Source organism: Chelonia mydas, chromosome 2, assembly GCF_015237465.2.
Source record: "Chelonia mydas isolate rCheMyd1 chromosome 2, rCheMyd1.pri.v2, whole genome shotgun sequence".
Taxonomy (NCBI): domain Eukaryota; kingdom Metazoa; phylum Chordata; order Testudines; family Cheloniidae; genus Chelonia; species Chelonia mydas.
In genome coordinates, this window is record NC_057850.1 from 26,312,804 (window position 1) to 26,384,892 (window position 72,089).

Below are 72,089 nucleotides of genomic sequence, written 5' to 3' on the forward strand. Positions count from 1 at the left end.
ACCCTGGACAGTGGGGTTTGCCTTCCCCTGCAATGTGCTGCACAGGTCACTTGCTGGTTTGAACTAGAGTAAATGGTGAGCTCTGTGTAAATTGAAGTCTTTACATCGAGATTTGAGGACTTCACTAAATCAGCCAGAGGTCATGGGCCTATTGCAGGAGTGGGTGGGTGGGTGAGGTTCTGTGGCCTGTAGTATAGAGGAGGTCAGCCTACATGATCATGATGGTTCCTTCTGGAATTAAAGTCTATGAGTCTATGAGATTGGTATGGGACAGAGCAGTTGTCCATCTCCCCCTCCCCTTCCCCCCCCCCCAGACCTTAGTTTGCACCCTCCCCACACACACACACTTGTCATGCTCCATTATGTCTTCCACTGCCCCCTCCCCACCCTGACTTTGCAGGATATAATATAATCACATATAATGTTCTATATGCTGACACAACATTGCACACACATACCCTCCAGAATTTTTCTGAAATGATGCTCCTGCTCAGATTCATCACAGAGAATGGCTGCACTGTTTTCTGAGTTCCTTTTTGTTTGCTGATTCAGAGAACAGCACTAACAAAATTCCCAGGGAGATGGGTGATCCCTCAGCAGCAGACAGTCTGCTGTGGGGAAGTCAGGCTTCTGCAGTGCTGAAGCAGTCACTCTCTGCTGCTCTGATGCCACAGAGCCCCCTACTGACAAAAAAAGAAGTTTTAGAAAAACCCTTTCCATAAACTAAGTATGTGCAAGGATTCAGATCATCTCTAACACTAAACTCTAACATTATCATAGTCTCTAACATTTTAAATAGTTGTCATTATATTTCATGCTACAGGGCTTCCTCCATAACTTCTTCCATCACTAGATGGTTAAATCATTCCTCTTCCCAGACACCCAAGTCTGGCAAGTATAAGGGCAAAACAAGCACCATACTGGCCTGTTGTCCAGGAGTATGCTGGAGAGCAGGGAAGAGACAACAGAAAGAAGAGTGGTCCACGATCCCCGTGGAATGTGGTCAATCAGCATGAAGGTTTGGCCATTGCACACATGCTTCCATCAGCAGCAGGCACTGTGGAGGACACTACACAGCACATGGTCCCTCAGCACTCCCTCCCGCATCACCACCTTGTCTGGTGCAGTAAGAATGGCTCTCAGAATCTCTGCTCAGCCTGCGTTTTTTCCCCAAACTTCAGAGTTTTGCCCCTGATTTCTAGAAGAATATATTGAATAGTGAAATCCTGCAGTCTTAGGTATGGGCTTGATGAGCTAACGGTTCTTTTTCCACCTCTAAATTCTATGATAAACAGGTCAATAAATATTAAAAGCACATTTCTGAAAGAGAAAATCTCTTCCCCATTATTCTTGCTCCCGCTGAGAGATAAGCCATTATGTATATTTAAAATATGCTGATACAGGAAGGGTTGTTGTTGCACTCTGATAAGTGAACGGTGAGCACAAGCTGCAGGAAAAGAACAGGGTTTCTGAGGAGAGTATTTTTCACAGCTGTTATGGTTTCCATAATAGGCATGAAATCTACTCTTTGAAAAGCACATCTCCTTTGTGAAATAGTTACTGGCTTTTAAAAAGACATTTCAGTCCTACGTTATACATTATAAAGAAGCACAAGCAGGACACAAGCCCATTTCTATAAATCCTTTGCCAGTCACCTTTAAAAGTCTGTCATTTACTGTAAGATGACTGTGTTGGCTTGTCTTTTATCTGATCCTCCTCTGTCTCACATACTCACAGTGTTCAGCTTCTGTTGCCCCTGGAGGCACCATAATTATATAACAGTACAAGTGGATGACAAAACTTAGCCACAAAGTGACACATCTCCCCAGCACAAACACTCACAGGCAGACTGAAGGAAAGTGCAAAAGAGATCAGTTTGTGTATTGCTTTGCTTTCTCCAACCAGTTCTTGTATTGATCTTTTACCAGAAAAGACATATGAGCACAGGTGAGCTATTTCTTTTTGTGGGTTTTTTCCCATATGGCTCATCTAGAATATTTATAAAGTCTTCTGTTTGAAATAGTGCATTTCCATGGTTTTCTTCCTTGTCTGATATTTCTCATTTATCTTCATTTCCTCTCTTATTGCAAAAGATTTTTAAAACTATCTCATTAAAAAATATAAAAGTCAGGATCCCTGTCAAAACGAAACTAACATTTCAATCCAGTTGTGTCAGAGATATGTCACTTTGGAGAAAAGTTTTGTCATCCACTTGTACTGTTATATAACTGTGGAATCATAAAACCAAAAGGTTAGAAGGGACTGCAAGGGTCATGTAGTCTAACCCCTCCCAAAATGCAGGATTTGTTGTGTCCAACTATCTTTATCTGTTTGGGTGGTTGTTTTTCTAATGTTTCTAGCTGACATGGTTCCAGTGGAGAAAAACTTGAAAACATGCCCCCCTAATGGTTCACTGTTCACTAAATCTATCAATTGTAATTTCTCAGATTGCCTGAATAAACCTTTGTCTGAGCATCTGATGTGTTGTTATTTGTAAGTTCCTTAGAGCAAGGACTCCTCTATGTCTGGTACAGCACTAAGTACAGTGTTAATGCCTAATACATGATAATTAAAACATAACAAAGTAAAAAAAATTGCCTGAGATCTCAATTGTTAAGTTTTATCTTTTTTTTTTCCCTCAGAACAAACCAGATGTTGAACATTATAGCCACAGTCTAAACCCCTTGAAAAATAATACAAGTCAATTTCTGCTTGTAGGTATGAATGCACTAATTTTACTAAAGGGAATGGTAGTTGGCTGCCTGTTTCCCAGGAGAGAATTTGTCTTTAATATTGGAAACAACTGAAGATTTTTTAAAGTGTTAATTTGCTGTAATTCATTTATTTTCTAGTGTCTTGGTGTTGTTAAACTGTTAAAGTGCTTAAGCTTCCTCTGCCTTTGATGGGGAAATTTGGCATATTTGCAAGTGCAACCCTTTTGCAGGCAGCCAATGCAGAAACAAAGGCTGGGTTAAAGCTGTTTAGGGGCCCTTTTTCTAAAATAAACAAAACTATGGCTTGAGCAGCCCTCCCCTTTGGAGCCATACCTCCTGGTCATCTGGGTTGTTTTTTCCTTCACTCAAGCACAAAGAGTCCTCTGGGAATATGGAACCATACACATCTTTTTATTTGGGGAAAAAGGAAACACAACCAAAATAAACATGAAAACTCAATATATGCATTTCCATATAAGAAAGTGAGCAACCAAAATCAATGCATCAGGAATTTGGTCAGGCCCAGAGTTCCAAAATAGTAATTATCTGCCTTATTGAGGTCCAGAACTCTTAATCTCACCACAAACCCTACAACCTAAAACCCCACTCATGGTTCCAATTAGACCCAGTGGTAGTCAAGGGACATCTCTGTTCCACCAGCCTGCTCCAATGCTGAGAGAACTACTCTGCCAGTTCACAACCCAGTATGCAGCTATCTGGTCCAGTTCTGTGACACCAGTTCTACTTCCACTAACCTGGTGGTCATCTCAGCACTGCTGCCATCTGTTGAGTTGCTGAATAGTCTGATTTGTGCCACTGATGGTCTGGTCTGATCTCATTGCAAATTCAGCTCTATTCTGCTGCTGGGCTGGTCCAGTCCAGTCCTGCAAATTCAGTCCACGCAAGGCACAGAATCTCCAGGTGGGGAACCCAAAGCAAAACACAAAGCATACAGAAAGGGTCCTTACACCCTGGCCTAGAGCTCCTAGTCTCTAGAACAGAAGCCTTTCTCCCTCATCCCCTGTTGAGCTTGGATTTCATTACCAAACCAAGTTGACTACCGATAAACTCAGGCCGACCCACTTACTCCAAGGCATGTCCTGCACAAATCCTTTGGCCTTTCATGAATACAGTAATAATTATCTATTGCTATTTATACAACCAAAACAAATTCCAACTAAAGAAACCAGACTCAGTACATTGAAATGTGTAAGCAACATTATAATTCGTATAACTGAAGCTGACTAGAGCTGGCTTTCCCCCTTCTGTCCCACAGAGGGAGTAGAGTTCTATCCCTCTAAGGGAGAGTCTACACTACAGTCAGAGGTGTGACTGAGGTACTGAAGATATTCCTGTGCTAGCTTTACTTAGGGTGACCAGATAGCAAGTGTGAAAAATTGGGACGGGGGTGGGGGATAATAGGTGCCTATGTTAGCAAAAGCCCCAAATATCGGTACTGTCCCTATAAAATCGGGACATCTGGTCACCCTAGCTTTACTGTAGCGAGCACGGCTAAAAATAGCAGTGAAGACATGGTGGCATGGGCTAGGAACTTGCCGCTGCAACTTCATTTCTATTTTCAGCTGCACTAGCTAGATTAAAGCTAATGTATATATGCCTACACAAACTGCAATCACACCTCTGGTTGCAGTGTAGCTATTCCATAAATCTTCTGGTTCTGTGGCTTACATATTGTTTCACACATAAATGACATCTAAGGCCTCCCTGAGTCACTACAGAAGTTACCCCCATCTTCAATTTCCCCATCTGCTGTGATTTTGACACTTTTCTCCTATTTCTCTGTGACTTTTTCAATGTTAGAGAGATAATTGTGTAGGTGCCCTTAACAGGTGGGAGATCTGGCAGTTGTTTCAAGAGCAAATCTAAAGCAGGGTGTGGTGGCCAGCAGCTGGGAGTTGGCGGGCTGGATTGCATGACATAGGGCTCATTGGCAAGTTCGACGCCAGATGGATTTCTCTCTTTTTTCCCCTGACAGCAATGTGAATGTTTAGATTTTTAACCATGATTTAGGTGGGGCTTCAGTGACAGCAGTATTTCCCTGAAAGTCACATTACAATCCGTCTGACAAATACTAAACATGTTTTTTTAAAATAGTCTAAATAGTAACAAACTATGTATTGTACTCTTGTGAATAATGTGCTTATTCAAACCTGTGCAGACAGCCTTCACGAAGCCTATACACCACTTAAGACCCATATAAACTCTCAAAATATGACTGTGGGTACAGATGAATTTCACCCTTAAAGCATAGGTGAGGAGGGTAGCACTGCCTATTAGTTGCCTGACACTTCCCATTAAAAGGCTCTGCTTTCAGTTGCTTGTAACTGTGCCAGACTTTACCATTTGACCTGACATTTTTCCAGGCTGGGTGTCTGCTTCAGGCTGATTCTTATAACTTCAGCCAAACCATTTCAGCTGGTTTTGAGAATGAAGCTAGAGGAAAATCACTGTTTAGTACATATTAAAAAATTCTGCTGACCTTTTCCTTGAAAAGTTCTAGCACCCCCACACTTTGTAGTAGGTATTTCAAATTTGGCCCGGGGTGGCCTTTGTGTCAGGGATGTGATTTTTGCCATCCCCATGAAAATCTCCCCAAATGTGACAGTTATAAGCCTTTTAAAAAATCACAGCTTGCATGTACTTGGTAGAGATTTATTTGCGCTTCATAGCTAAATTCCTCAGGAATTTCATCTGCAGTGGACATGCCCCAGACTGGGGTTAAGCAGAACTTTTCTTGCAGTTGCATCTCTGGACTGCTGCAAGCTGATCCAGGGGTAAGCACCGGAACTGAAAGCAGGGAGCCTGTCTCTCTTGTGCTCTCAATGCCCCCTGTCCCCCCTGCTAGACCCTGGCAGCCTGAAAGAGGAAGCTGCCTGATTTGTACACAGAGGGAACATGAGCTGGCCCTGTATGGAGGGGAATTGATTGAGACAATTAGCCTGGGGTGTGGACACTTGGACTACATATTACTGTCAAGGAAGGAAGGAAACTGAGAATGGGGTTTGGGGTGAGGTGGAGTATGAGACTGGCTGGGCAAGGGGATGGAGGTGGAGACTGGAACTCAGAGGTGAGGGAGACTGGAATTGGCAGGGCAAGGAGCCTGGGAGCCAGAGCAAATGTGGTTGGGAGGGGAATGAGAACCAGTGTTGTGCGGGAGACTGAGATAAGACGAGGAGCCAGGAGGAAGACTGGGCATGGAGATTGGGAATATTCAACCTTTTGTTTTATCCACATTGAACATGTATGTCCCTATGCCTTATTTACTGGGTCTGAATAGTGCGCAATAAGCAAGGCATGGGACCACACACTGAACAACAAGGAGAAAACAAAATGTTGAAGAGCTGAGCTGCTCACTAAGTGAGCACCATCCACTCTTTGCACTGAAAGAGGCAGGGTCTTGTAGGAAAATAAATAGTATGAGATTCCAGAATTGAAGACTGTAGGATAAGGCATACACACAAAGGGGTCTGAGTTAATGTTGCACAGGCAACCTTAATTCTCGCATTTCCTAACTTTTGAGCGCTTGACTTTGCAACCTTAATGATGTTCTTTTAATGTAGTTTTTTTCTGTGCACTATATTGTGTAACAGAATGTAGTACTTCAGTTAGTGTCCCTTTTGGGATATGCCAAAAGAGGAACTTGTCATGAGAGATGATGGAAGAAATAAAATACTTTGCAGTTAAATAGCTCATTCCAATCAAGAAGCTCAAAGAGCTTTATTTTAGTCTTACAATAGCCCTGTGACCTAAGGCTTTATCGTCAATTTTACAGGTGAGGAAACTGAGGCATCAAGAAAGGATGGGCCTGAACTTGAACACTGATGGGAGTGGGAGTTTTGCCATTTACTTCAATGGGAGCAGAATCTGCCCTAAAAGAAGTGACTCTCTCATGATTAAATAAGTCTGTGGCAGATCCAGGAATAACACCCAGGTCCTGTGACTTTCAGCCACCTGTCTTAAATGCAAACCCAACTTTATTAGATATTTAGGGCCAAATTCACCTGTGATATAATGGGATTGAATGAGTATCCTAGCAGAAAATTTGATCTTAGAAGCCTAATTCTGACACCTAGATGCTGACATGGTAAGTTCTTTAAATACAGGGGGGTTGGTTTTTGGTTTTTTTACATCTTGCATCATGTGCTATAACAGATTCTTAAGCTTCACACACAGTTCCATTCCTGATAACTTCTACTGTTTGGTATGCCTTGCCCAGCGTAATCAAAATCTATACCCCTTAGAGGTAAGCAGCATCTATCTTGCCCCATGTACACCAGGCCAAGAATTGTGTTTGCTGAGCCTAAATTAAAGCCTAGTTTGGCTGGCTAGGATGGACAGAGGTGGTAGGGACCTAATTTATGACAGGACACTTTCCAAACTCAGTTTAAATATGATTTGACACTGTTCACAAAAACTAAACAGAACTAAACAATCTGAGTTTGTTTAAAATGCTGTTTTACAGTGATCAGCAAACACTGAGCCCCAGTGTAGATGGGGCATCTGTATCACCAACACACAATCCTGAGTCAGCAGAAAGAAGGAAAGAGGAACTGTCTCATATCCTCAGTCCTAATACCTAAAACATACCTTACAAAATCCCTAATGGAAATTCCACTAGACCCCATTAGAATACTCCAGTCGATTTCTTCTGGTTTCTACTGGAGGACCAATAGCTGCATGAATCAGTAATCTAATGGACTTGTTGTTCTGTCCCAAAAAGAGGCAAAAGGGGAACTGGGGGTATGACGAGGTGTGGATAGCCCCACTGGCAAGATAGGGTTAACTCCACATTATGGGCGGCAGAAGTCCCGCCCCTCAGACCATGCTGGGCATGCTCCAACTGCTACCACAGTATAAAAGGGAGCAGCCCCGCTCATTCTAGGCTGATTGCTGAGGAGAGAGGATGGTTGGTGGATGCTTCAGGCCAGGGGCTGCTACAGCTGCAGGCACCTGAGGACCCAGAGGCCAGACTGGTGACCTGCTACCCTCAGTGAGTAGCCAGGAGCCAGAGTTCCAAGGAGTAAACCCCGCCACAAAGCCCGAAGGTCCTGAGGGCATAGTGGCTGCTATGGAAGTGGCTCAGGGAGGCAGGAGGAGTGGTATCTACCACCTGAGTAGGTCAGCATGTTGTGGTAGGATTCCCCGCTGACTGGGTGATGACCACTGAGAGGGCCCTGAACTGGGACCTGGTGGAGAGGGAGGACCTGGGTCCACCACTGTGGCTGCCACCCGCCCCTAAGGGGCAGCCTGCTTCCCTGACTCCAGCCACTAGGCCACCCAGCTCTGACCCCAAGGGCTGTTATATTGACTCTGGCCACTAGGCCACACTGCCCTGACCCCAAAGACAGTTATACTGGCACTGCCCATTAGGCCCCACAACCCTGAGACTAAGCTTAGGCGCCGACTCTGTGGGTGCTCTAGGGCTGGAGCACCTCCAGCCCCACCTCCTCCTCCCCTGAGCTCACCGTGTCCCTGCTCCTCTGCCTACCTCCCAGTGTTTCCTGCCCAGCTGCTGACAAACAGCTGTTTGGCAGCATAAGTATGCTCCAGGAGGGAGGGGGAGAAGTGGGAATGTGGCACACTCAGGGGAGGAGGCGGGGAAGAAATGGGGCCAGGGCAGGGATTTGGTGAAGGAGTTGGAATACTGGCAGGGAAGGGATGGAGTGGGGCTGGGGACTTTGGGGAAGGGGTTGGAATGGGGGCAGGAAAGAGGTGGGAGAAGGCAGGGCAGGTGCGGGGCCTCATGGAAGGAGTGGAGTGGTGCGGGGCCGGGGGCAGAGGCGGGGTCGAGCACCTGTAGGAAAGAGGGGAAGTCGGCGCCTATGACGCTAAGGACAGTCATATTGACTCTGGCCACTAGGCCATGATGTTTTCAGCTGAAGGACAGTCTTGTAGACTGTAACCCCAGTGAGATCACACCCTTTCCTGCCCCAAAGGAGGGTGGGGTGTGCATACCACATGACAGGGGGTCATAGTGCATCACAAGCTAAATATGAGTTGACCGTGCAAAACTGTTGACCGTGCAAAAAAAGCTAACATCATTCTGTGATATACTAGCAGGAGTGCTGTAAACAAGACATGAGAAGTAATTCTTCCACTCTACTCTGTGCTGATTAGGCTTCAACTGGAGTATTGTGTCCAGTTCTGGGCGCCACTTTTCAGGAAAGATGTGGACAAACTGGAGAAAGTCCAGAGAAGAGAAACAAAAATGATCAAAGGTCTAGAAAACATGGCCTTTGAAGGAAGATTGAAAAAATTAGGTTTGTTTAGTCTGGAGAAGAGAAGACTGAGAGGGAACATAAGTTTTCAAGTACATAAAAAGGTTGTTACAAGAAGGACGAAAAATTCTTGTTAACCTCTGACGATATGACAAAAAACAATGGGCTTAAAATTACAGCCAGTGAGATTTAGGTTGGGCATTAGGAAAAACTTTCTTAACTGTCAGGGTGGTTAAGCACTGGAATAAATTGGCCAGGCATGTTGTGGAATCTCCATCATTGAAGATTTTTAGGAGCAGGTTAGACAAACGCCTGTCAGGAACGGTTTAGATAATACTTAGTCCTGCCATGAGTGCAGGAAACTGAACTAGAAGATCTCTCGAGATCCCTTCCAGTCCTACAATTCTATGAAGTTTCACCTTTTATGTATGTACCTGGAAATTTCAAGCATGTATATAAAGATGACCAGATTGGAACTGTTACAATGGTACTAGCGACAATGAAGTGAGCTGTAGCTCATGAAAGCTTATGCTCAAATTTGTTAGTCTCTAAGGTGCCACAAGTACTCCTTTTCTTTTCACATAAAAAAAAGACATTGTAAAAAAATATTACACAGTCAAATTATTCCCTTAAAGACAATGACTAACTTAGAGCTCAAAAGCAGAGGCTCCAGAAGATTTAAAAAAATATATGAATAAACTTATCTGGTAAGTGCTGTTTCTAGTTTTTTGTTAAACATAATTGCTACCTCCCTTTTTCCCCTCTCCAGCCTTATTCTGAGCTGACATTTAGCAAGAAGCCCTCTGAAGAAGTCATACTCAAAAATCATATATACCTTTACACATCTCTTAAGGTTTTTAAAATCTGTTTAAGATTTATCTGCTACATTTTACCCATGAAAATCTAGAGCTGATTCTAGGGGTAATAAGAACATTTTAGTTAAAGGGAGTGAGTAGCGGTAAAAAGTGAAACTTTTCTCTTCCTAAACATGCTGAAGTTTTGGGTTGTAGTGTGTTTTAGATTTGAAATTGCTCTTTAACTTTTTTACTGATTGCAATAGTCTCAGAGCCAAGAACTCGTTTATCTCTTGCATCATCTCAATAGACTTAAACTCTTTCAGACTTTAAGATCAGAAGGGACCATCATGATCATCTACTCCAGTGATTCTCAAACTTTTGTACTGGGGACCCCTTTCACATAGCAAGCTTCTGAGTGCGACCCCCTTTATAAATTAAAAACACCTTTTAATATATTTAACACCATTCTAAATGCTGGAGGCAAAGCAGGGTTTGAAATGGAGGCTGACAGCTCACAACACCCCATGTAATAACCTCGTGACCCCCTGTTAGAGAACCCCTGATCTAGTCTGACATACACATTTCAGGCCACAGAACTTCACCCACCCACTCCTGTAATAGACCCCTAACCTCTGGCTGCTTTACTGAAGTCCTCAAATCCTGGTTTAAAGACTTCAAGTTACAGAGAATTCATCATTTACACTAGTTTAAACCAATCTATATTGTTCTGAAAAATGAGTTTTGGGGCACTGCTGCACTAACCTGCCTGACAATCAGAGTACTTTCCAAGAGCTCTTCCTTGAGTGGCTCAGAGGTATGCTGCCTTTTTATCAGCGCCTCAAGGCTCACTGTAGTCTCAAGCACATATTTTCAGTTAGTATCTGCTATGTGTGTCGGTGAGAAACATCTTGTTTGTTAATTATCAGAGAGGACCATTTAGAATGGAACTGGCATGTGAGAAATTAAGTAGTTTACATTTCTAAAGGCCTTCAGTAGTGAGATAGATGGGTTTGCAGCACAGTAGTCAAAGATGCAAAACCTATAAAGTGAAAACAATTCATTTAACTGAATACTATATTATTGTGCATTGTACATTAATTTCCTGTGCTATTTTTTATGCTGCTGGTTCTAATCAAAGTGTATTCTGTAAAAAATAAAAAAAACTTGTTCCTGTTCTCTGTTTAATGCATTTTATAAAATTGGCTCTTCATTCATTTCAGAGAACTCACCCAGGACATGCACAGAGCCCTATTGAAATCGAAGGAGAGGGAGATCCTTCCACGTGGAACTAAGTTTATTGGGACTTTTGTTTCAAACATGCACAAAAAATCCAACAATATACAGTCAGTAGAGACATGTGACACGAACAGAATGAAGCAAGAAAGGGTCATTGGATTTGCTAGCCCTGATTCAGGCAAGCAGCACTACTCAGGAAAGCATTCAAGAGTGTGCTTCCATGCTTTTCTGAACAGTGATGGACTTAAACTCATAGACTTTAAGATCAGAAGGGACCATCATGATCATCTACTCCAGTGGTTCTCAAACTTTGGTACTGGTGACCCCTTTCACATAGCAAGCCTCTGAGTGTGACCCCCCCTTTATAAATTAAAAACACCTTTTAGTATATTTAACACCATTATAAATGCTGGAGGCAAAGCGGGGTTTGCAGTGGAGGCTGACTCGTATGCAGTTTAGCTGGTAGCTACGTTGTCCATAGTTTGCAGCCATAGATTCTGTACATGTTTCTGTGCAAATCAAAGCAGCTTAAACTGAAGGAAGATGGCGTGTGGAACAGTGGATCCACAGGACAACCTGTATCTCAAATTTGAATGTCCAATGAGGAAACATGGTTATCTCAAAAACATTTATTCAAAGTGAATACAGCTCTCTAGAAAAAGCTGTCCATCTCTTAAGAAAAAGTTGTTTAGCTGGTGTAAGCTAACTTCCTGTTAAAACTTCTGGATGCACTGCCTGGCTGGTGCATTTGACCAGAGGCTGGAAATGAAAATAGGCCTGAATTTCCTTTTAAATGTCACTGAATAGTCCTATTCCCCATATGTTGGTGAAAGAGCATATAATCAACTACAACCTCTCTACCTGGAGTACAGTATGGAATGCAATTAACTGAGCAGAGCCAGATGAGAAATTCAGCAAAATACTGGGAGCAGCATTCAAATCGTACAGTATGTTTCTTTTGCTGTGCAATGGCAGTTATAAGGCAACTGAGTCAGCAGGTCAATTTACATTTCGAGCATCAGGTCACTTCTACAGATCACTGTCCAAGCTGAGTGAAATAGAAATGCTACACAAGCAACATGAGTGCTGAAAAATTAAATTAGATTTTTAAAATCCTTTGCTTTAATGCTTTAGGGTATTTATGGCAACTGAAGAAAATTTGTATTAAAAATAAATCTTTTGAACATGGAAGTGGCCCTTTGAAACACTCATACAATAATTTATTCTTTGGTTAAAAATGAAGACAGTTCATTTATATTCTTTAAAAATGGTTGTTTAGTGGTTGGAGCTGGAGCTTTATCCATAAGGAAACAATATATTGTGCTGAGCTTCTGTCTAGGCTCTCTAGGGAATCTTTTTGTTTGTGGTATTATAGTTTTAGTAATCTTTAGAAGAGCTTCCCACAATTAAGTGGAAGCTTAAATGATTGGCTTGATCATTGTATACAGTCATCGTGTTTTTAAATCTCCATAGCAGTTTAAACCAAACATTTTTACATCGTGTGATTAAGCTCAGCTTCAGGCCATGCAAAGAGACATCTTAATTAACTGTGATGGGAGAGAAACAGTCTCATGAGATGACAATCAATCAGAAATCTCTTGGACAAACTATGTAACATTAAATTAGACTGAAGTCTTCTACAGTGATGGACAAGACCCAGTTGGAGAACAAGCTTACAGAGTGAATTGATCTTGATAGACATGTGAAAACAGTGGACAACAGAGTAAAGCCAAAGAAATTATCATTCAGATAATTTAGATTTAAATTAGGCTACATTTAGATTGGAAGCTCTTTGGGGCTCAGGCTGCGTGTCTGTACGTACTTCTGTGAAATGCTTAGGCACACTTTGGTAGCTCAATAACAATAATAATAACTATAGGAGGATCAGACACTAAAATGCTGAAAGAATTGCAAAAAATTGGGCTATGCATCAAGAAAGGATCAAAACTATTCCTTAATAGCCTCATGATTCTAATAGGTCAATAGGTTTTATGGACAAGCTAATTTCAAGTATTTTAGATCTGATTTGCAAGAAAGGATTCAAGATCTCATTTGCAAGAAAGGATCCCTTCCGTAATAAGAAGTGCTAGACCACAAATATCAAAATTCAGCCCAAGTACCAGAATACCAAGAATACCAAAATTAGGTGAGACAAGCAGTACAATGATTTTTAAGTCCATGGGTGAGAAAAAGAGCTGAATGATATTCAGGAGATATGAAAGAACATTTTAGGAATGCATCATACTCTTCCCTAAAGTTAAGCTCTGCCACTAATCAAGAATAATGTGGACTGTGACAAGTAGGTAAACAGCTGGCATACCACCCAGTAGTAGGGAGAAAATAATTGTGGCCAAACCCTTCCTTTTATTAAAAGTGGCATGTTATATTTAATATCCTATTGAGAGCGGAAGGACTTCTGATTAAAATGCATGGAACTCAATATATATACCGCTGAAATAACAAGTCAGTCTTGCTGAGACTAAAAATCTGTGGTTCCGGGGAGCTTAAGTGTTTTCAACCTGGTGCTTCGACCACTAAGCCACTATACTGAGAAAAAAAGAAAGGGGTTAGTAGTGTTACAGCAGGCATTTTCTGACAGAAGGCATCCTGGCAGCATTACTTTACCCCAGCAAAGTTCCATGTGGGGCATAAGGAGAATCAGTGTTTGTTTTGGATAAAGATTCTAATGAGACACTATTAAGGAAAATGAATGCTGAAAACTGCAAAACTGAGTCAGAGGAAGAGGGATTAGGAGACTAGACTGCATATTTTTACACTGTTTGATATGCTATCATCTGCTAAGATATATTGTTGTCTGATATGATAGATTTGCTCAATTACAGTAATATTGTTTAAACCCTTGGAGGGAAAGCGGAGTTTCATGGTATTTCGGTGTTCCATTTTGTTTATGTGCTGATAGTCTATTAAAAAAATGTACTATATTGTTTTATAAGAAAGTTTTCATTATGCTTATATATTTAAGGTCTCTTTGGGACAAGGATGATTTATGGCACTTCATTTTCTAGTTGATCCAATATGTTGTTTGACTTTGTAGCCATGGTTACAGAGACTCGCTGATGCCTCATAGAGGTGACTGAAAAACATTCTATTCAGAAAAAAATGTTTCCTGGTTTTCTATATTTTGTTTCTTCCCTCCAATAAAAATAGATTCTTTGTTTACTAATCATCTACTCCTGCTGCTTATTTTCCACATGCAGTCATAACCCTTTCTGTGAGATAATACAGTTGGTTGCTGGGGAAATGCTTGCTATTTTCAAACTCCCAAAACATGTGGTGCCGAAACCAAATTACTTCAAGCAAGGAAAATGATATGGGGTGCGCAGGTGCCATGTCCAGCCACAGGAAGAAGTGGTTACTGAACATTGTTGAGGAAAGGGAGAAGAAGTATCCATAGTGCTCCAGAGGGCAGGAGTGAGCTGTGAAGCTTGGAGGGAAGACCTGACAACTGGGCCGCCAATGGGGAAGCAGGCTTTAAAAGGGGGCTGCCATCTGACTCATGATTTTTGATCCCCTGCCCTGAGGCTGATCCCTGCATGCTGTGTTGGGGTTGACAGTATTTCATAAGCCTGATGCCCAGGGCTGTAACTATACAGCTCCCTAGCCACAGACCTGATGCCAAGTACCCTAGCAACTGCGCTAGCCACTCCTGGCCTAGAGGGGGCGCTACCACTGCCCTCTTCCTTTCCGGGCGGGCTATTTCAACCGCACCGGCTCAGCGACCACGCGCAACTCTTCTTCCCCGACTCGTTCTCCACGGCCCGGGCCCTAGCCCCGCCCCCTTTCCTTGGGCCTTGTCAGTCTCAGCGGTTGCGCATGCGCCTTTTCAGCGCCTTTCGACGCTCCGCCCTTTTCCGTCGTTCTGCTACTGGAAGGCCGGGGCTTGGGCGCACGCGCATTTGGTATCTTCTTGCCTTCCCTCCCGGAGTCCTGATCGTCATAGTGGTTGCAGTTCCGCGCATGCGTGTTTGGCCTCCGTGCCGGGAGGGGGGCATTTTAACAGTAAACATCCTGCCGATTTGAACGGCGGGTTTGGGCGGCAGGAAGGGCTGCGGCCGCCATCTTGTTTGTTTGAGTGGCTCGGATCGGGGAGGAGGCGGAGCGGTGCAGTTACCGAGCCCGGCCCCGCCAGCCGCTGCATTGGCCTCCCCTGCCGCCACGCAAGACTCGGGGTAAGGAGCCGGCCTCGCTGCCCCCGCCGCGGCGGAGCAGGCAGCGCGTCCCGCGGGGGGATCCGCCGCCGTCCGAAGGGCGGGGGCGGCCGGGCTCAGGGCACTACGCTTCCTCCGGGACGCGGCGAGGCCTAGTCCTCGCCGCCCAGTGCTGCGGCTGGGCACCCGGGGCCCGCTGCGCCCGGGGCCCCTCCAGCCGAGTCCGGGAGACGGAGAGACGTGGGGCTTTAATGTGTCTTCTGGGGCCGCTTCCCCAGAGGCGCGCGGGGGTTGCGGCCAGTGCCTGCAGGAGCTGGGAGGACAGCTCCGGAGTCCGCTGACCCCTGGAGCCTGCCCCGCTGCCGAGCGGAGACGGGTGAGGCCCGTGAGGGAGTCCCGGGCACGCAGCTCGGAGCAGTTCGGCGTGAGCCAGGGGTGGGGGAGTTGCTGCAAAACTTCTCCATAAGCGAAGGTGACGTGCCCCCAAATCCCCGCTTCCTAGCCCCTCGGGTGCGGCCCTGAGCTGCTGGATGTGAGGGGCTGCTGCCGGCGTTGGATCCGTGTCCAGCCCGGGGCACCGGGCAGGTGACTGGGTGGGGGTGGGGGGGGGGGGGGGTTCAGTGCGTGTCTGGCGGCGGTGCGCTTTTAAATGTGAAGCGATCAGAGGCACTCGGTAGAAATCTTTGCTTCCCTCTGTACGGGGCAACTAATTTATATTCATATAGACTATTATGTGGGACACTATTTTGCGAACCTTTTCCTGAAACTGTAAACTCTGGGATTGGGTTTATGGGGGATTGCTCTTGGGGTTGCGGGAAGTGAAGGTTTAGAAGGGGGGGACCTGAAAGGGAAAAGTTTGAGAACCCACTTACACTAGAAAATATATTTTTGGAGGGATGGGTCAGTCCTATATTAGCAGAGGTGGATAATCTAGGGCTTTTCTACTAGCAGTAGTTAAACTAATCACTAGTTATTGTATTAAGTGGTACATCAAAGAGCTATCCCTGTTATGTTTGCTTGATTTTTAGAGTTGAGGTTTTTGGGACAATAGGATTGCCTGTATTGCCCTCTACATGTTTATAATATTTGTAGCTCTATACTATAATGACTGTAATCTAATCCTGTCTTCATGGTTTCATCTGGTCTCCTGCAGAAGTCAGGAAGGATCTTTCTCTCACACACACATACACTCCTGATGTACAACTGTATTCTGGAGGTGGTAGGGGGGTTGGGCTCACCTTCCTCTGAAGCATACCACCCACCACACCTAGAGATGGGATACTAGCTGGGGTGGACTGGTGCTCGGAAGTGGCACAGAGAATCTTGCTCACATGCTTATGCTCTAGCTGATCACTAGATTTGGTGTTTGGAAGGAATTTTCCCCAAGATCAGATTGGCAGGGTCCCTGGGATTTTTTTCACCTTCCTCTGCATCAGGAGAGGAAGCATGGATTGTGTGCTGGATATATCTCAACTAAGTGATTCTCTGCCATCACAGGGATCTTGGGATCCCTGCTGTTCTCAAGTGGTGGTGCGCAACACTTTAGCCTCCTGAGGACTAAAATTATCTTTTTTAACTGAAGTCATTGGACTCAACATAGGGGTATATGGGTGAAAAACTTAATGACTTGTGATGTGTAGGAGGTCAGAATAGATGATCTTGTGATTCCTTTTAGCTTTTCTGAAATCTGCCTCAGAATCACCCTGCCTGCCAAAGTTCAGCTGTAACAGTCACGTTTTCCTTTTTTTAAAATGTTTTTTTTGTTGCTGTCTTATTTAAATTAATTTACCTTGTTCGTTGAATTTGAACACTTTGGGCAAGAATATTTCAGAATTTCTACAGTAGTTTCTTTGGCCAAGATTCAGCAAACACGTGCTCTCTTTCACAAATGTGAGTAGTCTTCTTGACCTGTCTTTGTAGGATCGGGGCCTTAATTTACTTTCTAAAGACTTGTAAGCATGTGGCATGCTGTGAATTTCTAAACAGTAATTAAAACAAAATGAACCCAGTATATTGACAATCTGAGAAAGTGGGTAAGGTGGGAAAATTGGCAGATAAGTTATTTAAGTTAGTCAATTATAGAGAAGATTGTGAGGAACTTCAGGGACCTAACCAAGCTAGATAAATTGACAGATACTGTGGTAGACTAAGTTCAGTGTTGGTAAAAGCAAAATGTCCATTGAAGGGAAAAATTTGAACTAGCCTGACCATTAACTTAACTCAGGAAAGGGGCCTGGCCCTCCTTGTGGGAGTGAAGACCTACTCAGTGTGAAGCTGTGGTCAAAAAAGCAAGAAAGACATTAAGATGCATAAGTAACAGGATGGAGAATAATATTAAAGCTGTGCTATTATGTAAATCAATTGAATACACTCATCTGGAATATTATGTGCAGTTTATCTGACTCAAAAAGGATATAGCAAAATTAAAGGGGCTAAGGGAAGGGCAGCAATAATGTGGGGTATGGAAAAACTCTGGTATGAGAAGTGATTGAAAAGATGGGGATTTTTTACCTTAAGAGACAAATGCGATGTAACATGATAAAAAGTATATAAAATAATGATATAGAGAAGGTAGATCAGGAACTTCTGTTCTCCCTTTCTTTTAACCAAGAACAAAGGAACATGATGGCAGATTCAAACTGATAAAAGGAATTTTTCATGCAGTGTGTAATTAAAATGTGGAAAAGCCCAAGATTTTAGCTAGATTCAAAGAGCTGTTGGACACTTACTGGGCTAACGAGTATTTCCAGAATTACAATAGTTTAATGCTAATACATTTCAGAAGGAATATAAAACCTAATGCTTTAGGTTTAACCCAGTCTCTAATGACTGGAAACTAGGATGAGACTTTCTGGGGGGCAGATTATGTCACATCTGCCCATTCTGAGGTTTTTTGCACCTTCCTAAGACACATCTGGTGCTGGCCGCTGTCCAAGACAGGATGCTGGGGTAGATGGACCAGCGGTCTAATTCAGTGTGGCAATTCCAACATTCTTTTTTTCAGTTTTACTTTATATACACGGTGTGGTCAAATGTACAGACACAGTATAGTCAATTTTCCCGTGATTTGGTCTTTCTACAGCAACGTAGAGACATGCTTTAAACAAAATAGGAATATTTGATTATTAAAACACAAATAGGGAGGAAGGTTCAAGGACAACTGTAGGATTTGAAATAATTTTAACTTGATTAGACTTCAGTTTGGTGTCACTTTTTAAAAGGACACGTGTTTGACAGGGCCAAAATTTGATCATAGCAGAAAGTTTCCCAGTCTGAGATGAGTTGGGCTGCACATGAGGTGCCCAATAGGTTTGCTGGGCAGAAGAATAGATCACTGTGTAGAACAGTGGTTCTCAACCAGTGGTTGGGGGCCATGAGCAGGTTTCAGGGGAGCTGCCAAGCATGGCCAGCATTAGGCTTGCTAGGACCCAGGGCAGAAAAGCCAAAGCCCTACCATGCAGGACTGCAGCCTGGTGCCCCAAGCATCCCCACCCGGGGCTAAAGCCGAAGCCTGAGCAACTTAGCTTCACATGGGTCCTGCTTGCTACCCCCCTAACATCAGCCCTGGCTTTTATATGCAGAAAAACAATTGTTGTAGCACAGTTGGGCTGTGGAGTTTCTCTAGCATCAGAGGGACTCAGAAAGAAAAAGGTTGAGAACCCGTGGTGTAGAGGAAAGTTGTAGGATCCCAGATCTGATCCATTGCTTCTTTAGTTAAAATGGCAAGTGGCTACTTGAAAGTAATTACAACGAGGAGTCCTTGTGGCACCATAGAGACTAACAAATTTATTTGGGCATAAGCTTTCGTGGGCTAGAACCCCCTTCATCAGATGCATGGAGTGGAAAATACAGTAGCAGGTATAAATACACAGCACACGAAAAGATGGGAGTAGCTTTACCAAGTGGGAGGTCAGTCTAACAAGGCAATTCAGTTAACAGTAGGATACCAAGGGAGGAAAAATCACTTTTGTAGTGGTAATGAGAGTGGCCCATTTCAAACAATTGACAAGAAGGTGTGAGTGAGTTGGGGGAAATTAGGTTTTGTAGTGACCCAACCACTCCCAGTCTTTATTCAGGCCTAATTTGATGGTGTCCAGTTTGCAAATTAATTCCAGTTCTGCAGTTTCATGTTGGAGTCTGTTTTTGAAGTTTTTTTGTTGAAGAATTGCCACTTTTAGTTCTGTAATCGAGTGACCAGAGAGATTGAAGTGTTCTCTGACTGGTTTTTGAATGTTCTAATTCTTGACATCTGATTTGTGTCCATTTATTCTTTTGTGTAGAGACTGTCTGGTTTGGCCAATGTACATGGCAGACATTGCTGGCACATGATGGCATATATCACATTGGTAGATGTGCAGGTGAACGTGTCCCTGATGTAAGGAGAGTGGTCACTTTAGATAAGCTATTACCAGCAGGAGAGTGGGTTTGCGTGGGGGAGGGGTGAGAAAACCGGGATTTGTGCTGGAAATGGCCCACCTTGATTATCATACACATTGTAAGGAGAGTGATCACTTTAGATAAGCTATTACCAGCAGGAGAGTGGGGTGGGGGGAGGTATTTTTTCATGTTTTGTGTGTATAAAAAGATCTTCTACACTTTCCACAGTATGCATCCGATGAAGTGAGCTGTAGCTCACGAAAGCTTATGTTCAAATAAATTGGTTAGTCTCTAAGGTGCCACAAGTACTCCTTTTCTTTTTGCGAATACAGACTAACACGGCTGTTACTCTGAAACGCGTCCCTGATGGTGTGGCTGATGTGGTTAGGTCCTATGATGGTGTCCTTTGAATAGATATGTGGACAGAGCTGGCACTGAGGTTTGTGGAAGGGTTTGGTTCCTGGGTTGGTGTTTTTGTTGTGTGGTGGTTAGTTACTGGTGAGTATTTGCTTCAGGTTGGGGGGCTGTCTGTAAGCGAGGACTGGCCTGTCTGATACAGACTTACACGGCTACCACTCTGAAAGTAATTAATTACCCTTCCTGCATCTGTTGTGAGCCCTAATATTGTTGGTTGTAGGAGCAGCTCACATGCACAGGTGTATAGTTAAGGAGTACCAGGCCAACCCAAGCTTCTCTTTGCACATCTAGCAGTTAGTTCAGCATTGGGTTGTGTCAGCTGTCCTATTGCTCTCCCCCACCACCGTCTGTCTGCACTTTTCTGGAGAGAAGAGTCAGACCAAAAAAAGTAAAGGAGAGAAAAGAAAGAAACAAGGAAAAGAAAATATAGTGGATTGGTCCTGCTTTGAGCAGGGGGTTGGACTAGATGACCTCCTGAGGTCCCTTCCAACCCAGATTTCTATGATTCTACGACAGAAGCATGAGAAAAAGGCAGCAACAGTTGCTGCCATGCTGCAAAGGATCGTGGGTGGTGGGGATTCCAAGAAGAGAAAGTTGGTGAGCACTTCAGTAATAATTCCACTGGAAATGTATTTTAAAATTTGTACAAACTGCATGAGAATGTATTCTCATTGCAATTTTGGGATAGTGCATTAGAACTTAGAAGTGATGCTGACTTGTGCATTTTTTTTCAAGCAGACCACATTGAATAAAGTAGACATTGCAAATAGAAATTAATGTTTTAATGTAAGGTGTTGTAACTTATAAATGCATTTGTTAAATTATTTTTAGTCTGGTAACGTCACTCCTTAAATTTTCATCTATTTATATGTATAACTTTCTGTGGCAGCATGTCCATAATATATGGAGGAAAATTGCTAATCTCTGCCAGAAGCAATTTACTTCTACTTTGTTTTCTCTTTTCAAGATTTTCAATACTTGAAACAAGTAACTCTCATTCTTCTCTAACATTACACTTAGTTTCAGGCTATCCATAGCCTTTGCATAGATTTAGCTATTCTCAGTGCTAGTCCTGTGAAACATCAGCATGCTGACCACTTACCATTTGGACTTCCTATCCCCATCTTCACCACAACAAAAGTGTAATAGGTTCCCAGCCCTGTTTGTTGTATTAATGACCTGTTTGTGTGAAAGATTAAACCTTTCCCTATTGCATTGGGGAGCACTTCCTCGCTCCCCCTTCTCCCCCCAAATGCCCATGTATATTCCCTGAATAGAAGAAATAAACAATTTGTCCTCACAAGGACCTAATCTTGTTACCCCCTTAGCATTAGTGCTTGTGTGTTCCTGGCACTGTAGGAAAGTTACTTCCTCTTGTAGCTCTAATGTGGGGAGCATGCAGACTGAGTGCAGCAATATTGCTGAAAGATAGTAGTGGTAAAATAGCAGCTGCTAACATGGCTATCTGTGCTGTCGAGGAACTGGAGTGAACACAGTTGCTTTTATATCTTATTGGTCCACATAATGCTTTTCATGTTTAATGGGAAGCCTTCATTATATTTTCAGGCCTGAGTCAAGTATGTTTGATCTTTCCCTGAAGTTTAAGCTGTATATTTTGAGCTGATTGTGAACATGTCAAATCTAATAATTATGCCAATCCACAAAAATCAAAGAACAGTTTTTATAACTGGAGTTGGAAGGTTGTGACAGAGTAATGCTGATGGCTTTAACTCCTCACTCCTTCTCCATTCTCTTATTCCTAATGTTTTTGAGAAATATTGCATTGTACAACAAACCCACCTCATATATTTGTGGAATACTTTTTTAAACCCATTGCACTGAGAAATAGTTTCTGATTTATAGTGTCCCCCTTCATTTGAAAATCTGGGTGATTCCCATAAAATTCCTCCTTCAGCATGTCTTTTGGAGGATCCTCTGCATCTCTCCTCCCCCCCCCCCCCCCAACTTTCAGTGAGGGTGCAACAGATTTCTGTCCTTGGGTCCTTTCTCTTCTCCCTCTTTACGTTAGCTGTAGGTAATCTCATTTGTAGATACAAATTCAACTACCACAACTATTTCTGGTGACTCTTAGATCTTTCTCTACTCCAGGCCTGTCTTTCTAGCCAAACAACAATCTCAACATGTCTCCCTGCCATGTGTGGATGTCTAGCCACAAACCCAAGCTCAACATGGCTGAAAGGGAGCTCTTCACCTTCCCCTCACTTCTCTTTTCTATCATTGTGAGCAGTACTACCATCTTTCCTGTCACTCAGGCCTGTAACCTGGCTGTCCTCTTCAACTCAGTCCTCTGCCTGACTCTTGGCAGTTCTTTCTGCATACAGTCTCTAAGATTTGGCCTTTCCTTTCATCCACACTGCTAAAACTCTCATCCAAGTTCTCATCATCTCATTTCCCAATTAGTGCAACATCCTTTTCTCTAGCCTTAACAAATGCAAATTTGCCCTGCTCATATCCATTCAGATTGCTACTGCAAAAATCATTCTCATAGCACATTGCTTTGATCACATCATCCCTCTCTATGAATCCCTCACGGGCTCTCCCTTCTCTTTCACATCAAACATAAGATACTTGTCTTTACATTCAAGGCCCTTTGAGTCCTGTCCCCACCCTATCTATAATCTCTCATTCATTCTTGAGGGTTGAGTCCTGCCCCTGAACAGCTTGTAATGCCAACCTCCGTCACCCACTTCTTAATCTTCAAAGGAGTGCTTTTTTTTAATTCGGCCCCTTATGTTTTGGAGGAGCTCCCTATAAACATCTGTAAAACTTAACCCATTATACTACTTTAAAACTTTTTCCATGATGCCTACAAAAAAAATTAACAATGGTTAGGCTGCCAGTGTGCTGAGACACTACCTGTAATGCTGACCTATATTGTTGCATTGTTTCCTTGTACTCCCCCATTTATCTGCCTGTATCCATCTTTCTCATGTCTTATACCTATGCTGTAAGGTCTTTGGGGCACAAGCTGTTTTTTGTTGTTGTTGTTCTGTTTGTACAGTGTCTAGCACAGTGGGATCCCAGTTTGTGACTGGAGCTTGTTGGTGCTATGGTAATACTCTAGTACTAATAAAACACAAATGCCGATAAGTATAAACCAAATTACATGAGTGGGCATGCTGAGATCAGGTTGCAGAATATTGCACAACTGTGAAGTAACTGGAACAATGTAAGGGTATGTCTACACTGCAATTAAACACCCATGGATGTTGTTAGGGGGCTGTTTAAATGCAGTGTAGACTTCTGGACTCAGCCTGGAGCCTGGGCTCTAGGACCTTGCATGGTGGGAGGCTCCCAGAGCTTGGGATGCAGCCTTAACCAGGAAGTCTACACTGCAGTGAAACAGTCCTGCAGCCTAATTCAGTGAACCTGATTCAGCTGGCACAGGCCAGCCACAGTTTATTTGCAGTTTAGACATTGCAGTTCTGTAAACCCTTGAGACCACAGGTTTAAACGTGGCTTGGAATCACAGGAAGCCTGCATTCTGTATGCCACCCTGCGTTTTGGAAACTTTCCAGCAGGAGACAGTTGTCAGTTTTGCTAGAAATTGATGCTCCTCTGCTTGATGCATCGAATTAAACCGTTCTGGTCCTAGTGTCATATGCTGTGCCTGCTGGGGAGGTGTTCTATATAGGAGCTTTAAAGGCATAAGTTTGATCCTCCATTATAGGTACAATGAGAGGTGAGAGAAGGATAGAAGAGGCAAGACAGATGGTGATTGGACTTGCCAGGAGCTGGATCCATCCTCTGAGGATGGTAGCATGCTCCCCTCCCCTTACTTGCTCATTTCTGATTAGATGACTGTTAGTGGTTTTGGTTTTCTACTTCCTGAATACACACACTTAATTATTGGTAAGGATACAATTTTTGTCACGGATTCCATGACTTTAGTGGACCTCCATGACTTCTTTGGCATCAGCTCCCACCACAGCAGCAGATCAGGAGCAGCTACCTGCGCCTGCTGCAGGAGCAGCTACCTGCGCCTGCTGCAGGAGCAGCTACCTGCGCCTGCTGCAGGAGCAGCTACCTGCGCCTGCTGCAGGAGCAGCGGCTGACAGTCAGCCCCCAGCAGGACTCGGACTGTTAATCTCAATCTCAAACTTTTTTAGTAAGTCACAGATTGCGGGCTTCTGTGAATATTTGTTTATTTCCCGTGACCTGTTCATGACTTTTACTAAAAATACCTGTGACAAAATTTTAACCTTAATTATTAGGTTCATACGGGTTTCCCCATAATCTGGTGATGGGATTGTAGTTTTATGTGTATCTCATATGGTGACCATCCCTCATAAATACAGTATATTTCCTCTTCTCAAAGCTGTTAGGAGCGGGCTCTTGCACCACCAGCAGCAAGACTAAAGGACAATAGGAAAACCATGCTACACTTAGAGGGAAAGGGCTGTAGATAAGAAGAGTTCTTAAGGAAGGTTGGAATAAACATATGGAAGGCTTTTAAAATGAGTAGAACTCTTAACTTTTTGTTCTGGAATGAAAAGATGCAGGAACTGTTTGAAGATGGAAAGACTATGATTTTTGTGTTTGTGTGAAAAGTTAGGTCAGTAGTATTCCACATGTGCTGGAGTCTGAATAGCTGGCACTTGATAAGACTATGTAGAAGTCTGTGGTGAATGGAGATGGAAGCATGAATAAAGATTTTTACAATGGAGGAGTCCTAGTGACTAGCATCAGGAAATAAGCTCTGGGAAGAATCATAGACAGGTCTAATAAGAGACCAAAGTTCATGGTCAAGGATGATACTAAACTTAGACCATTGCTGGCAGATGTTTGTCTAGGTATACTTAATCCTGCCTCAATGCTGGGAGATGGACTTAAATGGCCTTTTGAGGTCCCTTCCAGCCCCACTTTTCTGTAGGTGACTTTTTTCTAGTTTACCTGCTCAAGTTTCCAACGCAGTACAATTATACACTTATAAACATATAGCCACCAATGGGAAAAAAGAGCAAAACTCTCTCAATCTTGAACGAAATCCTTTCATGTTTCAAGGCATGAGGGGCATTTTCTGATCTACTTGAAAATTTCTGTCCTTTTTCTTGTACAAAACCATTCTAGAATCTTACTGGTTGAAAAGAAAACATGTCGATAGCCTCCAAGTGGCGCATATATACATATGAATTTTTGCAGTAACCCAATTCAGTAGAAAATAATTACATTTTTCTTTACAGGTTTGCACCTTATAGGCGGCTGGGACAATGTTCTACGCCCATTTTGTCCTGAGCAAGCGTGGGCCGCTGGCCAAAATCTGGCTAGCGGCCCATTGGGATAAGAAGCTAACCAAAGCCCATGTATTCGAGTGTAATCTAGAGAGCAGCGTGGAGAGTATCATCTCACCTAAGGTATTTATTTTACAGTGATCTTGATGTTAATGTTGCTGGTTCAGCAGAGATAAATTATGACAGCACATGATCAATATACAAGAAGTAACTAATATACTGATGCCTTAACCTGAAAAATTCTAAAAATGTTAACTTTTAATGAAATAAGTATGCTCACTATTGTTTTACATGAAGTATGAAATAATCCATGAATTCTAAGAAATAATCTGAGCTTTTTCACTCAATTCTTGTTTTATAGTTTTGCAAGAAGTGACCAGGTTTCAGATTTGGTCCTTTGGTTAATAGGTTTTATGCAGAGTATCTTTATCTGAATTATCTTGACGTACCATGTGTATACATGGACATTTTTTATGGTGGGAGTGGGAAAGGGAAAAAACATCTTGTGCCTGTCAGCGGGTAGCTTTCAAAGGACTTACGGTAACATTTGAATCCACTTGTCATTGAGAGCTATTGAAATAAAGAATGATTATTTAAATACTCTTTCTTGCTCTTAATGTTCAAAGGGTTGAAAAATGTGTAGTTGATAGCAAGTAATGTTATTGAGTAGCTGAGTACAGTTTTCCCCAGGCTATGCCCTAAGTTGCCTTTGGTGCTTTGCTTGGTATTAGCTACAGCCAACAGAGCAACTGTGAAAGGTGCTGAAGGACACAACCTCAGAGTTAAGGGGAGAGAATGGAACGCTTTCTTCTTACCAGATACCTACTAATCAGAGGGAAGGTTCTTCAGGTCTTGTGCATTCGTGGATGTCTTCGTTTTTAACTCACCTCTAAAAATGGACTAGTTATGTGGCACATAAGTCAAATATAAACTATTTTACTTGACAAGAGACATTTGGATGCCTTAGAGAAAAGCTTTTTTCCCTAAACCTAAAGCTTGTTTCCTAGTATCCATAAACACGTTCTTCAGCTAAACAGATGTTCTTGCTGTCAATTCAGTGCAGCTAATATGATCTTTACAAGACTTATAAATATACACAAATAAAATAGCTGAATTCTCTATTTATCAGAGCGCTATAGATATGCATGGTGCTTTACAGAACAGGCTGATTCCCTGTCTACAAGAGTTTGTAATGGAAAGGTATGTTTACACTGGCAGAATTACATCACCGTTAAGAGAGCACTGAAGAGAAACTACTGTTGTGTGTTCACACTGTCAGCTGCCTGTGCAATAGCGTGTTCACACTTGCGGTGCTTGCAGCGGTATTTGGAGCAGTGGACTCTGGTCAGCTATCCCGCAGAGCATCTCTTCTGCTGCTAAGAATTGTGGGAAGGCAGAGGGGGTTGCGGGGCATCCTGGGTCCTGTCCCAATGCCCCATGATGCATTGCTTCGCATCCTAGCAAATCCTGCGCTTCCGTCCACATTTGGCACCATCTTTCAATGGTTTGTGTACTGCGTGCTCTTCCTCTTCAGTCTTCAGGAATGGATCCCGCACTGTTGACCAATGTGCTGCTCGCTCTCACTAACACGTCATGAGTAGCAGTGGAGTTATTCCTTAAACTACAAAGGCAAGAGGAGTTTGACAGTAATCTCACCAAGCGTAGTAGCTACGACATGAGATTGTTTGTGGCATTCACGGATGAGCTGACCACACTGGAATGCCACTTTTGGGCTCGGGAAACACGCACTGAATGGTGGGATCACATCGTCATGCACGTCTGGGATAACCAGCAGTGGCTACAGAACTTTCAGATGAGGACAGCCAGATTCATGGTACTGTGATGAGCTTGTCACAGCCCTGCGGTGCAAGGACACGAGAATGAGAGCTGCCCTGTTGTTGGAGAAGTGCGTGGTGATTGCACTGTGGAAGCTGGCTACTCCAGACTGCTGCCAATTGGTCACTAACCAGTTCAGAGTGGGAAAGTTGATTGTTAGACTCGTATTGACGGAAGTGTGCAGGGCCATTAATCACATCCTGTTCCAAAAAACCATGACTCTGGGCAACGTGCGTGACATTGTGGATGGCTTTGCACAAATGGGCTTCCCTAACTGTGGAGGGGCGATATATAGTCTGCATATTCCAATTCTGGCACCAGACCATCTAGTCACTGAGTACGTTCATTAGAAGGGATATTTCTCTGTGGTTCTCCAGATGCTTGTGAATCACTGTGGGTGTTTCACAGGCATTAACACAGGCTGGTCCGGAAAGGTGCATGACACATGCATCTTTCGGAACACTGGCCTGTTCAGGAAGCTATAAGCAGGGACTTTTTTCCCAGACCAGAAGATCACTGTAGGGGAAGTCAAAATGCCCATTGTGCTCCTGGGAGACCCTGCTTACCTCTTAATGCCATGGTTTGTGAAGCCATACATGGGGAACCTTGACAGCAGCAAGGAGCGGTTCAATAAGAGGCTGAGCAAGTGCAGAATGACTGGTGAGTGTGCTTTTGGCTATTTAAAGGCCCGCTGGCGCTGTCTATATGGGAGGCAGGAATATTGTCATCGGCCATGTCCAATGCTTATAGCCGCATGCTGTACACTCCATAATATTTGTGAAGGGAAGGATGAAAGCTTCACTCAGGACTGTACCGCTGAGGCTCAACGCCTGGAGGCTGAATTTGGACAGCCAGAGACCAGGGCTATTAGAGGAGCGCAGCGCAGGGCCATAAGGATCAGGGATGCCTTGAGGCAGCAATTTGAAGCTGAAAGCCACTAATATTTGTTGCTATGCTCGGGAGCGCAGTGCTTGTAATGCTAGCAGGTGATTGTGATTGGTGCAGACAATGCACTGTGAAGGTTTAAGAAAATTGCCTGTTGCTTTGCAGGGCTCTGTTTGCTTTCAATTAATGGAATAAAGATTGCTTTCAAACCAAAAAAATTATTTTATTAAAAAAACAACTGGAGGAGAGAGCCAAAAAAGCAACACATCAGCAGTGTGGGGGATGGGGGTAGGGAGGGTCCCAGGAGGAGGTGGGGTCCCAGGACGGTGAAATATTTGTATGTCCAAATATCGTATGCAGCCTTGTCCTGTGGAGTATAGTGCAGCGGGTACTAGTCTTTAGCCTTGCTGAACTGCAGAGGGATGGGTATTGAGTACAGTGAGTACTGGGAGTCTGGAGGGCTGGACTGTGATGGGGCAGGAGTGGAATGCAGCGGGTACAGACTGGAGCCAGGAGGTTGATAAGTGTGTTGGCAGTGTCTGAGGGGAATCATGATAAAGAGTTTTGTGACAGCCACTGCAGGGGAGAGTGGGCGCAGAGGTGCTCAGTTTGTAGTGCTAGTAGCACCCGGAGAATGTCCACTTAGTGCTCCATAACGTTTAAGAGCCGCTCCATGGCTTTGTTCTGGCATGCCGTGTTCTCCTTTCGGTCCCTCTTCTCGCTGTTCCGCCACTCCTTCAATTCGTGTTTTTTTTGCCGTGGAGTGCATCACAACATCACGCAGAAAGTCCACTAGTTTGTCGTGGCTGCTTTCTAATTCTGCATAGCCGTTCAGCCAGCAATAACAAAGAGGGAGGCTGGGCTCCCATGGTCATATCTGTGAAGCCAAAATTCAACATTTTACAGCAGCAGTATTGTTTGCAACACTCAGACCACTGATTCAGTGATTTAAAACACAGCCACTGTTCACATACCTGTCACTAACTGGCAGACCCCAGGCAAGCACACATGAGCCACAAGACCCCCAAAGTGGTGAGTAACTGCAGGGGCAGGGGAAATCTGTTTTCCAGGACTGTACTGTACACTGGCAAGTGGCTCTTGGGCAGAGCCAGCACTGTGTGGGGTGGGGCTCCTTATAATTACTGTCCCCACATTTTCCACAGGCTGTGTTCATTATGGAAGATTTCTCGATGCTGAGGGTGAGAAGGGAATCAAGGGAGGGTCTTCTCCGAAACTGCAGCTTCCACCCTGGACCTTATGTGGCTCGCCTGTGTGCAGCAATGGTTCCCCCCCCCATCCCCCACAGTGACAGCAGAGTGGCATGGGAAACTTACCCTTAATGGGGCAAGAAACAAAGCAGCTCTGCCAAAGAACCTGCGGCAGCGGATTGCCCAGTATGTCCATGAGCGTTTTGTGGAGCTCTGGGGCAGATTCCCGTGAAGTGAGGGAGTGAATAAACACCCTGTTCCGCCGCTCAGACAAGGCATGTGGTGGTACGCGCATCATAGAGACAAAAGCCTGCTTTCTGCAACCCTGCTGCCCCCAACAACTCACTTCAGCATTTCCCAAAATCAGAGTCGCTTCCTCTCCTGTTTGCACTTTGCCAAGCTCCGACCAATGTGACTGGCTAGCCTCTTCCGGGGTTGAGAAGAGCTCCTGGATGCATGCATTTCTGACCTCTGGGTCCCCCTCCACATCCTTGTCCAAGTTTTCTTCCTCCTGGCTCAGTCTACTCTCTGCTGCACACGAGCCACCGAAGTATCCACAGTGGCCTTCGCAGTGGAGGTGGGGTCGCCAGAAAGCATCATATCCAGCTCTTTGTAGAACCGGCAGCTTGTGGGCACAGCACCAGAGCAGCGTTTTGCCTCCCTCACCTTGTGGTAGGCGTTCCGCAGCTCCTTCACTTCAGTGTGTCGCGGTCATGGCCCCTTTCTGTCAAGTATTGTGAAATCTGTCCTTAGGTATCATAATTCCTATGGCTGGAGCACAGCTGTGACTGGACAGCTTCCTCTCCCCAAATGCTGATGAGATCCAGCAGCTCGGCATTGCTCCAGGCGGGGATCACCTGATCCCTGGAGCAGGCATTGTGACCTGAAAAGATACGCTGAGACCACTGCACACATCACCGAGCAAACAGGAAGGGGACTTTCAAAATTCCCAAGAAATGTAAGGGGTGGGGCCTACAGTTGGTCACCTAAGGGCAGGGCAGTAGAGTTCAAACCGATGACCAGACAGGCAAGAACAGGCATTGTGGGACACCTCCCGGAGGCCAGCTGGAATGCTGTAATCAACCAGGGTGTCTACATTGGCACAGCAGCACTGTAGCCTTGACACAGAAAGCTGTACACCTTTCATCGGGGTGGTTTATTTTAGTGTGCAGTTTCTGCGCACTAAGTGGTTTGGTAGTGTGTACACCTCGGGAGTTACACTGCAGAAAGCTGCTTTACTGTGCAGAAACTTGCCAGTGTAGACAAGGCCTTAGTTAAAGACAAGAACCTCATTAGATAATCCAGGGAGGAGTCAGAGAAAGTAGGATGAGAACGAAGGCAGTGGAAATGCTCGCTCACAGGGATTATGCATGTACCTTGAGGCTTGCAAGGATTTTTGTAAGACTTTCAGAGCCAGGCATTCTTAATCTCTGGAGTTTTTTTTTTCTTTTTCTGTAAGATTTTTATCTGATTTCTGGAGGTTTAGAAGAGCTTTTATTGTGTGTAATAAAAGCCTGAGTATCGGTAATAATTCAGGTAAATTGAGGTTAGACGTTTTAGGACTTAATCATCCTGGGAAATCTTATTCCATTTATCCGTCAACACAGTTCTCAAACTTCTTCAGATTATGAGCCACTGAAGATGTTCTTTCCTGGCCACATCTTTTGACAACCACAGTCCTTCCCTACAGCAAATACAATACTTGGTTACATGGAAAAATAACACTGAAACAGTTGGAGACTTGGTGACAAGAGGACCGCAAATTTGCTTTAATGGGATGGGTACAGCTGCTTCTTTGTGCCCTTCCCAAAATTTTTAACTGTGCTGTTTTATTTCCTATTTTGGTGTGAAACTCTCCATTTACCATTAGTAAATCTTCCCTCATTGCCTGCAGTCACTTTTAACCTTATTTCTGGGTCAGTATGCAGTTTAGTTCTGTTTTTTGTATTTTTTGTATTATCATAGAGCTGGGGCCCCTGTTGTGGACCAGGAGGACCCCATTGTCCACCTATTAAATCCTGATCAAATTTGGGGACATCACCAGGATTGAAAGTTAACCAAAGAAACAAAAGCATGAAGGAGCTATACAAGATGCAGTGAGATGGGTTTGGTTTTGTGTGCTCCTTGCTAATTTATTCCAAAGCGACGGATGCTTCAGACTTACTTTATTTCCTTAACATTCAGTTTTAATAAATAAAATTATTTGCTGTAATCGCTAGGCATGCTGACTCAGTGAATACCCTTTTGTTTGCAAATGTAACAGGCCTTCTCTTCATTACCAGTAAGCAAAAATAACAAACTACACCTGCATGCAACTCTATACTACTAGATATGGTAGTCAAAATATCGGGCTTAAAGCTAGGAATTCCCTGAATTCTGATCCTGGCTCTGATGCTGTCTCCCTCTATCATGTTGGACAGTTTCCCCATGCATAACATTGGAATACTTAGCAGCATCATACTGTGGGAACTGATTGTAAAGCTTTTTGAACAGCATATGCTATATTAAATATTACTTTTGTGATATGTCTTGAAATAGTACAAAGTACAATGAACAATCGCTGTTTAGATTTAGTTGAAAGGATGGGTTTTGCAAACTACTTCACATTAATTAATATTGCCTCTGGCAGTATAAAGATAATTTGAGATGCTGTGCTTTACTGCTTATCCTAAAATTGATGTAAAAGGTGTATATCATAGGAAAAACTCTAGCAAGATTGGCTTACGCTGAGGTTTTTTCTCCTGTGAAAGTACCGTTTTTTGTTTTTTATAAACAAGATATACCTGTTGCAATCCAGTAAATATATTTTCAGGTGAAGATGGCACTTCGAACCTCAGGACATCTGTTATTGGGAGTTGTTAGAATCTACCACAGGAAAGCTAAATATCTTCTTGCGGACTGTAATGAAGCCTTCATTAAGATCAAGATGGCTTTTCGTCCAGGTACTTGTCCATATATCTTAAACACTTTCTCCCACAAGTTAAGTTACAATATGTAATAAGACTTAAGCACATATGCCGTTCTACATTCTTATTCCAATAGGGGAATCAGGAGAAGTTTGTGTTCTTTTGCATAGGGAAATACCATCTTTCAGTTGACTGGCTGAGGTTTGTGCTGACCAAAAAGCTTGCTAAAATTCTGCTTCTTCCCCAGCACTGCTTCAGTTGAGTGTTCTGGACTAAGGTTTCAGCACTCTTGTCAATAAGATCTATTCAGCTGGTGATATGGGGATGTGCTTGTTGTTAAATAGCTACATGTGCAATTGGGAAGCACTGAGCGGGATTTAGAACCAGTGGAGTAGCAAGAGACCATGCAGGCAGGAGGTGAAAAGGGAAAATACAGAAGCAAGTTGTTCAAAGGGATCCTATCTTATAATCCTATTCCTTGTGCCTAAACATTTTTTGTCTACGATCGTAAAAGTAATGCCTAAGCTACAGTAACTGAAAGAATATTTTTTTCAGTGTGTGTATTTTGTGTTACAATATTTGATGTATACTCAGTATCACTGTTTTCCTTAGGATAGTCATTTTCTTCTATTGTGTGGATGTTTCACACAATAACAAAGAAAAATAATTTAAGTAGGAGAACATGATCGTAAAAACAGAAGAATTGGCAGGGAGACTTGGAGGTTGGGAAGGAGGGAACAAATGTTAATACCTGGAACTGCTTTTAACCCAACTTTAAGTTGAGTAACTTAGTTGATTATTTCTGATTTTAGTGTGGGAACTGTAAAATTTTTTGCCAAATTGAAGTTGTTCAGATGGGACTTCAGTGGAAGCTTCTGCATGCTCAGTACTTCTGAATCCAGTCTACTTACGTGCCTAATTGTGGCCTCTGGGACTTAACTTTAGGAATCCAGGTTTTTTTACAGTGGCATATTTTTTTAAACTGGCACAAAACAGCTTTAACAAGATGTTGAGACTTGAAGTATACAGCATTTTTCTTTGTTTTTTGGATCTCCCTTTCTGATCCAGAGTCTCAAGTATATGGCCATGGTTTTCAGTGGCATTTCACTGCCTGCTTTATTGCATTTAACTTTCATCTGTAACCTGCGTTTGGAGTGGGATTTTTCAGAATTGTTGAGCATTGGCTTGGTCTTTTTCCACTGAAGTCAGTGAAGACAATGGGAGTCATACCTAAGGGAGCAGAGAGGCCAACACTAAACGTGTTGGGGGGAGAAAAATCGTATCTTTTGTGTAGATATAGAAACTTACGTCTGAGTGTTCTCCTTTTCAGGTGTTGTTGATTTGCCTGAGGAAAATCGAGAGGCTGCCTACAATGCTATCACTTTACCTGAGGAATTTCATGATTTTGACCAGCCACTGCCTGATCTAGAGTAAGCTTCCTTTCTCTTACTAAAGTAGGCTTGCTTTTCTGGAGTAGCAATTTCAAATCTAAATTTATAATGGCAGATAAGCACCATTTCAAATTGGATACTTCGCCTTTTTTAAAAATGAAATACTTTTTTTTCCCTGGGTTATTCCGTAGTGGGAACTCCTGGAATGCAAATTGCTATGCTAATATTTATTTGATTTACAGTTAAATTTAAAATGTATTGTGTAAATTGAGAAACAAGTCACAATATGTTCCAAGTTATTTATGCTTTCCTAACCATTTACCTTCACGCTCTTTGCTTTGCATTATATAAATTTAAACTCTTGCTGAATGTAGTTTGTTATTCCAAAATCGACCTTTGTGCCACAAGAGGCACAGTATATCTGTAGCTTTTCTTTATTCCTAGCTCCCTAGAAGCTGATGACAATTTCTATTGCCTCACTCTAAGTGTATCCTGAAGTCATATTTGTTTATGTTGTCACATTTTTTTTAGGTTTGTCTTCATGACTATATTTATACAAGTGCATGATATATTTCTATAGACTGGCTTCATAATAAAACAATAGTCTGTTAAGTAACCTGTAAATTGTTTTAAATTGATCAAATATAATCAAGGAAAGTCTTTTAAAACTGTGTGTTCTTTTTATTTAAGCGATATTGATGTGGCTCAACAATTCAGTTTGAACCAGAGTAGAGTGGAAGAAATTACAATGAGAGAAGAAGTGGGCAACATCAGTATTCTTCAGGATAATGACTTTGGTAAAATGCTTTTATATTTTTAATATATGTGCTAAGTTAGGTTTTGCTAGCTCTTGGACTGAAATGAAAGTTTCACAAATCATGTGGAAATACTACAAAGTGGGTTAATTTGCTCTGAGAATTTTACATGAAATATCACTAAATGTGTTAGTCAGATGCTCTTACAAGAGTGAATACCCTCATTATAGGATGAGTTTTCCAAAAATCTGTCATCTAATAGCCAAAAAAATTGTTGCGGCTTGTAAAGAAGCAACAATAACCATTTGTCAGGTAGATTAATGCTTAAGTGAATGTGTGAAATGTTAATTTTCTCTTTAAACGTAGCAGTCTAAATTCATTAGCCAGCAGCTCTTTTCTTACTATTTTCATTGCATTCAGAAATTACTATTTAATCCCTTATAACTTTCTCTTAGTGACAAAGCAATTGCAATGATGAAAGTGGTATTCTGAGATTTATTGTTTCAATATCTCTTGGTGTATAGTTGTACAAAGAGTGCTTTGAACTGATAAAAATGTGTATGAATATCCTAAAATTAAGTTTTCTGTGCACCATGTTTGTTTAATATTATCCATAAAATAGGAATTTGTTAATCAGTAGACTACACACGGGATTAATAGACCTCTCTGGTATTAATCTGTTTTTGGGTGTGCATTAAACACAAACTTCATGCTAGGAAGCTTTCTTGGAATAGATACAATGGACTCTAAAATTAATATTTTAAATGTTTTGGTGCAGAACTGAAGCCATTCTCAATAGGTATGCTTAGGATATATTTTCTACATAAGAAAGATAACTGTTCAGGTGGAGGACAAGGGAGGAAGTTGTTTTGAACAAACCTATGAAATTAAAACAGCACTGAAGAAAGTGCCTTCAATGTGTCCACCATTAATTCCACATTTAAAAGAGTAATTAATCGATAAATTGTAAGAGTTGAAAACTATAGAAACATAATTGCATTTTTGTGAACAGAAATAACTGTAAAACTTAGAAATTAGTTATAAAACTAAATTAATAATTCTTTTTTCTAGTGGGTCATTTTTTCATAGATTAAGTGAAGCGATTAATGTTCTGCTTGTTGATTTGCTTAAACCTAAATTCTTTATCTGTTTGGCTAAAATTATATTCTTACAGGTGATTTTGGAATGGATGATCGTGAGATGATGAGAGAAGGTAGTGCATTTGAGGATGACATGCTAGTGAGTACCAGTGCTTCCAATCTTTTACTGGAGCCTGAACAGAGCACCAGTCATCTTAATGAGAAAGCTAACCACCTAGAATATGAAGACCAATACAAGGATGACAATTTTGGAGAAGGAAATGATGGAGGAATATTGGGTACGTTTGAGAAATTAGTGTAGCAATTGGGTTTTGTTAACTGTGCCTTATCTTCTGTCTAAATTGTAAGCTCTCTGGGGCAGGGGCCATGTTTTGTTGTTTGTACAGTACCTAATAATAATTACCCCAGTAAACATTTCATGTAAATTCAAACTGCATACTTTAAAATAAATCACTTTCCAAATTCAAGACACTCCACTGTACATGTGAGACTTGGAAGAGAAACTAGTATGTGAATCTTCTGGCTCATTTTAACCCCTCTGACTCCTTTGGGAGGGATTGAATTTATACAATGAGACGGTTAAATGTTGGATCCTTTTTTTCCCCTGAACTTTAAAAACCCTGTGGAATTCTTGCATGATGGACTTAATGTTTGCATGTTACACTTAAGCTTTGCATTCAATTGAGAAGTCAGAACATAACAGCGTACTAAGAAAACAGACACAAGTGTGACAGCTAACTTGACTTAATATTGTTGTTTTGCTGGAGTTCACCTAAAAAACCCTACATTTTTTTTTCTTTTGAAGGAGTATGACTGCTACAAAAAAAATTCAGATAGTTTGCGTATCTTTAGTATTTTAGTTTCTTGTGCTGTTATAAGTATACAACATTTTAATTACTTTGTTTGGTTTTTTTTGTTGGTTTATGCACAATACCAAAACTGATTCTTTTGTCACTATTTCAGATGACAAACTTCTTAGTAATAATGATGGAGGCATCTTTGATGACCCACCTGCTCTCTCAGAAGGTGGGGTAATGATGCCAGAACAGCCTCCCCATGATGATATGGATGATGATGATAACGTATCAAGTGAGTATTTAATCTAGGACTAGGTTTCATTTCTTTTAAACTATGACTAGGAATTCTTTAGTTTCCTAATAAAACTTGTTGTGGACTGAAGTTTATAAAAGCTTGTGTTGAACCTGTTGATGTACTGTGGTGTTTTCTTTGTGTTCCAACTTAGTCCAAGATGTTCAACTTTTGTTTTGTTTGGTAGTGGGTGGACCAGATAGCCCAGACTCAGTAGATCCAGTTGAACCGTTACCAACTATGACTGATCAAACAACACTGGTTCCAAATGAAGAAGAAGCTTTTGCTTTGGAGCCTATTGACATCACTGGTAAGTAAGCCATTTGAGAACACTTTAATTGAAATATTTGAGACCTTTTGATCTAGGAAAACCTTGAGTTAATGGAATAGACATGAATCTCTTGGCATTATTGCTAACTCGGTTTAGTGGTGTGTCCCATTTTCTTTTCAGAACATGGAATTTTGTGTTGCTTTCCCAATAAATTCACTTCCAGCTTTCTTAGCGCGTATACAGTGCAGTCACACGTACTGGAATATTGGCCATGCTTAGTCCCTTGCTAAGGCAGAACCTCAAGTTTTTTGTCCAGTTATCTAATAACTGTTGTGTGTTAAATCAGACATGTTCTTACTGAAACAAATTAAAATCTGCATACTAAAAATATATTTAGGACATAGCTGTCTGCAGCATATAAGAAGCAACTCGTGGTGACATGAAGGAAAACAAATAGTCTCATTTTAGTTCAGTTATTACTAAAATACTGTTTCTCTAGTCAAAATGGATGGTAGCATGGTTGAGTCGCTAGCAAAATGACTGGTACTGTATTTACTTGTTTACAATACATGTAACATTAAAAGCTAATAATATCAGTTCACATCTTAAAAGCACTGTACAAATATTTAGTGCTGCCACAAAATAGTAAAATTTCTTAAATTTAGGGAATTCTTAGGCGGTATATTTACTTGGAGCCTGTAGGATTTTTACTGTAACGTAGTATCAAGTCTCAGTTTCCCCCTCTCTTGTCTTCAACAGTCAAGGAAACCAAAGCAAAGAGGAAGAGAAAGCTGATTGTAGACAGCGTGAAAGAGCTGGATAGCAAGACTATTAGAGCCCAATTAAGTGACTACTCTGATATTGTCACTACTTTGGACTTAGCACCTCCCACTAAGAAATTGATGATGTGGAAAGAGACAGGGGGAGTTGAAAAACTTTTCTCTCTGCCTGCTCAGCCTTTGTGGAACAACAGACTATTGAAGGTAACACAGATTTCTGAAGGTTTATTTTTAAATGAATTATAGTAAGGACTGATCATGTGGTTGAGGCTGAAAGCTTATGTAGCAAGCAGAAATGTGCATTAGCAGCATCTGGTAAATAGTACATTTTTGAAAACTTGCTACAACTGAAAACAAACTTCTGGAGTCTGCATGTAGTTCAGTCACTGATAGATAGGCTTGGACGGATTAGCTTTTTAACAGTAAATGTCGATCAGTGGTGGTTTTCCACCCCACACAAACACCAAGGAAAAAATATTTTCATCTGATAGAAATTTGCAGGTCGTGAAAGTAAGAAAAGTGTGTGACAACTTACTTTGATTTAAGGCTATTTACTTTGTTTTGACATATGTTGACAATTTGATTTAACTTGAATCTTTACCTTTTTGACTCTCAACATCTACTTTCATTAAATAGTTATTGTCTGATCCCTATAATTTTGCACAACTATGAAAAATGTAAATCGATAAAATTTTTAAAATGCTTAAAAAGAAACATCTGTCGAAGCTATTAAAAAAAAAAAAAATTGGATTCAGCCAAGCCTACTGATATGTAACAATTCTTAAACATTCAGGGAAAGAAGCTTTTTAAAACAAGGGCACATAATGAGAAGTCCATCTCTGAAACAAATAGAATATGAAAAATTATGGGGTAACTGCAGATCAGAGAACTACTAATCTACAGGAGTGATTGTTTTTTCTTACAGCTTTTTACTCGCTGTCTTACGCCTCTTGTACCAGAAGACCTCAGAAAGAGGAGGAAAGGTGGAGAAGCTGATAACTTGGATGAGTTCCTTAAAGACTTTGAAAACCCAGAGGTGCCCAGAGAGGAACCGCAGCAGCAGCAGCAACAGCGAGATATTATTGGTTTGTAACTCATTAAACAACATGTTCTACTTCCTTTCAAAGCTTAATTTTCACTTGGGCTCGTCCTTTGTATTAAATTACTAGAGGGGAAACATTTACCTAGGTTATAAAGCACAGGGCTTTGTAATTGCTCATTGTATATAGCTTGTTATAGTCAGTAACTCCTTTGTTGGTAGATCTCTTTTCTAAATTTAGCAGACTTACATGAGACAGCTGTGTTCAGTGGATTAAATGGGCACTAAGGGCTGGTCTGCGCACACACGTGCACTGATTTAACTAAATTGACTTTTGCATCAATTTAATTAAATCCGTGCAGAAACTGTGTGAGTGTGAAAATAGGGACCTAACTGTTGTAAACTCTGGAGGTGCTGTGAGTTGATTGATGTGAGTTTAAAAAGTGACATGATTTATAATCATACTTTATATACAATGAAATCAAAATACCTATTTATAAAATATATTGAATATTACAAAATATAGATGAACCTATCTTGGAAGAGCCAAGCCGTCTACAGGAATCAATGATGGAAGGCAGCAGAACCAATTTGGATGAATCTGTCATGCCACCCCCACCACCTCAAACAGGCGTAAAGCGCAAGGCTCAGCAAGTGGAACCAGAGCCTGTATTACCTGTGAGTAAGATTACAGTGAAGATGTGAGTTACACAGGAGTGGTGACTATATGCTCTGCAAAGAAAGCCTAGAGCATCCCTTATCTAGAAACAGATAACATTCTGTGGTGGGAAGGAAGTGGTATTAGTCTCTGCTACAAATCCTGAAAGTAATTCTCCCCACCCCCACACCGCAGAATCATATCAAGGTGGGACAGTGTCCTACAGAATTTGAGTAAAAATAAAACCAGCCCCCACACAGTAAGGTCATGGTAAAAAGGTCTGTAAGGGAAAAGCAGTGCTATGCTAAGCCCTTACATATAAAGGAAAGAGAGTCCCAATGCATTTGTTAACATGTCTGGAATACCTCTTAAAATGAGAGTTGCTTCTATAACCACTCAATATATGATGTAATTTAACGCGAGTTTCACCAAGATATAATTCAATGCAACACACAGTTATAGTATTGCTTGTGGTCCTGTCTATCTTGGTGTAAAGAATTGCTTGTTGACTGTCTATTTTGGCAAGAAAAACCTCAGTTACCTGTCTTCACCCTTCATTTATAAAATGAGGAACAGGTAGCCACTTGGGTACCTCAGCTTCAGTGTTTAGCAAGCAGTGTATTTCCAGTTCTCCACGTTCTGTGGGGAATGGTGTCTTCAGTACCCTATTTGTAAGTCACTTCTGAAAATATTAGCTAGTACCTTCATTCCAATGTCCTCACTCTTGTCCCACAGAGGATGCCACCGTGGTTTTTAATGCATTGAAGAGTCATTTCCCCAATCAGTTGGTAATGGGGTTTATACAGCAATACATCTGGCTATCTGGAGGTCTTAAAGCTATGTCTCACCCAAAGTACATCATATTACTCTATAATAAGATCAGTTCCCAGGGTGATGTCCTAAACCAACTTCTTGGGAAACAGACTTGTGTTTCTAATATTTTATTAGAATTTCTAGGTTTAATGGAATCTAAGGGAAATAAATATGTTGTATTTCTTTGCAAAGAACACAAATTATTTGTAGCAAGTGCCTTGAAAATTAGAAACTTGGATTAAATTCAATTTTGTGGGATTATAAAGATGCCAAATTGTATATTTAAGATGTTCAGACCTAAAAGTTCCAGTAGCTGCAATCTTCAAGTTAACTCCCATGTAACATTAATGTCTCGTGTGTTCTCAAAGCCTCAGCCGTTACAACAGTTGGAAATGCCACCTGTAGAAATGCCTCCAGAAGAGCCTCAAAATATCTGCCAACTAATACCAGAGCTGGAACTTTTGCCAGAAAAAGAGAAGGAGAAGGAAAAAGAGAAGGAAGAGGAAGAAGAGGAAGAGGTAGGCATGAGCTCTTAAGGATCAGTCTATAGATTTGACACAGGAAGGACTCGGTGGGGTTCCTGAAGATATATTTTTACTGCCATCTCTTTACTTGTGGCATCCCTTAAACTAAGTGTTTCAGCTAAGGAAGCATTTTCTGGTTACTTGGGGAGTGAGAAAGATAAAGGGTAGAACTCTGAGATATGGAGAACACTCCTGATTGCATGCTTGACTTGATGAGCTGCTCAACTGATTGGAGAGGTATTGACCATACTTAACATACAGTTAACAGCTATACATGTTACATTTTGAACTGTTATCAGATTTTAAATGTTGATCAATTTTGTAAACAAGTTTTATGAAAAAAGTTTAAGATCAAATGAAATGTTTTCACAAATCTAAAATTTTTCTCTAGAACTTTAAGCATTCTGTTGAGTTTGAAACATAAACATTACAGAATTATGATCATGAAGCTGACTTAAATGATTTCCATTGCATAAGCTGAGAGAAATTTAAAAGTAAACAGAGTATAAGTGACCAATTAAATTCATTTAAACTGTACGTTTTTTGGAACAAAGATTGTAACTTCTTATGTATTGAAAAGGAGCCCTGATCTTGATGTGGCCTCTTGAGTGTTAACGTAATACGGATTTTAAAAAATAAGGCATGAATGGCCTAGGTGAAGACACTTTGCAGTTTAGATTTTAAACTGACAATGGTGTGTACGTAGCACTGTGGTCATGTAAAAAGCCATGTGCATACACAAAGGAATAATGTACATATAACTTAGTGCGGTACCATGCAAAGGATCAGACAGGCACCAAAACATAGTTTTCAAAACCCACAACTATCACATCAGAGTTCTAGAAATAAGGATGTCTCCTTAAACTTGCAATTCCTGAGTCTGCCAGTTGGCAGTGGCTTTTTTTGCTTAAACACAGTGATGGTGGGACAGTAGGAAAGCCACAAATCAACCTGTAAATTAGTTTTCATCCTGCTTTGAACAGTATTAATTGAAGCAAAAGGAAATTAAATATTTGAAGATTACTGAAGCAGATGAGATGAGATTTGGCTTGCAATCTTACCTAGCATTTTCAGTGTTTCAGAAAGTGCTTCTTTTTGGAATGTAGAGCATTTCCTTTAAAAGTTGAGTTCACTCTCCATAAGGAGAGGCAGGATGCTCTTGTAGATGAAGTGCAGAAATGGGCATTGAGAGATATAAGTTCTAGTCTCGGTGCCACAGATTTCCTCTGTAGCTTTGAGCAAATCACTTTTCTGTGCCTGTTTCATGGGACTCGAAGAATCCGAACGTCTGCATGACAGTTCTGCAGCCAAAGCCCACATCACTGGACACAGGTCTGCCTCAGGTGTTTTAATTGCTGTGTAAACATACCTTTAACATACAATTATAAGGACAGGCAAGTAGCCTTTTGTCAATTACTTTTAGTCCCACCAGGATACCCAGTTTCCTTTTTGTTACCATTCTTCATCCCTTGTAAGTCAGGCCATCTTGACCTTCCAGCTAATTCTTGATTGGCTTGAGGAGAAGAGTGCTGAAAACAGATCTAGAAGCATAGATTTCATTTCACAATTTAAGTGTGTGAATATTAACCTAAGCCTACAAGTGTTTAAGTATGAATTTATTGTTGGGTTGCAGGAAGAAGATGGTACTGGGGGTGATCAGGATCAAGAAGAAAGAAGATGGAATAAGAGAACTCAGCAGATGCTTCATGGCCTTCAGGTACATATAGCACTTGTCTTTACAATTACTTCTTAAACCAGTTTAGCGTGTTTTGACCAATGAAGAGGTCAGCTAAAAGCTAGGCTGACGGTGGACACCACATACCTGGCTGATACTTTAAAGGTTTGATTTTGAAATGAGCATGGAAAAAGTGTAGGTTGTGATTAGGTAAATCATTGAAAGCACTCTCTAAAAGTAAACCTATGTATTCATACATTGTGCAATAGAGGGACAGTTGAGCCAATACTTGTAGAACACTAATGACAGGTCCTACCTTTGGGTCTGTACTTTGGCTTGCAGCAAAGGCAGGAACTCCAAAAACTCAAATTCCTAATTGTTTTCCAAGTAACACATACCAGCTCCTGCAATGAAATCTAGGCACCTCACCAGCTCCTGCAATGGAACCTAGGCACCTCCAGTTCTTTCAGCTGCCTGCAGACTGCATTTGGAACTCCTAACCTTCATTAGCAAATATCTCAAGTTATGGAACCACTCTTGACCACTTCCACAAAGAGAAGCAGTACTCAGTAAAATTGGCCAAGAACCATATGAACACAGCTCAGCACTGGGTGTGAATAGTCTTTCCAATCATATATACTAGAAACAGCTGTACTTCCTACCATTATCATGGCAGGAGCTTGAGCAACTGTCTGAGGGAACCTTTTGAAGAACTTGTATCCCTGAAGTTGGTCTTAATTCAGAGAGTCAAGTCACTGTACACTATATCAGTTTGCAGACCAGCAAAATCATTCTTGCTGTCTCAGGAAACCGTACAAATGTAGGATAAAGCCATATCTTCAGATATTGTTATATAGCTGACAGTTAATTTGTATGAGTTCTAGCTGAATCTGGAGCACATGGATCAGATTAATGTTGAGTAAGACATAAGAGTTCTGTTCCTGTCTGTGAACAACAAAATACTGGTTCCATACAAGGCACCATGAAAAGACTCTGCTGAAGAGTCTCTTAAAAGCTATGGAAGAAATTCACATATGACTTTGCTACTTTCTCCTAGCAAAATCTCTCTGAGCAAGTTCATGAGAAACATACATTCTCAGTCCTGCTTGAAATAAATAGGATCCCCAACATTGGTCAGCAGATAAGTTTGAACTGAATTCCAGGAATCCAATCACCTTGCTACATCTCAGTCTAGAAGCCATCTCTTTGTAGGCATAATTCTTGAAGAAATATTTTTTTCTGATCCGTTGTCTGAACCCCAGCTGCTTTTGACATGAGCACTAGTTTGCATTTGGGCATAAAAGTGCACAAATTTGAGCAGAAAATTGTTGTGATCTGGTGCAAAAAAGGCCCCCTACACACATTACTTGATCTCCTTGACCTGTCAGTCTGGATTCCTTTTTCCCTCAATTCATGTGACAGCTCTTTAATTTCTACAGACACTGAAGATAACCCACTTTCTCAATATCTGGTTTAGGGAGAGGGGATTGGAGCATTTATAATACCCCATTTAAAAGCCTGCCTGTCCGTCCTGTGCAATAGTAATGTGGCTTTAGCTGCTGATAAAAGCTCCTTTTAGTGTCACATTGAACATATGAGCTCACTTCATACATGGAAGTTGTAGTTGAAATCACTGATTTCTCATTCTGCAAATTGAACGTCAGTGATCTGTCCTGACTAAATTCTTCACAGATGAAGCTGGTGCTCAGAAGCATCCCAACTTCTTTCTGAATACAATGCCAGAGTTCCACCTTAGGCCTTATCTGTTATAAGTTGAATAAGTTTAACTGAAGGAATAAAATTAATTTAGTTAAACTCCTGCAAACCCCTTTGTGGATATTTGTGTTTTGGTTTGACTATCCATGGATCTTTTCCCAACCAATAGACTTTGTAAGACAGACCGTTCTCTACACGTACATCTGACTGTAATTTATGTTCAGCTAGAAGCTGTCACTTTGGTCTGTCATTACAAAAGCATTGTTGGCTAGGAGAATCTCAATTCTTCAGAACCCTAGCAATTTTGAAAAAAGGAGTGATTTGGGATGCTCTCACCTAAAAGGTGTCTGATGTTAGGGGCTTATTCCTTCACCCACTTACTTCCCTGGTGCTTCTTGCATGAACAGAGAGCAACAATACCTGAAGTCCAAAGGTGCAAACAATTCGATGTTTATTGGGGTGAACTTCCAGCAAGCATGATTCCAGTTTCCTTCCTTAGTGTCCCTCTTCCCAGCTCTGACACCACAGAGCCTTACCTGCTATCCACCACAGAGCTTATCCCAGCTATTGATAAATGAGTTCTTGCCAGACAGGGTGCTATCAAACTAATAACTAGCTAAGTGATAAGAATACACCTAAATTCTTAGAGTATAGGCCTTTACAGACAGGCCTGAATATCTATATCCTAACATCTGATTTTTCAAAAGTACCCACCGTTGGAAAATTAAGCCCCCTTTAAAAAAAAATCTCAAATTGAGCATTCAAAAATACAGTCACCCATAATGTCTAGTCATTTCTGGAAATCTTGTCCTTTACTTGATTACTGTAATATGTATCTTCTCCAAAATACTTACCCAATCACAGGCAAGCATGGCTTCAGGTGGTTTGGGATTCTACCAAGGGATTGAAATTACTTGATCTCACGTGTATTGTTTATATCTGTCTCTAGTTGTTGTTTCTGGGAGAACTAGTGGCGTATCTATCACAGGTGTGCTCCCTGCTCAAATGGGGATTACTTTGACAGCCAGTGTATCCTGAGTTGGGGGAGAGGTAATAGTCACCTGCCCCGGCAGCTGTGGATGACATTAAGTGGAACCTCAAATCCTGAATACAGTTGCCCCTCCCTGTTGATTAAAACATCCTGCACCCATTAGTGATGATTGCCTTGGCTCCAAACCCACAGCTGCCAAAATACTTGACTTTTGTGCTTACCAGTGTTGATCATAATTGGGTATGTAGAATTTTAGGGGGCTTATTTATGGTATCAACCAACTTTTATGTGTGTGCGTGTTTTTTTCCAGAGGGCTCTTGCTAAGACTGGAGCAGAATCTATCAGTTTGCTTGAGCTGTGCAGAAACACAAACAGAAAACAAGCGGCAGCAAAATTCTACAGTTTCTTGGTACTCAAAAAGCAGCAAGCTATCGAGCTGACACAAGAAGAGCCATACAGCGACATCATTGCAACACCTGGTCCCAGATTCCACATTATTTGAATGGTTAGATACATCATGGCTAGTGTTAATTTCACTAGTGCATATGTATTGCCCCATGTGTAGGGCCCACAAGACCATTGAAGAAAATTTAGATTTTAATTGTCTGTACAAAGTCCTTGGTTTTCTTTTGGTTTTGGTTCTTGTATTTTAAATTTACCACTTTCATTTTTAGTGACACTGCTGGGGTGGATGGCTTGAGTTCCAACTGCAAAAACAAGACAAGCAATTCAAGGACCCAGATAAAGATTGTTTTATTCAGAGCAGTTGTGTGCAATATTGGTGCATGTAATGTTGAGTGACAATGAAAATGTCTTACTATAATTGGATTAGCTTAACTCAGTGATGATATTTTTAACCTACACAAGTAAACTGAAAGGCCAACCTATTGTCTGATTAAAAACTTTGCCAAACTTTTCTAATATGTTCTGTCTGCTTCTCATAGTAATGAATTTTTCATTCCCTAGATTTCTGTGTCTGTTTTCTTCCTGGGTACCATGGGTCTCTTGCAGCTGCCAATGTGAATGGTAGTGCCCGGCATGTGAACTTTGCTTTGTCATTTTTGCAGTAGGATTTTGTAGCCCTTGATGCTAAAGGAAAACAGATTTCTATGGAAAGCACTTCCTATAACTGATCCTACTTGTGCAGGAGGACAGAGCATGTGTAAAACATCTTAGATAAAACATTCCTTTTCATTTATCACCTCATTGCAGTCCACTACTGATGATGGCTAGCTACTGTTAATAGACAGCAAATAAAAATTGTAGTAATTTCATTTAAAGCTTAAAATATCAATATGCTTTAGGTTTGATAGAGCTGTACATAAACCCCAAACTTTTTTAAAGAACAGACTTCTGGATTGTATATTTTCTGACATTAAGCAGGCCTATGAAGATGAGCTTAAGAGAAGTTGAACAGATTGCATTTGTAAAATATTGAATTAAATCAAGACACAACCTGTACTGAAAGGACAGCAAACTAAATATATATTACAAGCAGACATAGTTACACTTAAAGCAAATGTTGCTATGTAAAGTGTATTAATGGCTCTTCAGATATATTTATAGTTTTAGTATCTATTTTCCAATAATGCACACTCCTCTGTTCAGAACATTTTAACAGCTTTGCAAAATAAGTCCTATTGGTTTTACTATAAAGAATAAAAGCTTTACTGTTAGGACCAGATAGTATCAGAAATTATGTGAATATGTTGATTATGGAAACGTCTTAACTTTTTTAGGGCAAAATTATTCACACTGAAAGTTCTGGTTTTAATGTTGGCACTTTTGTGAAATGATTCTCTTTTGGGACTCTGAAATTTCAGTGTATACTCAAGTGTAAAATTATGTGAATGTTTTAAAAATTTGAGACTACATAATGACCGTGTTTTAATAATTGTTGAAAAAGTTAATTGTATAAAATAGTTACTGCAGCTTTATTTTCAACATAATGTGCCTGTAAAACCATGATTTTCCCCTTTGTAAAAAGACATTGTAGATAACTTGAGTGTTTAATTATAGAAAGGTCATTAGTTTCTTGTTACACATTTTGTTAGTCTGTTTTTTGTTGCTTTTCAAGGTTGATATTCTTGAAAATAGGTGATGCTGTATGTATAACTTTTCTAATAAAAATTGTTATAAGCTGTTTCTTGTTTGAATACCTTTCAGTGACATGTTGCTTATTTTGGTATTAGGAGGAGACGTTAGTTCTTTAAAAAGGTTCTTAAAAACTCCCTCAAACATGTAAATACTCTTTGCCATTAGGAGGGAACATTTTAGATTGTGTTAATGATGCTGTATTTCTCTCTCATTTAAGTGCTCATGCTAAGAATGGCTGCCTGTGTATAGTCCAGAATTAGGAAATTAAACAAGGAGGCTGTCTGTAAAATGCATTTTGTCTTGGTTCCCATCCCTCCCTACCGCAAAAACAAATTCATATTCCTATTTTTAGCACTGCAACTTACTTTGCTTCAAAAATTGCTTCTGAACGTGAATATTCTGGTATTACTGGGGTAGTATGAATGCCCCGGCAGGTCTGAACGCTTGGATCCAAGCCTGTAAAGAACATTACAGCTCCATTCATCTCATTTACTTCATTTCTGTAATTAGCTGTGCAATGGAGGGACTTAACTCTGTACCTGAACAATTTAATCTTCTTGAGCAGCATTCTTGAGTTTACAGTATAACTTATTTTTCTGCATCTTGCACTATTGCATAGCCAGAAGCCTCAATTCTGTCAGTGGTGATGGGTCTGTACTACACAAGATGGAAAATCTAGCCGGCCTTGGGAGCACTTGAACCACCAGTTGCTGATCAGAAAACGTGGACCACTGCAGTTAGACTGTTTCTGGAAGGAAGTGTTTCCTAGCAAACAGGAAGTGGAATCAATGCCACCTTCTCTGGTGAAACTGAATGTCCACAGCTAACAAATCATCAACCTTTCCTTTTCCTTTCCTTTTCCTTTCCTTTCTGAAAAACGTAGTAGTCCTCTGACATTCAAAGAGCTAACAATGGATGCAGAAAACCTCTAAATGCTGTACTGGCTCCAAATTTCCATTTTAGGCAAAATCACTGAGAAAGTAATGACAACTGAGCTTCATAATCCTCTTTTAGCACCCTAGATGCTTGAAAACTTGACTTCAGTCACAAACACAGCCTGGATAGTGTCTTAATGGCAGTAAATATGTCCCAAGTCTATGTTTTGACTGTCGACCACAAGGGATAGTGTCCAGCAAGTGGAATGAGCAAATGCTGTTTGTCCCAAAGTCCTTCCATTTCACAGTCGGGATTTATCATGCCTTTCTGCTCATTAACTGCGTGCGATCATCTGAGAGATGTGGAGATGCAATGGGATAGGCTGTTAACACACGCCAGCATTATTTTCTTTTTCTTCTAATACACCTATGCTATCCCCATTGCAAAGATGTTTCAGTGTAGTGCAGTAGCCAAACTCTGAATTCTTCCCTCCATTCACCTCAGTGGCATGTGAACTACTTGCTATGTGACAAATGATGTTGCAGAACACAATAGAAAAATTTAATTGCTATTAACCATTACCAGCCTAAGAAATGAACACTTTGGTGGAGTGCAGGCTGACTAAAAATAAATACTGTAGGTATTGGTTTTGTCTCCATCTCCTAGGTTGGGATGAGGGATTTGGAGAATTCCAAAGCAAAGAATGAATTAAACCAATTGAATGAAGGCATTTATAAACAAAATAGATTTATGACAGTAATTCTTTCATTACATTTTACATCCCTCCACACTTAAGAGGTCACCTTTTGCTTTCCATGTTCCTCCTCCTTGTCTGCTTCTGGTCAGGGGCAGGATTCTGTCTTGGAGTAGTTCTGCAAGTGTCCCTCAGTGGCTGCTTTTAGGGCATGTTGCAATCCAGTCTCTTTCATTGTACTTATTGTTGATCGTGTAGGGTCCATTGCCAATTTTTTGTGTCTTCTATCCTGTCCCTCTTTAGTCTGTTCCTCAGTTGAGTGTGACAACTGCTTCTGACGTTCATGCTACTGAGCATGTCAGATGTGCTCTTTGGGACATCCACTAAGAAGTCAATCATCAAGTAGTGGCTTCTAGTAAAAGTGAGTGGCATAGTCTGGGTCTGGATCCTATAAAATGGAACTACAATGCTACTGGCTTTTGACATTTGTTGTGGAAACTTTATTCTACCACTGAAGTATTTTATTTCCAAAGTCCTATGGTGGTAAGCGAGATATGACAGCTGATAATCATTTACAGTATAGTGGTTGGAGTCCCAAAACCAACCCTAAACTTAGCCTGCCTTATACCAATGCTTTTGCTTATTTTAAACTTAACCCTTCACTGCGGTAAGACAACTCTTCAGCCCTCTTAATATGTACATGCTGCTGCCACTGACTTCAACTGGAGATGTACATGCATATCCAAAGATAGAATTTGACCTTGGTATCAGTATTTTGCTCCTGCAAAGAAAACATGAGATCTCTCTGAAATGACTCTTGTAGAGGTTGGCTAGATAATCTAATCCGTTCTGAAGTACACACACAATTCAGTCAGTTACCCAGAGTGAATAAATTGTATTTGACTAAAGCAGGGAGTCTCAAACTTCATTGCACCCCTTTTGACATCAAAAATTACTACATGACCCCAAAAGCGGAGTGGGGTGGCGAAGCCTAAGCCAGCTCGAGGGGGGAGTCTAAGCTTGAGCCCTGCCGCCCCGGGCCGGGGGGCCAGAGCCAAAGCCTGAGCCACGCCGCCCAGGGCTGAAGTCCTTGGGTTTCAGCCCCGTGCGGTGGGGGCTCAGGCTTCAGCCCAAACCCCAGCAAGTTAATGCCAGCATTGGTGACCCCATTAAAACAGGGTTGTGACCCACTTTTGGGGTTCTGACCCATGGTTTGAGAACCGCTGGACTAAAGCATTCTTCCAGAATGTCATGCATTCTTCATTTGAAGGTCGCAAGAAATGGAGAATCCACTTTGCGTGGAAACTTGTTCCAGTGGTTAACCACTTTCTGTTAAAGTTGTCTTATTTTCTAGTTTGAATTTGTTTGGCTTCCGCTTCCAGTCATTAGTTCAGTCTCAACTAAACTAAAAAGCCCGTTAGTACCCTGTATTCTCTCTGTGAAGGTACTGATATACTGTAATCAAATCACCTCTCGGCCTACTTTTTGATCAATAAATTGAGCTCTTTCAGTGTCTCCAATCCTCTCATCATTTTTGTGGGGTTTTTTTCTGCACTCTCTCCTATTGCACTGCGGACCATTTTAGCAGAAGGGTCCAGCCAACTCTTACTCCACAATCTCAAACTGCTTCTCAACTCTGTGCCTTCTAAGATTCTAATCTCCAAGACACAAGCAGCCATTATATTTTGTGAAAGCGTAACAGTCCAGAGAAAGATATGCAAAGAATGTGCGTGGGTTATGATAAATATGCAATGTTCAGATTCATAGACAATCAAATGTATCAACATTTCCACATAGAATGCCATCCTGGCTGGTTAACTGGCTGAGAGTGACCCTGCAAATAAAAAATACAAGATTTACATTTTTTATAAGTGACTTGGAAATGTAAACTTACAGCTGGCTTATGAGGAAGCTGAGGGAGGCAGCAATGAGGTTTTGAAGTGTTTTCAACTAGAAAAGTCTAAGACTTGCTTCTGGTGGAAGCTATTTAATGAGAGAATCTGCAGGTTTTCTTGATGGTTTATCAAGCCTGAAATAAGTGCAGAAGGTCTCAAGTGCTCTCAGTGCTAAATTATATCTCCACATCTGTCAGAAACAGTCCCAGTTTAAGTGTGACAGTCTGGTCTCTGGTGTGAATTGGAGCAGGACACAGATATTGGGAGCTGTCTGTCACACTCTGACCACTGACATCTGTGTAATTGCACAGACAATCTTAATGTCTTTGAAGGGGGTGTGTTTAAAAAAAAAATAAAAATAATCCAACATAAATGTACCTGCATGCAAATTGGCTACACAAAGAATTCTCAACCTAGTCACCTCTGCAAATATTAGTCATTAAAAACGGCCAATCAGTGCTGAAGTTAGCTCATTTTTATTAATTGTTCATTGAAAGTGATAACTGTTATCAGAGCAGAGTAAATTTTACACAGTGTTTATTGATTACCAATGAGGTTCTTTCATGAAGACAAAATTTAGCAAATGGTGCACTCTGCCTTACTCCACAGTGACAAAGCATATTTTAACACACGATATACTCTGGAGCCTGAACTTCATTGACAATGCATGGTGCACGTAATAAAGGTTTTCTGATTTACTCTCTGGATCTCCCCATTGCAGCTCTATTTGTAGGTATGGAGGCTGATACTTATTTTCAGATTTATATGCAAATGCACAAATGAGACTAAAATTGTTTATTTTTGTTCCTCCGACTCTAGACAGGCAGTTTAAGTTCTTCGAGTGACTGCACATGGCCATTCCACTCTTGGTGTATGTGTACCCCATGCACGCTCATCAGAAACTTTTCCCTCATAGGTACCATAGGAGCAGCTCAAGAGTTCTCTGCTGCTGCGTGCACTAGTATAAAGGAGCCCGAACCTCCTCAATTCCTTTTTACTGCCTATGACGGTCATTGGAATTGCTTGGCTTGCCTTAGCAAGTGCTCTTAGTGTGTTCGTTATAAATTAACTCTAGATAGTTTTCTAGATATGTAGTGTTAATGCACTATTTACAGTATGAACTAAGTATGTTTTCTTTTTTGGCCACCAGTTTGGGGTGTTTTCCGTTACTCAGTACTGAGGGATGCTACTAGGCCAATGCCCATAAGCCACCCACACTCAAGCTGCTTGAAATGTTCAGGGGGAGCTCATATATGGGATTGTTGCCAGATCTGCAAAGACTTTAAGCCTCTGACAAATAAAGACAGAGAAGCCAAGCTAAAGTTTTTACTCATGGAGGTGGCCCTGAGATCTCTGTCAGAGTTCGGTCAGTCAGCATCGTTTAGTAGTGCACCTCTTATGTTGTTTGATTCCCAACACAGCTCATTGTCTCCAGTGCCTAAGAGGAGGCATAAGGTCTCTAAGCAGACTGCTGAGAGGGGAAGGCTGCTGGCACTGAAGTCTTCTAGGCCTGAGGATGAAAGCAGAGTGCAGCCGAAACATAAGTTCTCCTCTTCTCTGACACCGAGCCAGGTACCATCAAGGGAGCACCTTCTACATCTGCAGCGCTATGCTGGAGGTGTTTGCGGCAGTGAGTGATCTGCTTAGCATCTCTGTATCGATCTCCAGCAGGCCAGGAGACCGCACTCTCGGTACCAGCAGCAGACAGCAGCATCAGTGCAGCACTTAGTGCTCTGTCAACCTCCATGGCCTCAAACTGCATGTCTGTCAGTAGCGTCAAAGGGGAAGCCTCCAATGCTGGCTGTGCTGCGTCCTCTGACTTGACACTGGGCTCTGGCACTGTCGAGAGCAGCCCCTCCTTTGTCAGCAGAGGCAGTCATCCTCTTCTGAATAGGAGATTGGCTTCTGTTTCTCAGCCTCATAGCCACTCTCACTACTCTCCACCAAGGCACTATTACCCTGCTAGGGAACCTTCAGCAAGAGTACCATCAGGTGGGTGACCAGGGGGTCTGTGGGGCTCACCACCTGTCCAGTGGCCTTCTTGGAACCTGTTGGGTTTCCCCCCAGTTTCTAGGTCACACACGTGATGTTCTGATTCTGTGTCCTTAGAGAGATGAGGAGCGCCTACGCACCACCTGTTCTGATCCCAGTACCTTGACTGGTACTGAGCAGTAAGAGGCGGTTTGGGAGGACCCTGCTGGACAGTTAGTGGAGGAGAGAGTAGTAGCCTCAGCCTGTGCTGGCCTCTTCTTCCTCTCCTGATGAGGGAGTCTCCTTCTGCATTTAGCCTCCCTCAGATGACTATAAGGCCACATCCTTAGCAGCTCTTGGTGGCCTTTAGCCCGGGGATCCAGGTGGAGCAAGTTAAAGAATCCTAATTAAGGGTCTCTGGTAGACCCCTTTGTCCCTTCCCCCTTTCTCAAGAAGGGCCAAATGTAAATATTGTGTTCCATCCCAGGGGTTTGAATACTTATATTCTCATCACCCCTGCCCCGGGGCTCTCTGGTGGTGTCAGCAGCCAATGAAAGGGAATGACAAGGGCAACAAGGAGATACTCCCCAAATTGAAAGGCGCAAAATAACCTAGAGCTGTTTGGTAGAAAAGTTTATTCTAGTAGGGGGTTGCAATGCAGGATTACCAACCAGTAAGTGATTTTGGGTCAGTCTGATTTTAATGGGTGGGACTCCATTTTAAAGTTTAGAGACATGCTGCCACAGAATGGTAGGCAGAAGTTCACGTTATTAGCTGATGAGGGTAAATCTGTAGCAAGACCTTAGCTGCAAGGTGCACTGGATGCAGTAGACTTGATGGCTAGGTTCATGGCTTCTGCAGTGGCCATGCACAGGAGCTCCTGACTACAATCCTTGGGACTTCCATAAGAGGTCCAACAAACTTTACACAACCTGCCCTTCGAAGGGTCTTCGCTGTTCTCAGAGCAAACTGTCTAAACTCCATGGCTTGAAGGACTCTCAGGCAACTTTAAAGTCTTTGGGTTGTACACTTCAGCCCCATCCAGAAAGCACTTCCGCCCACAGCAGACCCAACTTTACTCTGCAGAGAAAGAAGAGCAGGGGTTATAAACATAAAGAACCTCCTCCTCCTGTCTCTGCACCAATGCCTGCTCCATCTACACAGCCAGGGGTGCTAAATGGGCATTTTGACAGGACACTGTAGAAGTGGGCTATACCCTCCAATTTGATTCTACCCTTCCCTCCTGTCATAAGTATAAAGGGAAGGGTAAACACCTTTAAAATCCCTCTTGGCCAGAGGAAAAACCCTTTCACCTGTAAAGGGTTAAGAAGCTAGGATAACCTCGCTGGCACCTGACCAAAATGACCAATGAGGAGACAAGATACTTTCAAAAGCTAGAGTGAGGGAGAAAAAAACTCTCTCTCTGTCTGTCTGTCTGATGCTTTTGCCGGGGACAGAACAGGAATGGAGGCTGAGAACTTAGTAAGTAATCTAGCTAGAAATGCGTTAGATTCTGATTCCTTTAAATGGCTGAGAAAATAAGCTGTGCTGAATGGAATGTAGATTCCTGGTTTTGTGTCTTTTTGTAACTTAAGGTTTTGCCTAGAAGGATTCTCTATGTTTTGAATCTAATACCCTGTAAGGTATTTACCATCCTGATTTTACAGAGGTGATTCTTTTACTTTTTCTTCTAATACAATTCTTCTTTTAAGAACCTGATTGCTTTTTCATTGTTCTTAAGATCCAAGGGTTTGGGTCTGTGTTCACCCATGCAAATTGGTGAGGATTTTTATCAAGCCTTCCCCAGGAAAGGGGGTGTAGGGTTTGGGGAGGATTTTGTGGGGAAAGATGTTTCCAAGCAGGCTCTTTCCCGGTTATATATCTGTTAGATGCTTGGTGGTGGCAGCAATAAAGTCCAAGGGAAAAAGGAAAATAGTTTGTACCTTGGGAAAGTTTAACCTAAGCTGGTAAAAATAAGCTTAGGAGGTTTTCATGCAGGTCCCCATATCTGTACCCTAGAGTTCAGAGTGGGGAAGGAACCTTAACACCTCCCCATCCCTTTTCTGGGGCCACTCTCACAAGGAGCTCCTAATCCAGGAGGTTCAGTCTCTCCTTCAGGTAGGAGCCACAGAGGAAATTCTGCAGTGTCACAGATAGAAGGGGTTCTATTCTTGTTATCTCCTAATCCCGAAAGCGAACAGAGGTCTCAGACCAACTTTAGACCTGTGTCAGCTCAACAAGTATCTCAAAAAAATAAAGTTTTGCATGGTCACCCTGTCTTACATTGTTCCCTTCCTGGAGACTGGTATGCTGCCCTCGATTTAAGAGAGATCTACTTTCATATGGCAATTTATCACAGTCATGGAAAGTTTCTCAGGTTCATAGTAAAGCACTCTCATTACCAGTTCACCAAGCTGCCTTTCGGCCTGTCAGCAGCTTCTTGGGTTTTCAGAAAATTTATGTCTATGGTAGCTGCTTTCCTGAGGAATTGAGGAGTACAGGTCTACCCTTGCCTGGATAACTGGCTAGTCAAGAGCAGGTCCCTGGCTCAGGTTCTCTCCAGTGTTCAACTCATCCAGTCAACCTTCAAAGCTCTAGGTCTACTGATCAGCTCAGATAACTATGCCCTTTGTCTACTTCAACAGATAGAGTTTATAGGATCAGTGCTGGACTCTACGCAGGCCAAAGCTTTCCTTCCAGACACAAGATTCTAAACAATTCAATCTTTTGTGCCAGATCTCAAGGTTCACCCAATCACAACAGCTCAAAATTGTACAAGGCTCCTCAGGCATATTGTCTTGTACATGTATATAGTCCAGCATGTCAGGCTGTGCCTCAGGCCTCTTCAAAGTTGGCTGGCCTCTGTTATTTGCCAAGCCATCACTGTCTGAACACTCTGCCCTCCTGGGATCTGACTTCACGAGATTGGTGGACAGAGCCACTCAATTTTGGGGGGGCATTGCCTTTGCCCAACCTCAGCCTTTGCTGACAGTGGTGATGGACAAGTTTGCCATGGGATTGGCGGGGGAGGGGAGTTCATCTGGGCCCCCTCGGAACTCAAGGTTTGTGGTCCTCAAGGGATTTCTCTCTTCATGTCAACATCAGAGAGCTAAGGGCTGTCCACCTCACCTGTCAGGCATTGCTACCTCATGTCACGGGGAAAAGCCTGTTTGTTCTCACAGACGACAGTGTGGAGATGTTTTGCCTCAGCAGGCAGGGAGGAGCTTGCTCTTCTCTGCTTTTGTCAGGAAGCAATTCACCTATGGAATTTTTGCATTGCCAGTTCAATCAATCTCAAAGCCTCTTACCTTCCAGGAGTGTGGAATAAACTGGCGGGATGCTTAAGCAGGTCATATACCAGCGGTCTCTCCTTCTGAATGTAGCCAGATGCATTTTCCAGCAGTGGGAGACTCCCCAGGTAGACCTTTTGACAACCAAGGCCAGACAGAAAATACCTATAATTTTGTCTATACAAAGTCACAGTCCCAGTTCAATCACAGACACTTTCCTGCTATCCTGACAAACAAGCTATACTATGCTTTTCTCTTAATCCCATTCTGACACTGAATGCCGCTAAAGATCAAGCGGGATCAGGCCTCAGTTATATTAATAGCACCAGCGTGACCGCAACAGCAATGGTTCTCCACTCTACTGGATCTGTCAGTGGAGTCTCCAAGTCCAGGTGCAATGGGAGTGAAATTGATCTCCCAAGATCATGATTGCTCCAACCAAAGCTGCAGGCCTTTCATTTAATGGCCTGGAGGTTCCATGGCTGAAGAGGAGTCTTGCTTGGAGCAAGTTTGCCATGTCTTGTAAAATAGTAGAAAGCCCTCTACCAGAGCTGCATATATGTCAAAATGGAGGCATTTTTCCATTTGGTCTCGACAATCCAGTGTCTCGCCAATGCAGTTCTCTTATCCAGCATATCCTGAATTATCTATTGCACCTAAAATGGCAAGGTTTAGCAATTTCTTCTATCAAGGTCCACCTAGTAGCAATATCACATTTCCTATCCTCATGTGGGTAACTGTTCTATATTCTCTAGTGATACGACAATCAGATTTGTGAAGGGCCTGGAATGGTTGTACCCTCAAATAAGGAAACCTATCCAGCCCTGGGGCTTGAACCTTGTTTTGTCAAAGCTCATGGGGCCACCGCTTGAGCCTCTGACAACATGCTATCTAGTGCACCTATCTCTGAAGGTGGCTTTCCTGATACCTATCACTGGCTGGGAGTGTGGCTGAGCTGCGTTCTCTGACACCCAAACCACTGTATACAATCTTTTTTAAGGATGAAATGTACTTGCATCCTCATCCAAGATTTCTCTCTAAAATGGTATGTACTTTTCATGTTAACAAGTCAATTTACTTAATTACGTTTCACCCAGCACTACAGGCTAAAAGAGAGGAGCAACATCTGCACATCTTAGAAGGGCATAGGTATTCTACATAGACAGGTTTAACAGTTTTGTTTGTCAACCCAACTATTTGTAGCCATAGCAGATGGAATGAAGGGTTTCCTGGTCTTTTTGCAAAGAATTTGGTCTTGGATAACTTCCTGGATTCATGTTTGGTATGATCTGGCAGACAGTTCCCAGACAAGCAGTGAGGCACGTTCCACAAGATCACAAGTGGCCTCCGTGTGTCCCTCTCCAGGAGATTTGTAGAGTAACAGACTGGTCTTCGGTTCACACCTTCGCATCCCATTATGCTATTACTCAGTATTCCAGAGACAATGCTACATTTGGACAAGTTGTACTCCAGTCTATATGTACATGAACTCTGATAGCTTCTTTGACTTTATAGTTTGTGACTCACCGAGAGTGGATTGCACATGTGCAATCACTCGAAGAAGAAAAATCTGTTCTTAACCTTTTGTAACCATGTTGGTCTTGAGAGGTGTTGCACATGTCCGTTCCATGATCCGTCCTCTTACCTCTCTACACTGGAATTGTCCAGCAAGAAAGAACTGAGGGGCAAATTGGACCTAAAATGGCAAGGTTTAGCAATTTCTTCTATCAAGGTCCACCTAGTAGCAATATCACATTTCCTATCCTCATGTGGGTAACTGTTCTATATTCTCTAGTGATATGACCATCAGATTTGTGAAGGGCCTGGAATGGTTGTACCCTCAAATAAGGAAACCTATCCAGCCCTGGGGCTTGAACCTAGTTTTGTCAAAGCTCATGGGGACACCGCTTGAGCCTCTGACAACGTGCTATCTAGTGCACCTATCTCTGAAGGTGGCTTTCCTGATACCTATCACTGGCTGGGAGTGTGGCTGAGCTGCATTCTCTGACACCCAGCACATAGTGGTGCACAGTAGCAGAGGGCACTCAAGCTGTCCTGATGAGTACCGCTGCAGGAAGAATTTCCAACAACTGTGTGCAGGGCACACACATCAAGAATGGAACGGACATGTGCAACACATCTTGAAGAACAACAGATACAAAGAATTAGTAACCATTTTTTTCCAATGGAAAATCAAGGTTAACATGCTCCTGTATTTTGGCTGGCAATAGCCTTCTGAGCTTGTTGGAGCTGCCTGTGTGATTTATGAATACTGTAGCTTGACCAAGTTATTGTGATGTTTTCGGTATGCATGTATTGAGTGAATTCAATAGCAGAATTGTCAGGAAATGCACTCGGGAAGGTGGGAGATGATCTACACCTCAGCAACCACTTGAGAGACAATGCAAGTGCCATTCACTTTGATAGCTGGGCCCAGTCCTCTGCTGGGCCTCTCAGACAGATTTCCTCAGGAATAACTCAGATCCTGTGGATTGCAGGAGGGTTTAAAGAGACACACTCCCTCCATCGAGGGAGGGACACAGGTTTTGAGCTAAGACCCCAGATCCTACAGTGTGTGTGTTTGGGGGAAGATAGACCTGCGGGGTCTCCATCAGGAGGAGGGTGAGATCCTAGGTAAAACAGACATGTGTGTAGACTTTTTGTTGTTTTAAAATCCTTTTTTGCTTATATTGTGCATTGTTCCTATGGTTAAATAAATGTAACCCTTCTGCCAGGTGAAGCCAGCAGCAATCAGGGCCGGGTTCAATATTTAGGGGTTTCTTTCCGTTGATACACCACAGAACCGGCTCTAGCCCCCACTCGGTAACTTGGGAAAATTACACACCACCCCTGGGTGCCTCTGAGAGGCAATACTTCCCCACTCACAATCATAGAAAAGAAACTTTTTAATAAAAGGTGGGAAGAAACTTGGCGTTAATTTGGGAAAATACCACAAACAGAGTTCATAAACATAAACCATGAGCAAAAGACCCAACCCTATATAAGCTGGGCAGTGTCCTTTTCCCCTCAGGTTCTTAAGTCCAGCAACCCAAAAGTCCCTTTCATGTGCCCGACCCTTCTCTGTACCGCACTCGCAGTTGCTGTTCTTGGTCAGCGCAGACCCAGAGTTCAGAGGTGCATCTGCAGAGTTCACCTCCCACCCTGGGTGGAGGGGAGAGGGTAAAGAGGCATCTTACTTGTTCCACTGCTCTGGCACTCTCTCGCTGTCACTCTCTGCCTGGTCATTCCTGTCGGCCACCTGCTCACCGCTCTCACCATGCCTCTCTGCCAGCCGCCCCGCTTCCCGATCGCCGCGCCTCTCTGCAGAGCCCTGCTCTGGCCCTCTCTGCCTGCTGCCCTGCTGGCTGCTTGCTGCCCCTCTCTGCCTCACCAGCCACTCATTAGCAGCCAACTGTCAGTCACCTTCTGCTGCCACCTGTCTCTCTGCTGTGGCCTCTGCACATCAGCCTCTTAGTAATTTTCAGCTCTTTGTGGGCTGGGCAGTAACACAGCCCCATCTCAAGTGACTTCACCTCTCAGTGATTTTTAGCTCTTAGAAGGCAGGACAGAAACACAGTCCCACCACAACTGAGTTCAGCTCTGACTGAGCAGACAGAGACAAACACCTATAAGATCTCTGTCAAGCATTCTTACAACTACAATACCCACCTGCTGAAGTGAAGAAACAGATTGACAGAGCCAGAAGAGTACCCAGAAGTCACCTACTACAGGACAGGCCTAACAAAGAAAATAACAGAACGCCACTAGCCATCACCTTCAGCCCCCAACTAAAACCTCTCCAACGCATCATCAAGGATCTACAACCTATCCTGAAGGAAGAGCCATCACTCTCATAGATCTTGGGAGACAGGCCAGTCCTTGCCTACAGACAGCCCCCAAACCTGAAGAAAATACTCACCAGCAACCACACAACAGAACCACTAACCCAGGAACCTATCCTTGCAATAAAGCCCATTGCCAACTGTGTCCACATATCTATTCAGGGGATGCCATCATAGGGCCTAATCACATCAGCCATACTATCAGAGGCTTGTTCACCTGCACATCTACCAATGTGATATATGCCATCATGTACATTGGTCAAACTGGACAGTCTCTACGTAAAAGAATAAATGGACACAAATCAGACGTCAAGAATTATAACATTCATAAACCAGTCAGAGAACACTTCAATCTCTTTGGTCACTCGATTACAGACCTCAAAGTTGCAATTCGTCAACAAAAAAACTTCAAAAACAGACTCCAACGAGAGACTGCTGAATTGGAATTAATTTGCAAACTGGATACAATTAACTTAGGCTTGAATAGAGACTGGGAGTGGATGTGTCATTACACAAAGTAAAACTATTTACCCATGTTTATTCCCCCCCTCCAGCCCCCTCTGTTCCTCAGATGTTCTTGTCAACGGCTGGAAATGGCCCACCTTGATTATCACTACAAAAGGTTTCCCCCCCTCCCCGCTCTCCCGCTGGTAATAGCTCACCTTAAGTGATCACTCTTGTTACAGTGTGCATGGTAACACCCATTGTTTCATGTTCTCTATGTATATAAATCTCCCCACTGTATTTTCCACTGAATGCAGCCGATGAAGTGAGCTGTAGCTCACGAAAGCTTATGTTCAAATAAATTTGTTAGTCTCTAAAAAGGTGCCACAAGTACTCCTTTTCTTTTTGTAAAATAACAAAGAGGCTCCTAATGCAGCCTATTTAGCTCTTTCTTTGAACAGTAGGGGGGAGAACAGGTTAAATCAGTCCAGGAAGGTTCCTTGGGGGAGGATCCATACCTCCTGGCTGGGACACCTGTCCCCACCCCTCTTACTTTCACAGGGCTCTGGCATTCGAGCCCCCGGCTTAACAACTTTCTTTCAGCTGAGGATGACCCCCTCATTTGGGACAGGTTAAGCACAGGCCTGCTTCCCTGTATTCATACAATAATGCCAACATTGGTAACAGCATTTCAGTACCTCTGCATTCAGTACTAAAGTAATTTGTAACCCAAAACCAGCCAAAGTTGATAATTTTGAGCAACAAGCGCTCCCAGCTAGCTGTCAGGGGAGAATTCATTCAGTGCATTTAGACCCTTACATCAACAGTACTTTTGTTTTAAGAAGGCTGCTTAGAGTCACTGTAATCCACTTGCCAAAAGCTCCCAAAGGGAAGAACATGTACCAAACCACGTTGGATCTCTAGGGTAGGCATGACTGATACACAGGATGAGGTCCAAGAGTGGGAGAATCATGGGATTCTATCCTAGGTGAGGTGAAGGCACAAGGAGAGATCAGAGGGGGTGCACTCAGAAAGAACAAATAGAAGGGGTGAGAAATACAGCCTGTCCCGTAACAGCTGCAGCGGCACAGAGCCAGCAAACAGAGCTGTAAACAGGGGAGTTTGAGAGGGAGTTCTGTTGGAGAAGAAGGTGGGAAGGGAATGATAGGTACAGAGGCAGCAGTGGGAGTGACCCATGTAGCGGAAGACACGATGAAGATGACTGGATGTGGAAGCTGCGGTATGTACATGATCCTGGAGGGCTTACCTGGTAAGAGTTTTGTCTGTATGAAATGCCATCTAATAGAGCTAATGGAGGAAGAGATCCGAGGTTTGGAGATGCAGGTGGAAAGTCTGGTTGAGTTTAGGAAGGGGTTTGAGCAGATTATGGAACAAAGACATGAGGTATCTGAAGGGAAAAGCTCAGACTTGCAGATGGAAGCAGGACTGGGGAATTCTGAGGGAAGACTGGGTGAGGAAAGTGGTCAGTGGAAGCATGTGACTAAAAGAACCAGGCAGAGGAAAAGACGGGCTAGTGAAGGAGAAATAGAGCTCAAGAATAGGTTTGCAGAGTTGGAAAATGAAGAAGGGGCTCAGCAGGTAATCACTGAAGATGGAAGGGCAAGGAAGAAGAGAAGAGCGGCTAGTCCTATAGGAAAATGGGAAGAGTTAATGGAGACTACACGAAATATGAGCCCCAGGAGAATACAGGATGGGTTGAAGAGGATTACAAGGGAGAATAGGAATGGAAAGAACTTGCAGCCAGAGGGAACAGGGGATAGACTGGAGAATAGCACTGTCACCAGGAAAAGGCAGGTCTATGTGATTGGGGACTTTTTACTGAGAGGAATAGAAAGGCCTGTAACCAGAGCTGATCCAGAGAATAGGAGGGTGTGCTGTCTTCCAGGTGCTAAGATTCGGGATGTAGACCTGAGGCTGAAAAGGATCCTAAAGGGAGCAGGAAAGAATCCCCTAATTATCCTTCATGTGGGAACAAATGATACGGCTAGATTCTCTCTGGAAAGTATTAAGGGAGACTTTGCTAGGCTGGGGAAGACGCTTAAGGAAATCGAGGCTCAGGTGATATTTAGTGGGATTCTGCCTGTTCCTAGAGAAGGGCAACAAAGGTGTGACAAGATTATAACTATCAACAGATAGCTTAGGTAGTGGTGCTATAAGGAGGGCTTTGGGATGTATGGCCACTGGGAGGCATTCATGGACAGAGGACAGTTCTCTCGGGATGGACTTCATCTGAGAAGGGAAGGAAATAGACTTCTAGGATGGAGGCTGGCACAACTGATTAAGAGAGCTTTAAACTAGGAATTTGGGGGAGATGGCTGGGAGATGTCCAGGTAATCTCCATGCCGGATTTTAGCATTGAGAGGGAAGAAAACGAAGTAAGAGAGGATATAAGGAGGAAGGGCAGTGTAGATACCAGTCTAATAGGTTATACTGGCTGTAGAATGACCGTGCCTAATAGGGTACAGAATGTGAGTGAGGCCAAACAGCAAAAATTAAGATGTTTGTACACCAATGCGAGGAGCCTAGGTAACAAAATGGAGGAACTAGAGCTACTGGTGCAGGAAGTGAAAGCAGATATTATAGGGATAACAGAAACATGGTGGAATAGTAGTCATGACTGGACTACAGGTATTGAAGGGTATGTGCTGTTTAGGAAAGACAGAAATAAAGGTAAAGGTGGTGGAGTAGCATTGTATATCAATGATGAGGTAGAATGTAAAGAAATAAGAAGCGATGGAATGGATAAGACAGAGTCCGTCTGGGCAAAAATTACATTGGGGAAGAAAACTATTAGACCCTCCCCTGGGATAGTGCTTGGGGTCTGCTATAGACCACCGGGATCTAATTTGGATATGGATAGAGCCCTTTTTAATGTTTTTAATAAAGTAAATACTAATGGAAACTGTGTGATCATGGGAGACTTTTACTTCCCAAATATAGACTGGAGGACGAGTGCTAGTAATAATAATAGGGCTCAGATTTTCCTAGATGTGATAGCTGATGGATTCCTTCATCAAGTAGTTGCTGAACCAACTAGAGGGGATGCCATTTTAGATTTGGTTTTGGTGAGTAGTGAGGACCTCATAGAAGAAATGGTTGTAGGGGATAATCTTGGCTCAAGTGATCATGAGCTAATTCAGTTCAAACTGAATAGAAGGATTTACAAAAATAAATCTGCAACTAGGGTTTTCGATTTCAAAAGGGCTGACTTTCAAAAATTAAGGAAATTAGTTAGGGAAGTGGATTGGAGTGAAGAATTTATGGATCTAAAGGTAGAGGAGGCCTGGGATTATTTTAAATCAAAGCTGCAGAAGCTATCGGAAGCCTGCATCCCAAGAAAGGGGGGAAAATTCATAGGCAGGAGTTGTAGACCAAGCTGGATGAGCAAGCATCTCAGAGAGGTGATTAAGAAAAAGCAGAAAGCATACAGGGAGTGGAAGAAGGGAGGGATCAGCAAGGAAAGCTACCTTATTGAGGTGAGAACATGTAGGGATAAAGTGAGACAGGCTAAAAGTCAAGTAGAGTTGGACCTTGCAAAAGGAATTAAAACCAATAGTAAAAGGTTCTATAGCCATATAAATAAGAAGAAAACAAAGACAGAAGAAGTGGGACCACTAAACACTGAGGATGGAGTGGAGGTCAAGGATAATCTAGGCATGGCCCAATATCTAAACAAATACTTTGCCTCAGTCTTTAATAAGACTAAAGAGGATCTTAGGGATAATGGTAGCATGACAATTGGGAATGAGGATATGGAGGTAGACATTACCATATCAGAAGGTAGAAGCGAAACTCAAACAACTTAATGGGACTAAATCGGGGGGCCCAGATAATCTTCATCCAAGAATACTAAAGGAATTGGCACATGAAATTGCAAGCCCATTAGCAAGAATTTTTAATGAATCTGTAAACTCAGGGGTTGTACCGTATGATTGGAGTGATCATAAAAATTGTAAAAAAGTGATCCGGGTAACTATAGGCCTGTTAGTTTGACATCTGTAGTATGCAAGGTCTTGGAAAAAATTCTGAAGGAGAAGGTAGTTAAGGACATTGAAGTCAATGGTAAATGGGACAAAATACAACATGGTTTTACATAAGGTAGATCGTGCCAAACCAACCTGATCTCCTTCTTTGAGAAAGTAACAAATTTTTTAGACAAAGGAAAAGCAGTGGATCTAATTTACCTAGATTTCAGTAAGGCATTTGATATCGTGCCACATGGGGAATTATTAGTTAAATTGGGTAAGATGGGGATCAATAGGAAAATTGAAAAGTGGATAAGGAATTGGTTAAAGGGGAGACTACAACGGGTCCTACTGAAAGGTGAACTGTCAGGCTGGAAGGAGATTACCAGTGGAGTTCCTCAAGAATCGGTTTTGGGACCAATCTTATTTAATCTTTTTATTACTGACCTCAGCACAAAAAGTGGGAGTGTGCTAATAAAGTTTGTGGATGATACAAAGCTGGGAGGTATTGCCAATTTAGAGAAGGACAGGGATATCCTACAGGAGGATCTGGATGACCTTGTAAACTGGAGTAATAGTAATAGGATGAAATTTAATAGTGAGAAGTGTAAGGTCATGCATTTAGGGATTAATAACAAGAATTTTAGTTATAAGCTAGGGACGCATCAATTAGAAGTAACAGAGGAGGAGAAGGACCTTGGAGTATTGGTTGATCATAGGATGACTATGAGCCGCCAATGTGATATGGCCGTGAAAAAAGCTAATGCGGTCTTGGGATGCATCAGGAGAGGTATTTCCAGTAGGGATAAGGAGGTTTTAGTACCGTTATACAAGGCACTGGTGAGACCTCACCTGGAATACTGTGTGCAGTTCTGGTCTCCCATGTTTAAGAAGGATGAATTCAAACTGGAACAGGTACAGAGAAGGGCTACTAGGATGATCCGAGGAATGGAAAACTTGTCTTATGAAAGGAGACTCAAGGAGCTTGGCTTGTTCAGCCTAACTAAAAGAAGGTTGAGGGGAGATATGATTGCTTTCTATAAATATATCAGAGGGATAAATACCAGAGAGGGAGAGGAATTATTTAAGCTCAGTACCAGTGTGGACACAAGAACAAATGGATATAAACTGGCCACCAGGAAGTTTAGACTTGAAATTAGACGAAGGTTTCTAACCATCAGAGGAGTGAAGTTTTGGAATAGTCTTCCAAGGGAAGCAGTGGGGGCAAAAGATCTATCTGGCTTTAAGATTAAACTTGATAAGTTTATGGAGGAGATGGTATGATGGGATAACATGGTTTTGGTAATTAAATATTCATGGTAAATAGGCCCAATGGCCTGTGATGGGATATTAGATGGGGTGGGATCTGAGTTACCCAGGAAAGAATTTTCTGTAGTATCCGGCTGATGAATCTTGCCCATATGCTCAGGGTTTAGCTGATCGCCATATTTGGGGTCGGGAAGGAATTTTCCTCCAGGGCAGATTGGAAGAGGCCCTGGAGGTTTTTTGCCTTCCTCTGTAGCATGGGGCACTGGTCACTTGCTGGAGGATTCTCTGCTCCTTGAAGTCTTTAAACCATGATTTGAGGACTTCAATAGCTCAGACATAGGTGAGAGGTTTTTTGCAGGAGTGGGTGGGTGAAATTCTGTGGCCTGCGTTGTGCAGGAGGTCAGACTAGATGATCATAATGGTCCCTTCTGACCTAAATATCTATGAATCTATGAAACTGTGACACCATCCTTCTCAGAGAAGGAGTTATCTGCAGGGATTGGAACAGACACCAGAGTTGCCATTGCCTGCTTATAGGGCTCACATACTCAAATCTGCAGACTAATGTACTCTGTCCCCTATGCCTTATGGTGGAATGTGCCCCCTCCAATGTCTGTGGTCACTGGAGACCAAGTGTCCCCTCCCTCTCTGAAGAGGAGCCAGCATTGGGACAGAACAACTCCATCACATTTTCCTTTGAACTGTGGCTTTTCCTGCCTGTGAGCAGCCTGCCCAGACTCTGGCTGGAATTTGGTCCATTCTATCAACAAAACTAAATAGAAGCTGCACTTAGCATTCCTACAAGGTGCTACAGTGATGACACATTATAAGAGACACAATAGAAATGGAGAATGGTGTTAGGTTTACATTTTATTTTTAACTCAAACTTTATTTTCACTCCAGAGTCACTCTGTTTATCAGATACATGGGTAAATCCTTCAGCCATAGTGTCATTTTCTTTCCTGCCATCCAATCACACAAGCTTCCTCCTCAGCTCTCTGCACAAAATGACACTTAACAATCACACCAGTGCCATTTTAGGTGGTAAATTTCACATGACAATTTTCCTTGGTGTGTTCTGAGCTTTTGGTTGGCAAGTGACTTAGGAAAGTAACCCCGTTGAGGAAGGATGAAGACAGAAAGTTTTGGTATCGAAAGGAAGATGAGAGACTGAAAATTATTTATTTATGTGTATTGGGATAGGGCCTAGGATCCCATCATGGGGGCCCCCCAGGATCCCAATGTGGTTGGTGTACAAACAGAATAAAAGGCCAGAAGGCATCATTGTGATCATCTCATCTGACCGCCGGTATGACACAGGCTGCAGAACTTCCCCAAAATAATTCCAAGAGCAGATCTTTCAGAACAACATTCAATCTTGATTTAAAAATTGCCACTGATGGAGAGGTTGTTCCAATGGTTAATTGCCCTCACTGTTAAAAATGTACACCTTATTTCCAGTCTGAATTTGTCTAGCTTCAAATTCCACCCATTGGATCACAATATATGTTTCTCTGCTAGATCGAGGAGCCCATTATTAAATATTTATTCCCTAGGTAAGCACTTATAGACTGTAATCAAGTCATGCCTTAACCTTCTCTTTGTTAAGCTAAATAGATTGAGCTCTATGAGTATATTACTATAAGGCATAATTTCCAATCCTTTAATCATTCTTGTGGCTTTTCTCTGAGACCTCTCCAATTTATCAGCATCCTTCTTGAATTGCCGACACCACAACTGGACAGAGTATCACAACAGCAGTCATACCAGTGCCATATACAGAGACAAAATAACCTTCTTCATTCCTCCTTGTGTCATGACCCACAGGTCTTGAATGCGTGGCTGCAGTCTTTATAGGAGCAGCCATGCTCCAAGTATCTATCTGGCAGTCTGCTGACACTTGTTTTCCTGGAACCCATGAAGCTCAGCCCCAGTTTGAGGCTCCACCCCTGCAGTCCTATTGATGGAGTCCCAGAGCAGCTGGTTGGCCATGTGGCCCTACTTAAGCCAGCAGCAGGAACAGGAAGCTGTCTGAACAAGTGTGCTCCACCCTGTTCTAGACTATGTGCTTCCTGAACCAGTGTGACTTCTGGCTCATGAGTCTGATCTCCAGTTTGTCTCCTGCTTCTGACCTCCCAGTAACCTGACTCAATGTGGTCTTGTGACCGTGGACTCTGGCTCTGACTACTAGGTCTGGTTGCCCATAACCCAGCTGTGACAACTTGAGAGTCCCCTCGTGATGTGGGCCCTGTATGTCAAGCCGGGTCGCCCCCATTGGCCCAGTGTGGGGTTGATACCCTCGGTCTCCCAGTCATTGGGATTCCCTGTTAGATCAGGTAATTGCAGCAAGGTGGGCTCTGGACCCCTGGCGGGGCCATGTAAATGAACAGTCCATAGCCTCTGAGCCTCCGGGCTGGGACCAACAACAACAATTGGAGTTCTGGCCCTCTGGGAAGGGCAGGACAATGATCTGCCTGTAGCCCCCGGGCAGGGCTAGGCAAACAAATAGTCTATGGGCCCTAAACCACCTGGCTGGTGCAGACAGTAGCAATTGGGTATCTGGCCCTCTGGACAAGGCAGAATAACAATCAGTCTGTAGCTCCTGGGCAGGGCAGAACAAATAGTCTATGGTCCCTGAGCCTCCGGGCTGGGACTGAGGGCAAACAGTAGCCATGCCTAGTGGCTCATGGGGTGTGGTAGAGGAACCCGGCCCCTCCCACTCCACTGGGTTCTGAACCAGGGCCCTGTGAAGCTGGGGACTTCCCCACTAAGGGTTTAGGCATCAGCTTCTACTACATCCCCTGGGTCACTTCCTACCACAAATTGCGTCCCAGGCTGGCAGTGGCCTGGTGTCCCCGGCAGTCTCTGCTGTTGGCAAGTCATCTGCAGAATAGTCCGGGTCCATGGGCTCTGCAACTTGGAGCATCACTGGCGCCTCTGGGGAAGCCTGCACTACACATCCTTCCTCCTTCACAGGCAGCCCCGACTAAGCCGGGCTGCCTCCTTTTATCTGGCTCTTCCACCTGGAACATGTGCAGCAGGGGAAAGGGGGATGGCCTCCTTGGACCACAGTAGTTGGTCCATCCCTGTTGGCCCAGTGCAGGGTTGACACACCCCATCAAACCCCTGGTTATGTATCCAAGGATTGCATTAGCCCTTTTAGCAACAATGTTGCACTAGATGCTCATGTTCAGCTGATTATTCACCATGACCCCCAAAGCTTTTTCACAGTCACTGCTTCCCAGGATAGAATCCCTGACTGTGTGAGTATAGGCTACAATCTTTGATCCTAGAGGTATATATTTAGTCATATTAAAACACATATTGTTTGCTTGTATCCACTTACCAAGCAATCCAGACCACCGTGTCCTCCTCACTATTTACTATTCCCGCAATTTTTGTGTCATCTGCAAACTTTATCATTGGGGATTTTATGTTTTTTTCCAGGTAATTGATAAAAATGTTAAATAGTGTTGGGCCTTGTGAGACTCCGCTAGAAACACAGTCACTCAGTGATGATTCTCTGTTTACAATCACATTTTAAGACCTATCAGATAGCCAGTTTTTAATCCATTTAATATGTGCCATATTTTGTATCATTCCAGTCTTTTAATTAAAATATCATGTGATACCAAGTCAAATCCTTTACAGAACTCTAAGTATATTATATAAACACCATTATTGTATCAAAAAACTTGTAATCTCACACACACACACACAGCCCGTCAAGTTAGTTTGCAGGATCTACTTCTGTAAACCCATGTTGACTGGCATTGATTTTATTACCCTTCTTTAATTCTTTATTAATTGAGTCCTAAATCAGGCACTCATTTATCTTGCCCACCCCCGGGCGCAGGATTGACATCAGACCAACAGGCCTATAATTTCCCAGTTCATCTCATTTACCCCTTTATAAATATTGGCACATTAACTTTTTTCCAATCTTCGAGAATGTTTGCAGTGTTCCAAGACTTATTGAACAGTCAGTTCAACAATAATGGTCCAGTGAGCTGCTCATCCAGCTCCTTTAAAACTCTTGCATACAAGTTATCCGGACCTGCTGATTTAAAAAGGAAAACAAGCAAAAAAAGGAAATTGCTATAATACAACTGATTAAAAAGCTTCTTTACTTGTAGTTTCATAAAGCAAGAACTTTTTAAATGACTGAGACAAATCCACAAGCTTTCCCTAGGGATTTAATACATGAATAACTGAATGAACCATATAACGTCTCATAGTTTCTTCAGCCTTCTAGCTCTTCTCAGATTCCAGTCAAGCATGGGAGACACTGGATCCTCATTAAATGTCAGATTCAATGTAAAGTCCCAGTCTTTATCTGTAAAGCCTTCGGTGGGCTGAGCCTGACATATCTCAATAACCCACCACAACGGCTGCCATTAACCTCAGTAGAGCTGTACAGAGAACGAGTAGGGGCAAAATTTGGTCCCGAGTGTGTATGTTACTCAGCAGGTATCTGGAATAGCTAATTTACCAGCTTATTGAGGTACTACAGAACTAATTTGCATTGTAATATGTAGCCGTTGTTATGCAACTCATGTCAATGAGCTTCTACTCCTGTCCAGTGCACCACTAAATGAGCAAATCTAGCTGGGCCCAATCCGGAACTCCTGACACAGGGCCCTGTCACCCTCTAGACACACTACTACCATATATGGGATGTGAAACTCTGGGAGGGGTCTCCTTGAAGAATTTCAGCAAGATCATTCTGTGGGAAGCATGTGGTTTGTCTTCCAACAGAATGGCCAAAGGGCTTGGTCTCCCAAACCTGTAGATCCATCAAGATCCATGCAAATTTTGGAGGATCCATTGGTACAGGGCCATCTTCACAGAGCCTTGTGTCCCCCTCTCTACCACCCACTTCATCTAGCTGTTCCCTGGCTCTTCCCATTCCCTGGAGGAGCCTTGCTGCCTTTGCCTCCCACTTTACTCACCATCAAGGGAAGTTTTGAAGCTCTGAGAGGGACAGCAGGTAAGTTCTGTCCAACAGGGGCCAGCATTAACTTACTCATGAAATGCCAAGTGTTTTTATTTAATGATAAAGGTCCTATGGGACTGGGGAGGGAGGAGGGAAAGCTGCAGAATGTGGCCATTTCCCTGCCCTCCCCCACCACAGCACCCCCCACCCTCAGTGCAAAGCCAAAGCCCTATGAAACAACCACAGAGGGTATTTCATGAGGCAGAGAGGAACAATGAAGTGGGGGAAGCACTCATTCTGGGCCCAGAGATGTGCTGGAATATTGTCCCTTCCACCCACAGAGGTGGATGACATGATATACTCCTTACTTGCTCAGACTAATCTCCCCCTGAACTCTAGGGTTGGGCCCCCTGGGAGAAACAAAACGTGTTTCGTTTCTAATGGGGATATGAAAATGGTGAACCTAGGAAATAAAAATAAACCCAGCTTCATCTGCTTGTCAGTTGTACAAACACATTAACAAGAATAATGGCTGCTCCTCTGGCTCCGTGTTCCAGCTGAGAACAGGTGATAAGTTAGCCGCAGATTTTAAGACAGAAAAGATTAAACATGTAGTGAAAACCAAGAGCAGCACATAGCCAAGGGGAGAATGATAGCATTTAAGATCATTGTAACAGCCTGCAACAAAACAGAATATTAAATGAAACCCTAGGGTTCTAATTAATGCCATTCAAGATCAATCCATTAAAAACACAAAGTAATTATTTACAAATGCCTAACTGAAAGATATTTACCAAATTTGAGTTACGCACAAATAATTGGTTTGTGATTTGGAGTAATGGTGGCTTGACCTTGTGCTGGAGAGCCTGGTACTAAGCCACGCCAGTTTATATGGTGAACTCACCTGAGGGTAAGCAAGTGCCCCTAGACTAAAAGGCAGCAGGAAGCTGGGTGGCTGGGCAACAAAACGGCAGATGAAATTCCATGTTGATAAATGCAAAGTGATGCACACTGGAAAACATAATCCCAACTATACATATAAAAAGATGGGGTCTAAATTAGCTGTTACCACTCAAGAAAGAGATCTTGGAGTCATTGTAGATAGTTCTCTGAAAACATCCACTCAATGTGCAGCGGCAGTCAAAAAAGCGAAGAGAATGTTGGGAATCATTAAGAAAGGGATAGATACTAAGGCAGAAAATATCACATTGCCTGTATATAAATTCATGGTATGCCCACATCTTGAATACTGTGTGCAGATATGGTTGCCCCAGCTCAAAAAAAATATATTGGAAAAGGTTCAGAAAAAGGCAACAAAAATTATTAGGTGTATGTAACAGCTTCCATATGAGGAGAGATTAATAAGACTGGGCCTTCTTAGCTTGGAAAAGAGATGACTAAGCGGGAGATATGATAGAGGTCTATAAAAATCATGACTGGTGTGGAGAAAATAAACTCTTTGACAGGATTTTGTGAAGGCCAAGACTATAACAGGGTTCAAAAAAGAACTAGATAAATCCATAGAGCATGGGTCCATCAATGGCTTTTAGTCAGGATGGGCAGGGCTGGTGTCCCTAGCGTCTGTTTGCCAGAAGCTGGGAGTGGGTGACGGGATGGATCACTTGATGATTACCTATTCTGTTCATTCCCTCTGGGGCACCTGGCATTGGCCACTGCTGGAGGACAGGATACTGGGCTAGATGAACCTTTGGTCTGATCCAATATGGCTATTCTTATGTTCTTATGTTCCTAAGTGGCTGGGGGGAGAAAGTAATTGAGACTTCAAGAAGCAGGCGAAAGCTGTCCAGGGCAGGCAAGAGCTGTCCAGGTAGCAAGGCCTGGAATGGGCCCTGCCCAAGAAGCTGGGGAGAGACTGACTGTAGACCCTCAGGGAGAAGGGGGCTGTGCCCAGCTAAAATGGGTGAGAAGAATGTATTAGTCTTTGTTTTGTT

At 42.5% G+C, this 72,089-nt stretch overlaps 1 protein-coding gene across 2 annotated transcripts; it reads left to right on the forward strand.

Annotated features, from left to right (window-relative positions):
* Positions 1–14,730: 14,730 nt before the first annotated feature.
* On the forward strand, positions 14,731–46,980 carry RAD21 (RAD21 cohesin complex component). Of its 2 annotated transcripts, none has more exons than XM_037892090.2 (14): positions 14,731–15,176; positions 25,154–25,324; positions 31,943–32,072; positions 33,367–33,466; positions 34,118–34,224; positions 35,357–35,560; positions 36,246–36,371; positions 36,559–36,681; positions 37,402–37,625; positions 38,347–38,506; positions 38,987–39,138; positions 40,300–40,449; positions 42,089–42,172; positions 45,148–46,980. In XM_037892090.2, exons 2-14 carry the CDS (start codon positions 25,181–25,183, stop codon positions 45,337–45,339), a joined length of 1,896 nt encoding a protein of 631 aa, XP_037748018.1. In that variant the 5' UTR covers positions 14,731–15,176; positions 25,154–25,180; the 3' UTR covers positions 45,340–46,980. The 2 variants fall into 2 exon arrangements, with proteins under 2 accessions (XP_037748018.1, XP_037748019.1); XM_037892091.2 differs by having other exon boundaries at positions 15,167–15,627.
* The last annotated feature ends 25,109 nt before the right edge of the window (positions 46,981–72,089 follow it).

Excerpts from the sequence above, each read along its gene's own strand:
- RAD21 (XM_037892090.2), top strand. The coding sequence starts at position 25,181 with ATGTTCTACGCCCATTTTGTCCTGAGCAAGCGTGGGCCGCTGGCCAAA. Across the intron at positions 33,467-34,117 it reads CAGCCACTGCCTGATCTAGA|CGATATTGATGTGGCTCAAC; the intron begins GTAAGCTTCCTT and ends TTTTTATTTAAG. Across the intron at positions 37,626-38,346 it reads GGAACAACAGACTATTGAAG|CTTTTTACTCGCTGTCTTAC; the intron begins GTAACACAGATT and ends TTTTTCTTACAG.